At 34.2% G+C, this 72,089-nt stretch overlaps 3 protein-coding genes, 2 long non-coding RNA genes and 2 pseudogenes across 8 annotated transcripts; 4 read left to right on the forward strand and 3 right to left on the reverse strand.

The window, feature by feature from the left end:
• The first annotated feature begins 8,688 nt into the window (after positions 1-8,688).
• LOC148176876 (uncharacterized) lies at positions 8,689-9,428 on the forward strand. The gene is made up of 2 exons (XR_015769811.1): positions 8,689-9,025; positions 9,073-9,428. It is a non-coding gene; the product is annotated as an uncharacterized LOC148176876 (long non-coding RNA).
• Positions 9,429-10,157: 729 nt separating this feature from the next.
• On the forward strand, positions 10,158-11,604 carry LOC148176877 (uncharacterized). Its single transcript, XM_088032933.1, has 2 exons — positions 10,158-10,254; positions 10,305-11,604. The coding sequence occupies exon 2, from the start codon at positions 10,315-10,317 to the stop codon at positions 11,452-11,454; it is 1,140 nt and encodes a 379-aa protein (XP_087889059.1). The 5' UTR covers positions 10,158-10,254; positions 10,305-10,314; the 3' UTR covers positions 11,455-11,604.
• A 4,733-nt stretch (positions 11,605-16,337) lies between these two features.
• On the reverse strand, positions 16,338-17,276 carry LOC148176878 (uncharacterized protein B0403.1-like). The gene is made up of 3 exons (XM_088033216.1): positions 17,265-17,276; positions 16,435-17,202; positions 16,338-16,376 (listed from the first exon to the last, which is right to left on the reverse strand). Exons 1-3 carry the CDS (start codon positions 17,274-17,276, stop codon positions 16,338-16,340), a joined length of 819 nt encoding a protein of 272 aa, XP_087889342.1.
• Positions 17,277-22,184: 4,908 nt separating this feature from the next.
• Positions 22,185-23,539, reverse strand: LOC148176879 (uncharacterized). Of its 3 annotated transcripts, none has more exons than XR_015769806.1 (3): positions 23,454-23,539; positions 23,082-23,376; positions 22,185-23,035 (listed from the first exon to the last, which is right to left on the reverse strand). It is a non-coding gene; the product is annotated as an uncharacterized LOC148176879 (long non-coding RNA). The 3 variants fall into 3 exon arrangements; XR_015769805.1 differs by having other exon boundaries at positions 23,450-23,513; XR_015769804.1 differs by having other exon boundaries at positions 23,082-23,494.
• Positions 23,540-27,945: 4,406 nt separating this feature from the next.
• LOC148176880 (uncharacterized) lies at positions 27,946-29,569 on the forward strand (annotated as a pseudogene). The gene is made up of 2 exons (XR_015769809.1): positions 27,946-28,043; positions 28,094-29,569. The product of XR_015769809.1 is annotated as an uncharacterized LOC148176880 (transcript).
• A 12,805-nt stretch (positions 29,570-42,374) lies between these two features.
• Positions 42,375-43,038, reverse strand: LOC148176881 (uncharacterized; annotated as a pseudogene).
• An 8,212-nt stretch (positions 43,039-51,250) lies between these two features.
• Positions 51,251-52,223, forward strand: LOC148176882 (serine protease SP24D-like). Its single transcript, XM_088033218.1, has 7 exons — positions 51,251-51,278; positions 51,328-51,431; positions 51,478-51,744; positions 51,820-51,930; positions 51,976-52,000; positions 52,044-52,104; positions 52,175-52,223. Exons 1-7 carry the CDS (start codon positions 51,251-51,253, stop codon positions 52,221-52,223), a joined length of 645 nt encoding a protein of 214 aa, XP_087889344.1.
• The last annotated feature ends 19,866 nt before the right edge of the window (positions 52,224-72,089 follow it).

Consider the following 72,089-nt stretch of genomic DNA (forward strand, 5'->3'; position numbering starts at 1 on the left):
AATAAAGTAAACTTTTCCTTTGTGTCGAACATCTTCGATTTTTAAGAAAAGTTGCTCAGAATACATTTCTTACAAAATTAAAAATTATTTCGTTTTTTTTTAATATTAATCTTTAATTACACTGTGTAACAAAAGTTTAGAAATGTCATATTTGTCTGATTTTTTTGTTAATTAGCTTTCTTTTAAAGAATATAAATATCATTTGTAGTTGTCCCCAAGAAAAATTATAAATTCATTTGTTTCTCGCTTTGGAAAATTAACAATTATATCCATAAAATAATACAAAAGCGTTAAAAATACAATAAACTATAAAATAAAATGCGGTTTTACGTTAAAAATTCAAAATATAATTTTTGTTCTTTTCCTTTTTGCTAGCAAATGAAAAATAATAGCAACCCAAAATAGCAGTTACTGAAATGATCTTGAAGTTCTAAAGACACTGGTATTTGTAAATGTTATTGTCTTCAAAGACACAAATACCATGTCTTTAGACTCGAGGGGCAATTTTTACGAAAACATTGAGATTTTAATGCCGAAATAGACTTTATAAGCTTCCCAAAATTTCGCCGCAAAAATTATTTTGAGTTTTTCTTATTTATTTGTTGTATAACACTCCCTTATGTAGATAAATTGATCCGCAAATAATTCACATCTTTTGTGGAAACTTTCTAATTCGCAATGAGGCAAACAGCAAAAACAAAAATTTTTGAAAATATTTTTTTTCTCTTAATATAACGACATTTCGACAAAATTAATGATAACATGTCAAAAAGTTCCGTCAGTCTCTAACGATAAATATGAAAAAAATAACATAATATTTTTGTTGTTACATAGTGTTATTGATAATTAAATATTATTATTTTGTTCATTCCTGCTACATAAATGATTTTGTTTATTTTTTAGTTCGCATTAAATTATACTTAATAAAATCTCAAAATTTAAAGATTTTGGTTGCCAATTCTTATTGTACAATTATGATGTATTACTGCTTAAAAGAACTTATGTATGTAATAAAATAAAAATTGGAAATTTTTCGTTTAAAAACTCCTCATTTGGTATAAATCAATTTAAAATACGATTATAAGCAACTTCTCTTAGAATAATACCTAACTTTTAGAAATATTCCTAACGCGAAGTAAATTACAAGAAAATAGCTTTATTCAAAAAATCCTAATAGATTGAATTTGTCATATCTGCTGTATCTTTAGTATCGTCATGGATTTTGCAAAGTTGCAAGTTGCATAAAAATATCCCTAAAAAAGAACTTTACGATTTTATCGAAATTTAACTTAATATGCCAAAAATTAACACAGATACCAGCTTGTATTCTGGCTGAAATTTAACATTTACATTAAGGCAATACATTTTAAGAAGTTGCAACCCAACTACAATAAAAAAAATAATTAAATACGGCATGTAAACACCGCTTTCAATGGTATTTAAATGGACTGGCACGGTTTGTTGATCCTCCAGAGTGGGAGATTGCATACTTTACAGGCGATAGTGCCCGCACTTCATTGGCCTTATTGAATTTTTTTGAGGTTAGAATTGATGGTCTGCAAACCCTTGGCCTTCGATTTTAATCCCTGTGACTAGTGGTCTCACTTTAAAAACAACTCTCTCATCAATTGCGTTTAATTAATTTTTTGAGTCTGGGATAAAGTGAGGTTAATAATACTATTAGTAATGTCAAGTGCCATTTCAACATGAACCATGGCACATACGCTAGAAAAAATTTCATAGGTGACCAAATCCGTTTTTTTTTTCGAACGCTCGGTATTACACTCTTATGTCATGGCTCTTATTAACTCGGTTGATTTACTTCACTCTCTCGCAGGCTCGCTCGCAAACTCAACCTCGTAAATAAGAGAGGTCTTATAACATGCTAGTACAAGGTGTTTATAAATGTTTCTAGCATCAAGGGTGGCTCTGGAATTTCTGCTATGCACTATTTTACCGCTTTGTTTTCATAGTGAATATAACTACCTTGAAAATTATTTATAATGTTACTTACGTCAACAAAGTTTCAGTTACAGTTTTGTGTTCAAGTTTTTGATTTTCAGGTTTTAACCCACGATTAGAACAGTTTATTTCTCAAAACTGACTGTGCTTCATGTTTGAGGTTAACTCCAAATGTCAGTTGAAAAGTGTAAACCCACTTTTGTATTGAGCGGCAAATTTCTGTGACATTTCATAGCCACCATTGATGCTAGAAACATTTACAAACACCTGGTATAATAATATACTATTATTTAAGCTTCTTGTACTTATATTAGCTTTTATCTTTTATATCTGTCCGCCAGTTTTTCGTAATCTCTGACATAAATCTCAATATTTTCGCACAATTAGGTGTTTATTACTAACCGTAATGAAAGGCCGTCTAAATGAAAAGTATTTATACAGGTGTCCCAGAACGCTCGCACTTCTTATTAATGGGGAATTCTTCATCAAAATCTGAGTTGAGTGCGAGCGTTCTGAGACACCTGTTCATACAGGATGTTCTTGAAAGCCTGTACAAAACAGTTTTGCGTTATTCTAGAAAAAGTATGAAGTAAAAAAAAACAATTTTTTAAACAAAAACTGACAAGGTAAAATTAACGATAAACCACACACTTTCTACCCTACTGACAAAAAGTGCACCTAAAATGACTTGTTTCCTTAGCAACTCGATTTTTTGTTCAGTTTCCAATCAGTGGCGCTCAAGCAAATTTATTGAAATTTTTGGGTAATTTTATCTCCTAAACAAAAAGCCTTTTACTAAAACTTTTTTCCTTTAATAGGTTCAATTTGTGTCAAGGAATTACCACACTCTTTTTGTACATGCATTTCAAAAACACCTTTATACTGTATATGCAATAATTACTAAATGTCCCTGAACTTCTAAATACTGAATTTCTTTCTAGCATTTCACGCAAGCATTGTTGTCTTCGAACAAGTGTTTGATTATAGTAATCAAGGAATTCAAATAAAGTTGAAACCAGTAAGTATTTTTTGTGCACAAAGAATTTAATTAAAATTAAAGATTGTCATTTTCGGACAGTTTTGTAAACATTACCAAATACATAACCTTATTTTCGACATTGTCTGTCAAATTTCAGAGTGATCTTGGTCAAAATTTGAAGATCGCAAGTGCATCTATTAATTCTTCAATTTTTGCAATTACACAAATCTCACCTTTTCGGGAAAAATTCTACAGTATGTCCCCGGATTGAGTTCACAAGAGAAAAAAAACTATATTTTTCATTTTACAAAAAAATGACAAAGGAATAATATTTTTTGCTTAATTCAAAACAAATAAATCTTTAATCAAAACTTTAATATTATCAGGCTGTGTTCGTAAAATCGATAAAAACAAAAAATAACAAAGAACTTTTTTATTTTTAATTTTGCAAAAAATGTCAAAGGAATAAAATTTATTCCTTAATTTAAACAAATTTCAACTATTCGATTAACCCACAACCTCTTTCAGCACATATTTCAATTCTAACTGGTAATTCTTTAAAACTGTTTTCAATTTTCTCAATTATGGTTATGGATGCAACTTCATTTATTATCCGATTTTTAATATTTATATACTTTTATACACCTTATTTATTGACATTTTCCCTTAATCTTTAACGCACTATTTGATATTTTGATTCCACAGCCTGCTTATATTTACCTACAATTAAACAATTCAGTAAATAAAAAGATGAAAAAATTGAATTTCAGAGTGCAAACCAATAATTTTGAAATTTTAATTGCAGATTTATCTGTTTTGAATTAAGCAAAAAATGTTATTCTTTTGTAATTTTTTTGTAAAATGGAAAATAAACTTTTTTTCCCTCTTGTGAACTCAATCCGGGGACATACTGTATTTATTTATAAAAATGAACATTGAATAATAATGATAATGAGGTATTGCATATATTTATTATGTTTCATGGGTGTAATTTGTAAAGTATCGGACTCAAGTATCAAAGTATTTAAGATTTATGGGCCATAGACACTAATATAATTTGGCCATCAGTGCAGTCAAAACTATTAGCTGTTGTCCTCACCACAAGATGACGGGCAGGAGTTTTAAGAAGTAAATAGTTTTTATTTATGGTTTTATTATCAAAGTAAGCGGACTGACCATGGCTAACTCACCCTAAAATTTTTCCTTTACGCAGAATTCTAGAGCAGAATTTACCGTAAGTTTTTCTTCGACATCCCCTTAAGCCATAAAATGTTTGCTAGGTGTATGTCGTCTGAGTTTACAGTAAGATATTTGCAGTATACCAATGAATGTCGAAAGCAGAATTTGGGGACAACTTATCGAACCAAAGAAGAAATTTTTGACTTCATCTATAAATTGGAATCGCAATGGCCGTAAGTCAATATTTCAACAGATTAGTTATACCAAAAATTAACAAAAAACTTTTTACAGTGACTACCAACTTTTGAGTCAAAATTGCCAACATTTTATTTCAAAATTGTGTGAATTCTTAAAAGTTAGAAATTTTGTGAAAGATAATATCAAGTTTTTCGAAATGTCTTTTGAAATCCCAGGGGCTGAACCCGCCTCAAGTTCTTTTGGTAATTTGAACACAGGTTTTAATTTGCCCGCACCGTCTTTATTTACTTTAGGGGTTGGTGTAGCTGGTTTGATTCTGACTAAACTACTTTTCAGATAGTATTTTAGATCAAACTTCCATTTCAAGCATGTTTAGTAGAAATAAACTATTTCAACGCCAGATTTTTTATTTTCCTGATTTTCAGCCAGTTCCATCAATTGGACCAAACCTATTGGAAAATGTTGAGAATATTACAAAAATGAAAGGAAAAATAAATTACGGTCGATTCGTGGTCGGGAAGTGGGAGAGGGTTGGTTTTTAAGGGTTAAAATCGGTTTATCTCGATTTCCGGCAAAACTACAAGTCTTATGGAAAAAAGTTAAATGACAAAGTTGTAGGTAATAAAAGATCTACAACTTTTGTATTTACACTTTTTTCTCATAACCTCAAAATTCACATGAAAAACTCAAAAAACCACGGTTTTTGGTTTTTTATTTTTATCTTTTACAAAAAAATTTTTTTTTTATGAAATTTGGTGAGAACTTACCTATATATATACCAAATACACAAGCATTTTTTAGATTTGAAAAATTCATTTTTTCTCCTTATATTTATTTAATACCGAAAAAGCACCCTAATTTTCAATCGAAAATTCACGCGTCAAAATATCAGCTTTTTTAAAAAAGTTGGTAAGCTTTTTATTCGTTGAAATCTCTACTTTCTGATAGTGTAATAAAAAAGATACGTCACTATGGAAAATATTTTCAAAAAATTTAAAAAACGAAAAAAACGAATCGAAAAATTATTTTTCTATCATTATGTACAATTTTGAGCTATTTATTAATATTAACACTGTAATTACTCATTTAGCGTATGACTCTAAGTTACATTGATTAACAAAAAAAGTTTCAATCAAAAAATACTTCTACAATTAACAAACAACTAGGTTAATAATGTGTAGGTATATTTGATAAAACATCTACAATTTGATTGCTCTGGAATTTAAATTAACAGAGTTACAGTTTTAACATATTTTTTCCAAACCTTTATAGTTTATTCCCAAAATAAAAAAATCGAAAATTTGACATTTTTGATCTGTAATAGCATTTTTTTTCGCAATTAATTGTATATTAATTACTGTACGTCTAAATTAGTAATCTCCTCAATTTTCATGTTTGTTAAAAATACAGCCCTTAATACATATATAATTTAAACAGTTAACTGTTTAATAAAAAAAAAATTAATTTGCCAAAATTAGTACGTTTTGCTGTAGAATTTTGAAATTTAGCAAACTAAAGGGTCGATTTCAAGTGTGACTTGCGTTACTGCAAATCCCATTTGTAACATAGCAACGCCAATCGCATTGCTCATACCTTGGCAACGGTTGCAAATTTGCGTTAACGCAGCGACTTGAAATCGACCCGTTAGTAATTAAGTTCAAAGTAGTAATTTTGCCGAATTTGATTGCTTTGGCATTAAAATTGTTAGAGATGCAGCCCTTATTAGACAATTCTTTCAGATTTTGGTTCAATCAAAAAATTTAATTTTCCAAAATTAGTACCTTTGGCTGTATAATTTTGAAATGTGGCATATTTAGTAATTAAATCTGAAATAATAGCCTTGCTAAATTTCATTGTTTTGTCATTACAATAGACCCATATATTTTTTCCAAAAGTTTTTGGTTCTTTTTCAAAATAAAAAATTCCAAAATTTGACTTTCTTAGTTTATATTTTTGCAATTTAGCACAGTTAATAAATAAGTCTAAATTAGTAACTTCCTCAAATTTTATTGTTTGGCGTTAAAACTGACCGAGATAAAACCCCTAATAAATATTTTTTACAGTTTTTGGTCCATTCAAAAAAATTATAAAAAATTTTCAAATTCAGTATCTTTTGCTGCATAACTTCAAAGTTTCGTATGGTTAGTAACTAAGCCCAAATTAGTAACTTTGCCAAATTTGATTGCTTTGGCATTAAAATTGTTAGAGTTACAGACCGTCCGAACTAAATGTGAACAAACACGCGCATTGAAAAGGATAGTCGCTACCATAGGCGTCGAGATTAGGAAATTTAAAGTCATAATAAAGTTGCAGTTGCAGGCTTTCGGAGACAACAAGAAAAAAACTCTTAAGATGATTTTTTGATTGCGCGTTTTATAATTTTTAATTTAAAGGTGCCATTAGTAAAGGTTTAAAAACGTGTAAATGAAAAATTATACTGTTATGCTCCTCATAACACGACGCCACTGCCACTACTTACCGCGGGGAACAGCTGATTTGCGAGGCTGCGTATTGTGAAATTTGTTGGTCCGCATCCGTTTGTTTATTCACATTTAGTTTGGATGGGCAATACAAGCATTAACATATTTTTTCAAAAATTTCTAGTTCCATCATCAATTTAAAAAAATTCGAAATGTGTTTCTTTTGATCGATAATTTTGTAATTTGGCACAATTAATAAATAAGTCTAGATTAAAAACCTCCCAAAATTTCATTGCTAGAATCGGAAAACGACGAAGGAATACCATCAAAGAGACAGAAATTATTGAACTAAAAAATATTCCGAAGAACATTTATATAGTACGAGATTTTTTTTATGAGAAAAATATAATAAAACTGTAATAAACTAGCTTTTTTACTGAAAAAAAAAATTATAACATCCTCATTTTTTAGATAAAATTCTCTTTAAATCCTATCTTGAATATTTTTAACAACCATTTTCCCATGTTTTATTTTGCAATCTTAATGTTTGGTGGATTGAAAATTTTTTTGTTAATCAATGTAACTTAGAGTCATACGCTAAATGAGTAATTACAGTGTTAATATTAATAAATAGCTCAAAATTGTACATAATGATAGAAAAATAATTTTTCGATTCGTTTTTTACGTTTTTTAAATTTTTTTAAAATATTTTCCATAGTGACGTATCTTTTTTATTACACTATCAGAAAGTAGAGATTTCAACGAATAAAAAGCTCACCAACTTTTTTAAAAAAGCTGATATTTTGACGCGTGAATTTTCGATTGAAAATTAGGGTGCTTTTTCGGTATTAAATAAATATAAGGAGAAAAAATGAATTTTTCAAATCCAAAAAATTCTTGTGTATTTGGTATATACAAAGGTAAGGTCTTACCAAATTTCATAAAAAAAAAATTGTAAAAGATAAAAATAAAAAGTGGTTTTTTGAGTTTTTCATGTGAATTTTGAGGTTATGAGAAAAAAGTGTAAATACAAAACTTGTAGATATTTTTTTATTACCTACAACTTTGCCATTTAACTTTTTCCATAAGACTTGTGGTTTTGCCGTAAATCGAGATAAACCGATTTTAACCCTTAAAAACCCACCCTCTCCCACTTCCCGATCTCGAATCGACCGTAATTTATTTTTCCTTTCATTTTTGTAATATTCTCAACATTTTCCAATAGGTGTTTCAATCTACCACGATTGTTTTTGGTTTCAAAAATTATCGACCCTGGCCTACAAACTCTGACTCTACGAACTATTGACATTTTACACTAAGGTTTCGCGCCACATTATTCTGTCAAAAATCAGCTGTTAAATGACACTGTGGGATCTTGTCAAAATTCAAATGAAAAAAACACGTAAAAAATCAAACTTGAAGTTTGTTTTGATAGTTTTAACGTGTGAGAAAAGCCAAAATCTTACTGTTTCAAAATGAAATTGAATTATTATAATTAATTTTTCATCACGTTTCCCACAATAAAGCATGTGGGGTTTAGTTCAAGAATCGCCACCAGAGAGCGTACTGCTTAGCAGCAATCGTAAGGTCACTTGATCAAATTGTCTGTTTTGTAAGGTACCGCTGTTAGTGACAAAAAGAAAGACAACGATATCTTCTGTCTATCTCTACATGCGCACTAAATTTAAATGTTGTTTGTGTGGACACATTGCTTTATGAACTGTCAATTCTTGTCAAATATCGTTTGTAATAAAATGGTTTGAATGTGAGATTTCTCAACACGAATCGTTATGGTGTTTTTGTTTCCTCCACCGTAAGTAAATACTATTTGACGTTTTATGTACGACGACTTTCCACAAATTTCAGAAAACTCCAAATAGAAGGTAGATGGAAGCCCTATCGAAGCCGACAATCATTGTGACATTGGTTAAGCAGTACGTATTTGGGGAATACTAAAGTTGGTTTTTGTATATGAACCCTTGAGTACTTCTTATAAGGTTATGGAATTTTGTACCTGTTAGTTTACGAATTCCGTGAACTAAATTTAAATAATGTTCCCCCAATTTGTCTTCAATCGCTTTTGTGTTTCAATAGCCCCAATACCAACATGAACTTCTTGCATTCAGGCGAATAACTCGTTCATCTTATTGTTAATATGAGTTGAAAATCAAATCTATGGGCAAGAAAATGAAGGAAGACCACTCACATGTGGTACATCACAAAACCTGCGTTATGGACAGAAATATTATTTCAAATGCCTAAAACACAAGCAATGATATTGTAAAGTGTAAGTATATCGGCCTCAACGGTAAACGTTCTCAAAATGTGTTGTAGGATCAACTGACTGCTATCCTTAATGTAACAGCGGGGCCTCATAAACTAGCAGGTGGACAAGACACATCACTTGAACAGTGCAGATACACAGTCTCATGAGGAAGACACACCATCGCTTTCAACATCAGCGGCAGAAGATGGTTGGTTTGAAGCCGCTGCTACTTCTCATAATGAATGTGAAAACTGAAAATGCAATGGGACATGAAATATACATAAGATATGCAAAACTGGTTCTATAGTTTAATGTGGCGTACGAAGGTCCTTAAACGCATTCAAATGGTCTCCTGTAGTGTTAAAAATAGATGTAATTTTGTATTTCAGGGTGATTTAAGTAAATAATTTTAACATAACCTTAATATTTGTTCTTGATATTCATTCATTTTGTTGCAGTTGTTTTGCATAAACTCATTCAAGATCTTAAACATGTCTACTTCTTCAAACTTGTAAATTCTTTCTTCTTAATAGCCCCTTTAAAATATCTCATGTACTTCATTTTCTGCTCATGTACTTGCTACTTCCATTTGTGCAATGCTTTCTCTCAGTTACTTTAACATCTCATCATTGTTACTACATCGTCGGGAGAAGCTACAATATAATAAGTGCTAATAGCATATTCTAATTAGGGCGTTACTGCATACAAGTCGAATCGTTGGAGATTAGAAAAGACAGTGCTTGAAGTCCGAGACCGTTTCTGAGTGTTGCACCTCCTTAACGTGCTAAAATGGAATTGGTTCTAATGTCGGTTCGCTCACCTCTTACGTATTCACATAGTCTGTTATAATGTTGGAACCAATTTTCTTTTTGTACCCACGGTTTATTTAAGTGTATTTTAAACAAATAAATTTAAGATAACCTTAAATTTTGTCAATGACAAATTTTACGTCAACAATTTTATGACAATTCCCTAGAATCTTGCGTCTCGTTCTAACCCATTGATTTATGGACTATGTTTGTCTCTCTTGAATTGCGCACTGAAAACTAACAGCGGTACCTTATAAAACAGACAATTTGATCTAGTGACCTTAAGCAATCGTCAATACACACGACATCGCTCCGACGTCACACGCTCCACCACACAGCTCATTTATGAACGCACTCCGGCTGTTCTACCGGCATCTGCTTCGCCATTTTGATTAGCACATGGTTGTTTTAACATTAGTGCATCTGAAAGTTTACTAATTGGTAAGTCCTTGTATTTATTAACTGGTCAGTTTTCTAAATCTAGTATCTAGGATCGTAAATATGTTAGACCTGAGATACTCTGAGGCAATTGCTCGGTTTAACCCCAAAAAACGAAACACTCATCATTGTAAAGTCTGCAAGTTTTGGACAACATCAATGATTACCATGATCAATCACGTCAGGCGACACCAACAACTGCAATTCCAATGGTACGATTGTTCGAATTCTCTAGAAATGTATCGTTGTGACGACTGTAACCTTACAACGGACTCGAGCATAAGTTTTAAGAAGCATTTGCAAGAGTTTCATCTCGACAAAACGAATGATCACAAAGTACAAAGTTACAGTTGTATTGACTGCGGTTTTCAGACCTTTTTTGTATTTGACTGGTTAAAACATGTCTTAAAGAACTGTCCATCAAGTAGTAATAATAATCATGTAAGATTAATCAAAAAGGTGAAACAGCGAAAACATATCAAAGTATCAAATCATAATTTTAAAAATAAACATTCAAATGTTGATGAAATTTGGAAGTTCAAATGTGACAAATGTGAGTTTCAAGCGAAATACAAATCAAAATTAACACATCACATTAAAACGAAACATTTGAGTCATTCTGAAATTAAGTGGTTTCAATGTGCAAAATGCGATTATAAAAACAATACAAAATCCAACTTACTGTCACACATGATATCCAGTCATTTAAGTAATTCAGAAATTGAATGGTTTCAGTGCTATAAATGTGATTTTAAAGCCAAAAGAAAATCAGATTTATCACAACACACGAGAAGTAAACATTTATGTGACTCTAAAATTAAATGGTTTGCTTGTGATCATTGTGATTATAAAGCTAAATTTAGAAAGTACTTAACACGACACATAATTTGTAAACATTTAAGTGACTCTGAAATTAAATGGTTTGCTTGTGAGCATTGTGATTATAAAGCTAAATTTAGAAAGCACTTAACACAACACATAATTTGTAAACATTTAAGTGACTCTGAAATTAAATGGTTTGCTTGTGAGCATTGTGATTATAAAGCTAAATTAAAAATAAGCTTGAGATATCACGTGATACAACATTTATCTGACTCAGAAATTAAATGGTTTACATGTGATAAATGCGATTATAAAGCAAAAGTTAAACATCTGGTAACACAACACGTGAGAAAGAACCACACCACTAAAAAACGAAGTTAGGGTCAGATTTATCAATGCACTTACAAATAAATAATTTTTATGGCAGTGAAAATTACACCTAAACATTTATTTTGTGATCAATGCGGTGAAAAATTTAACAATGTTAGAAGAATATATTTAGTTTAGAAAATAAAATATTGTAACTTGAAATTTTATGTTTTCTTTACCGTTATATACTTCAGATCTTATGTTTCATGTCGTTAAAGTTAGCTTGGGATTCGCTTTATGTTCTCGACACGACATAGGCAACACAACGTGCGCTTGGTACAGTTTACCAAACGCTCTAGTGCTGTAATGGCTTTGACTTTTTAAATTGTTTACAGCGGCCTTACCGCAAACCCCCATAAACATAATAATCCTCAAGTGGTTTGGGTCTCATCTTCCTTGAATTGAACCGTAATATAGATATGCTTACATAACAAGTGCGGAAAGTGAGCAATTTCGCACGAGTGTAAATGTAGATGCACGAGGCCCCAGCCGAGTGCAGATGTTACACGAGTGCAGAAAAGACACTTTCCTACGAGTTGTGTACACTATTTTTCCTACGACCTTCCATCATCAGGAAAAAACCATAAGTTTTGACAATAGTTCATTTCTTATCTATTCTAATTATCATTTTTTACGACCATGAGGTTTTATATAGTTGAAGTTTTCGTACATCCATTTTCGAAAGTAAAAGTCACTAGTGTGATATGAATATATCCGCACAGACCTGTCAAAATTGTCTTGTTAGAAACGACCTAACCAATTCATTTTTACCATTATGCATGTGGTTTTACAGTGAATCGTCTAGATATTTAAGACAAAAATTCAAGAATTACATTTGTATTTCAAAATAACTGTCAATTTTGACAGGTCTGTGCGGATGTATTCATATCACACTAGTGACTTTTACTTTCGAAAATGGATGTACGAAAACTTCAACTTTCGAAGTCATTTAACCGTATGGAAAATGTCACTTTCATATGGGGTCGTAGGAAAAATATTTTTACCCAGCTGGTCAGTCTTACAAATCGAAACAATGAAATTTCTTAAAATAGACCTGAGTTGCAATTATGTGAAACTTACGAATAGAATTATAATATTTAATTATCTTATAACTCGATTGATTCACAAGGTGAACTTGTGGAATGATCTTATTATCCGACGTAAACTATAACAACATAGCCAATTATTCTGTTTCAATTAATCATTTGCTCACAAAAAAGATAGGTAGAAATAAAAACAGTTTTAGAAATAAATGTGATATATTAAGAATAAAATAACAAACAGAAAGTTTTTTTCAATAACAAAATAAAAATAAAATTTTTAAAACTCAAGTATTAATCACTATCTGAGTCTTCTTCTAAATTAACAATAAGCTCCGATACAAAATTTTGCCTATAATTATCTTCTTTTTTAATCACGTGCTGCATGCAGTTTGACCAGTTTGTGGCAGGTATGGTTGCAACTCCTCCGATTATAAACTATATTATGTACTTTTTTCTACTCCTTCTAATATAAATTACTCATTACGTATTTGACAGCAGTTAAGTAATACTCTATTTAGACTACACGTGTATTCTAAATTAATGGCGACCGAAGAAAAACCGAAAATTTAAATCGGCTACGTATCCAAAATTTTAGTTGGTAATTCAGTTTGATCAGTTCATTAAACTGTTCAGAAGAGATATTTAAAAGTAAAATCGCTATAAATCAGCTCGATTATCGATTTAAAAATCCAATTTTTAGTGAATTTGTTTGTGAATGGTTTGTGGATTGGCATTAAATCTAGTGGGGTGACAATTTGCAAGTGTCAATGATTGCTCGTGTTGCGCAGTTCGTGGCGCAATTTAATACAATGTCTGACGCCGAAGACGAATTTACGTCTACACCTCCTGAAATTACGGCCCAAGCCAACATGGTTATTAGTAATTAATATAATTATGAAAAATTCATGAATTGGAGAAGAAAGAAAAACATAACCTCATTTTCTGAAAATGTTATTCTTGCCTATTTTGAAACTTTAGGTAAAACATTGAAACCTTCGTCATTATGGGCGACATATTCTATGTTGAGAAGTACTCTCAACATCAAGGAAAATGTTGACATTACCAAATATTTGAAATTACGTGCACACCTGAAACGAACCTCAGATGGATATAAAGCAAAAAAATCGTCAACGTTTACTTCTGAACAAATTAAACGTTTTATTGAGGAAGCTCCAAACGAAAAGTATTTGTTTTCAAAGGTAATTCATCCATCTAAACGCGACATTTTATTATAGTTATCTATTTGTAGGTTGCACTGATTATTGCTGTTTCCGGTGCATGTCGCAAAATGGAATTAAAAGATATGCAAGTACATCATGTGAAAGACATGGGAAACGAACTTTACATCAAAATCCCTGACAGTAAAAATAAAACAGAAAGATCTTTTATTGTTTCTGGGCATTTCTATGATATTTGTAAGAGGTATATGAGCCTCCGACCTGCAAATGCTGACAGTTCTCAGTACTTTTTAAACTATCAGAAAGGGCAATGCACTCGTCAAGTGGTTGGCATTAACAAGTTAGGTGATCAACCAAAAATCATTGCCAAATTTTTAAATTTGGAGCATCCAGAGCAATACACAGGTCATTGCTTTAGGCGTTCTTCGGCGACAATTTTGGTTGATAGAGGAGGTGATTTAATGGCATTGAAACGCCAGAGCGGATGGAAAAGCCAAGCCGTGGCTGAAGGTTATGTGGATAACTCGATGGCAGCTAAAAGACATACATCAGATATTCTGTGTAACAGCATTGAGAACAACAGTGACACACCAAATGTGGCTTATTCTCAATTTAATCGAAACGTAGAAATGGGACCATCAACCTCGAAATGTGCGGCACCAGTTGCCCTCACTAATTGCAAAAATGTTACAATATACATCAATAATTATTATAACACAAATAATAAATAAAAGCATTTTTTTTAAGTTTAGTTGTAATTTTCCACCGCAATCGTAGAAAATCGCATTTCAACCGCAATCGTAGAAAAAGTATAGTACGCAACTCGAGGGTAAGGCGACTTACATACACTCGCGAATTATCGCACTCGGCTAACGCCTCGTGCTTACAGTTTTTCGCTCGTGTGTAATACGCTTCTTACCCTACACGTTACGTTATATTCTATTGTTTACTAACAACAGATTTTCTAATTTTATATAAAAGATGCCTTTATGAAAATAAGAATCTGCTATTGTTAGTCTTGACAAAGACTGTTTGAAATTCGAAAAAGAAAAGAAAAAAGGAGAAAACACACGTTGACGAAGCTAAATTTTACTAGAAACTTATTCTTTTCAAAAGTGTAGGCACTAAAGTGAACTTTCAGCCCCATGTTTGCCTTTTTACTTTAATTTTAAACCGACATGATAAAAGAAACTGGAAAGTCTTCGAAACTTGGCGTTTTGGTGAGTTTATATACCTGAGATAATTAGATTATATAGTTCCACCAAGTTCATCTGAGCCACCATATAATCATTATACATTTGCGGGCGAACGCAACGGGACAGCTCGTGGTATTTTGAGATTTACAATGCAATTGCAGGGTGCATTGGTAAATAAAGATCAGGTAGATAATTTATATATTTACAGATTGGATTGTAATAAAAATTCTGTAGTATACAAATGAAAATTTAATTCTCCACCTCGCTTTCGCTATCGTGACTTTCATCGTTTACATGTACAATAATCTCAGGAAATTGTGCTTCCAACAGATAACTATTTTCTATGTTTAAAACATGGTTGACGCAATGTAAACTATCTATTTTATGACATTTAGGGGTCAATTTCAAGTGTGACTTGCGTTACTGCAAATCCTATTTGCAACATAGCAACGCCAATCACATTGCTCATACATTGGCAACGGTTGCAAATTTGTTAACGCAGTGATTTGAAATCGACCCGTTAGTCTACAACACTTGCACCTAAACTGGGTGTTGCATTCCTTTACGAACACCATGTTTGAGCTGACTCCATATTAGTTCTATGAGGTTTAGAACGCAATAATAAGACGGTAATCGCAAAACGTCGTGACCACGATCCTTGGCAATAAGATCTACATCATACTGCTTACTTTTGTCGATGCTTGCGCCATCTGCGATTATTTGCAGAAATATTTTTTTTGTGTTTTTTTTTACAGGGATTTTCAGGTTTTTTTTCCACAAAAATCCAAAATCTCAGCTTTTTATGAATGAATTTTTATGAACTGTGGGAATTTTCTTTGAGCAGTAGGACGCATTATCTAGCACAATGACGGAATTTGGCGGAATGTTGGCTAAAAGTTTGTTCTCAAACCACTCTTCGGACATCACATGTTCCATATCTTGGTGGTAATCGGCTGAACAGTTCTGTATGTTTTTGCCGAAAGTAGTAAGCAATTGGGTACTCATCCGTCACTTCCTCCTGCGTGTAAAATTATAATTCGCTTTCCCCTCCAAATCCATTCTTTTTTTAAAACGTCTTGAGTGTCGAACCACGTTTCGTCTAAATAAACGATATTCCGACCTTCCTCACGATTTTTCCGGATTTTAGAAATATATTCGGTTCGCCATTGTACAAGCCTTGGAGACTCCATAATTGCTGTCCTTTCGTTGATAATAATAATAATAAAGATTTATTTCCAGCAGACACAACCAGTCCATAGTGCAACATACAAAAAATACAATTAAACAACAAATTTAATAATAATAATAAAAAAGAATGAAAAAGTAACACATTTGACCCTACCCAAATAACGACTACTGGGCAGAACCTTAAGTGCAGCAAATAATTTCCGCCTGCATGAACCTGCAGAAAAATTGTTAAAATAAATATCAAAATCCTCATTTGCTATACAATTGTACAACCTAATAGGTACGTACATTCATTCATAGCACAGTGGAGGTGATGAAACGTATTTGGCCTACTATAATAAAAAGAACATGGACTTCTACAGTTTAATCGAGGTCACATAAATTAACTTCTGCAAGTAGAGCAGGAACCGAGAGTTCACCGGACATAACCTTCTCTAGAAAGACAAGACAGGCAACTTTTCTTCTTAGCATTAGAGAATTTTCGTTAATAGTGATAAGAAGCCTGTCTTGTTCACAATGCCTTGGTGGATAATAACTAAATATTTTAAAGTGAATGTATTTGGCAAACTTCCTGTTTACATTTTCAATAATATCGATATACGTTTGTTGGTATGGCGACCAAATCACACAACAATATTCCAGCTTAGATCTAACTAGACTGTAAAACAGATTCTTAATACATAAAATGTTGGTGAACTCTTTTGTGTTCCTGCATATGAAGCCTAATGTTTTGATAGCAGATTTGGTGATATCAATGATGTGAGGAGCGTAAGACAAACTACAATCCAACGTCACACCTAAATCGCGAATTAAGTTGCAGTTTTCAAGTGGCGTACTTTTAATATTGTACTGATAAGGAAAATTGCGCTCTTTTCTTGAAAAAGTAACTTTTTTACATTTATGTTTGTTTAATAGAAGACAATTACGTTCACACCAAACATTTACATGATCAAGATCATCCTGAAGTTTCGCAATTTTTAGATCATCTGCATATATAAAAGACCTACAATGGAGACCGTCAAGGACATCGTTCAAAAATATTATAAAAAACAATGGGCCTAAGTTAGATCCTTGCGTTACTCCACTGGAGGAATAGTATACATTTGACCTAAATCCGCAATACTCGACAAATTGCTCCCTACCAACTAACAGCGACTTTATCAGCATTAATAATTTGTTGAGTATTCCAAACAACTTTAATTTATGCAACAAAATACAGTGACGAACATGATCAAAAGCTTTCGAAAAATCGGTGTAGATAACATCAACGTGGCAACGTTTGTTCTAGAACCTCTGATATGAAGTCAGTAAATTCAACTAAATTTGTTGTAGTGGAGCATCCCTTTACAAAGCCATGTTGTTGTGGTGCTATTTTACTAATAACATGTGAGTGTACTCACACACTGCTTCAGATATGATACATTCAAATAACTTAGCAAAGTTACATAACATTGCAATTGGCCTGTAGTTTATTACCTTAGTTCTATCTCCAGATTTGAACACCGGTACAATTTTACTTAACTACCATCTCGATGTGTAGACAGACTTAGATAACATTAAATTAAACAAATGACACAGAGGAACCAAGAAACAACTAATACAATCAACAATCAAGAAGGCTGGACATTATCAGGACCGCAGATGTTATTGGGCTTGATTGTTTTCACAGCTTTCTTGATCGTACTAACATCAATGGTAAATGAATGAAGAGCTTGATTGTTAATGATGATGATGATGATTTTATGTTTAAAACCAATGAGTTTTAAACCCTTCCTGAGTGTCTCCTTCTTCATAGCAAGATAACAGTCTTCTTGTTGGACCTTTTGCAAAATTTCATCTAACGTAGGAACTTGTTTTTTTTTGTAGAAACTGTAAACAATTGCTCTCCGTCGGTCTTTCGTTGGTTCGTCTAACGAAGCAACAACGGAGTTTCTCTTTTGAGCCAGCCTCCTGGACACTCTTCTTCTGGAGTTCCAACAATCCTTTTAAGAGTCGAATATGGAGTTCCCGTCATTTCGGCTACAACCTTTAAGGGTCTACGCTACGCTATACCCGGTATATGGCTTACGATTTTTCGTTTTTGAAGCGCATTTTGGACTTTGAAAAATCGCTCGACCTCTGTATGTATGCGTCTCAGGTAGAGCTATGGAGGTGACATCTTCGAATTTTGAAAAAATGAAAAATTTGACTTTAATTAATTAAAAACTGAAATTCCCATTTTTCGTTTTTAAGGAATATAAAGCAACCTACGAAGTTAAAAAAAATACCAACATGTGGAGAATTAAAACCTCTATGGAGGTGACATTTTTGTTTTTGTCATTATGCTATAATTTTGAAGTTATTAATAAAAAACAAATCAAAAATAGGCAACCAACAGTACAACTAACGCAAATTATCTTATTCAAATCTCATGATTTACGACCGCTCACTAGGGGGTCACTGACGTTCCGCCCAATTGTAATAAACTGCTGTCGGGTAAAAGTAGGTAAAGACCCAACTGGTCGCTCTCGGCAACAAACATCGAAGGTACTTGTAGCAAGTGTATTGAGAAATAATATTTTTAAACTGTAATATAATTCACTGTTTTCCACATCACCCTTGGGGTACAGAGAGACGGCGCGTTTTTTTTTAAGTGCTCTCCCCAATAGGCCTACTGCACTCTTTTGACTCTAACTATAAAACTACTTTATTTTAGAAATGACAATCCGGACATTTGAACGAACATAATTTATAAGTCTTTCTTTAAAATTGTTTTTTAAAAATTTATATACAAAAGTATGATCACTATTAAAATTCAATGCTGCCGCATAACATCTCCCTTGGTAAGACCCGGCAAGAGAAAAGTTAATTCGTTTCCCACCTACAAATTTATTAACGACAGAATTGAAACATTCCACTATGTTATTAGCCACGTCGTAAAGTAAACTAACTGACAAATTCGCGACTCTATTTAATGCAAGTAAAAATATATCGTAGAGAGAACTATTTTTAAAATTATTATACTCAATCAAATTTGTGGTATTTAAAACTTTATTACAAAAATAAGTTGCGCATTTACTGTGATCACCGAATATATGAGCAGGTCCATTATGAATGTCTCGTTTTAAATTTTCGATTTTTTCTGAGAATGGCAAATTTTCATTTTTTCTGTATCTAATCGCACTTACTGCAGCTGTTCTAAATTGAAGTATATTTGTTCGCAAAAATTTTCTAACTTGAAGGTCTGTTCTGGGAATTTTTGAAATTTTGCGCAATTTTGTACAATAATTTCTTAAAACATGATTTCTACACTCAATTTTTTGAATAAAATATGTTGGTCCATATGGTCCATATGCTTGAATTTTCTTATACTCACTACTGTCTCCATCACCGATAATAAATTTAAATCTTAAATTATGCATCTGAACAGACTTTTTAAAAGCCTCTAAAATAACACCTGCCTCCATTGATGTGGATGATTTTTTCCAATTTGCAAAACATTTATGGCGGGGCACTGATTTCTTATCAGTCTTGAATCGTTTACAAAACTTGCATAATTTATTTTTAACAGCCACATATAAAATTTTTTTGGTTCTCGCACCTATTACACATCCAACTCCCGATAAAGCATTATAATTAGACTTATAAGAACGCTTGGACCATGCTCCATCAACAATTACAGTAATAAAAGGTACCCCATCAGCATCAATGTCACCTAATTCGACCGCTAATTTACTTTCTTCTTGTCCAGCAGATAGCATTTCATCAATAGCCAATGTTGCCGTATTTTCAAAAACTTTTCTTTCCGTGTTAACGTATTTTTTAGAACTCATTTGTGGAATATCTAAAGCGGCACAAAATTCAGTTAATTGCGCATGACCCCCACCTACAGCAACATTTCCGCAGACAATAGATTCATTAATTTCACATCTAGCATTTTTTGGTTCTGAACTGAAAGTATCTACAATTCTACACATGTTACACTTATACGTAAATATACTTTTTAAACCTATTCGTTTTTCCGCAATTATATCAAAGTTCTGAAAATTGCAATTAAATTGATCGTGTTTTAAATTTTTTATAGTATTAAACAAATGATTTATATCTACAATTCTACGACCACTGAGAGAAAAATTTGTATTATTGGAAACATTTTCTATTTCAAAGACATCGTCCGATAACTCTGACTCAAAACCGCTATTTACATTTTCACTTTTGGAACTCTTTCTAACATTTTCCATAACCGCTTCGCAATTTGCTTTCTACTTTTTCGTTTAATTGATGTGCTTACATGATTTATTGAACCGTTTGCCATTGTAAAATAAAATAATTAAAAGCAAATAATAATCTAATCTAAAAAACAAAAATTTGCCAGCAACGATAAACACTCTCTATATCTGTAATAAACAGCAATTCTGATACAAGCAACTCACCCACTTTGAACAACAAAACTCACTAAAGAGATTTAGAAAAGTAAATTGATTCAGAAGTCGAGCACAGTCAAAAATACAAGTGTTCACAGACTGAAAGAATTTAATTTTTTTTTTCAAGATATTTATACATAGGGCATAGAGTTAATTTTTAAATCACAGAAAACAATAAAGTAAAAAAGGCCCAAAAACTCATGTGTCAGGTAAAAGGTTTGGTTAAAAAAAATTAAATGCGTTTTTCTCAAATAAAAATAATAAAATAATAAGTAATTTTAAACTTTCCCCGGCGACCAGTGAGGAAAAATTTCGGACTACATTTACGAAAATACATTTTTCAATTAAAAAACATTCTGCCATTACGTACTATGGAAACTGGAAATTTGCGGATTTTATACATACATTTTCCATTAATTGAAAAAAAAAATTACGCCCGTAAAATTTTTACCTACTAGAACCAGAAATTTCACGGGCTCAAAACGCAGTGAAACTCAAATCCTGATATTTAAACTCATCTTTGGTCCAACACGAATTTATTGTTCCAACCGCTGGGTTTCTTAGGAAATGTGCAGGTCAAGCGACCGTTTCCATAAAGTTTATGATCCCCTCATTACCAAATCCTCGGTAATCCCTTTTGGCAGCTGTCAATCAAAGGTGTTGTTAAAGTTGCATACTTTTCAAACAGAAATTTTCGGGCAGGCTCGTAGACCCTTAACAGAGCTACAGGTATTTTGCGACAGTTCAGAAAAGGGGTACGGGTGTGCCGCCTACCTGCGAACAATATGTATAGTGTTAGTTAAAAACAGCCTGTTGGATTGCAAATCAAATGATTTAATAGTGAAAAGACTCGGCACAGCCTAAAAGGCAGTTTTGTGTAATCAAATTGTCAATTAGGCAGTTAACCTATTTGATTTTATCACCAAAAAGTCACCATCGACGATGTTGCCGGTTGTAAACAGAGACACCATGCACCTAGATTTTATTAACTTTTATTGCTTAGTTTTTTTCAACTTTGATAATTTTTTTAAAAATATTTTTGGTTAAAAGTAGAACATATTACACATTTCTGAATCAAGAAAATTAATATCTTTCAAATTATGAAAAAAAAAATATAGGTTCCAATTTAAAATAAGAAAGTTGAGTATCGCCCAAAAGATACTAAGACATTTAGAAAAATTTTAAAATTATCAGTTTATAGTAAATTAAAAACCATTTAATTTGCTTTTAAAATTTTTGAAATCGGTTCATAAAACACAATTCTACAACGCCTGCCGTTTAAAAAAATCACCCTATATATAATTTAAACAGTTAACGGTTTAATAAAAAAAAATTAAATTTGCCAAAATTAGTACGTTTTGCTGTAGAATTTTGAAATTTAGCAAACTTAGTAATTAAGTTCAAAGTAGTAATTTTGCCGAATTTGATTGCTTTGGCATTAAAACTGTTAGAGATGCAGTCCTTATTAGACAATTCTTTCAGATTTCGGTTCAATCAAAAAATTAAATTTTCCAAAATTAGTACCTTTGGCTGTATAATTTTGAAATGTGGCATATTTAGTAATTAAATCTGAAATAATAGCCTTGCTAAATTTCATTGTTTTGTCATTAAAATAGACCCATATATTTTTTCCAAAAGTTTTTGGTTCTTTTTCAAAATAAAAAATTCCAAAATTTGACTTTCTTGGTTTATATTTTTGCAATTTAGCACAGTTAATAAATAAGTCTAAATTAGTAACTTCCTCAAATTTTATTGTTGGGCGTTAAAACTGACCGAGATAAAACCCCTAATAAATCATTTTTACAGTTTTTGGTCCATTCAAAAAAATTATAAAAAATTTTCAAATTCAGTATCTTTTGCTGCATAACTTTAAAGTTTCGTATGGTTAGTAACTAAGTCCAAATTAGTAACTTTGCCAAATTTGATTGCTTTGGCATTAAAATTGTTAGAGTTACAGACCGTCCGAACTAAATGTGAACAAACACGCGCATAGAAAAGGATAGTCGCTACCATAGGTGTCGAGAATAGGAAATTTGAAGTCATAATGAAGTTGCAGTTGCAGGCTTTCGCAGACAACAAGAAAAAAAACTCTTAAGATGATTAGTTTCGATTGCGCGTTTTATAATTTTTAATTTAAAGGTGCCATTAGTAAAGGTTTAAAAACGTGTAAATGAAAAATTATACTGTTGTGCTCCTCATAACACGACGCCACTGCCACTACTTACCGCGGGGAACAGCTGATTTGCGAGGCTGCGTATTGTGAAATTTGTTGGTGCGCATCCGTTTGTTTATTCACATTTAGTTTGGATGGGCAATACAAGCATTAACATATTTTTTCAAAAATTTCTAGTTCCATCATCAATTTAAAAAAATTCGAAATGTGTTTCTTTTGATCGATAATTTTGTAATTTGGCACAATTAATATATAAGTTGTAACGTTTCTAAAATGAGAACAAGGCCATTTATTAAGATTTTTGTGGATTAGGGGATAAACTCGAGACACCGCTGGTATGGGAGGCGATTTAGGAGTCCCATAAATGCCTGGGTACTTTTCCACCATTGACACGACAACATCAGTGTTCAACCTAAAATGAATAATAGTCTAGTAAGTCTCCACAGTTCAAAACTTACTATTATCGCGTTTATCTTCTTTGCCTTTTCTTCGGCTCCAATCCTGGGGGAAGTTGGATCAAGCCTTTGCCCCAAAAATTTCGTGTGTTCGCCAGGAAGGGGTTGGTGAGGCGCAGACCACCCCTGAGCGTTTTCGACTGTCCCTCTGGAAGGTGTTGGCACCCTTCCGGTGAATTTCAGAGCCCACGTTCCTTCTTGTATCGTCGCACCGAACCCAGGGCGACTCGGTGTGGTTTAAAGCCCCTTTACGTTGTCCAGTCCAGGAATTCGTCATGACTGGTTCCCGTACCTTTATCTAAATCCCCACAAAAACCATTTTAGCTTTCAAGATCAATCCTCTCGCGACTACTATGTACAGTATCACTTACCAACCTACGTTTATTGCGGACATTCACCAACAATAACAAACTAACATAACCTGTCAATCACGACTCTTTGACAAGTGCGACATTGAGAGCGCCCGCGGTACTCGCGCAGAGGTCGGAATCTTCTTATCATCCCCGAAATCACAGGTAGTGCCACCTACGATTCCTCGTGGTATTTTAACGCTCTTTTCCGTTTTGGGCTTCGAAGGAAGTAGACGTAGTATCTTACCTTAAAGTACCGTATCTTTACCGTCTAAGCACTTCCTAGTACTATTTGAAGTCCCGTATTTGCGGTTAAGAACCCCAGAACCGCATTAGGTATCGTTCACCCTCAGAGAGGGTCGCACGGACGCCTACAACTCTCGCACATACGCCAACAATTCTCGCCCGTAAGTCTATCAACGACTACCCGATTCTCGCCGGTACGCCTACAACACCCTTGCCCGTCGCCTTGAGTCCCCGATCGACCTCGTGGAGTAGCTGAGACTTTCTCGCCCGCTAACAACCACCCCGAGCGGCCACATACAGCCCGGACCAGACGACAGAGGCACCTGGAGCGTTCCCGACGGCGATAAGTACCTTTTTTGCGATATTATTGTTTCATTGCGTCACCGCCTGAGTCGTACTATCGACGTCGCCGACAGCGTGCTTTTATCGACTCCATCGAGAGTCTCGCTTGCCTGTAATCTGATTTAATTTATTTCTTGAGTCCAATTTAACTGATCATTATTATTTTTAATATTTAACCTTTTTTAACATAGTCATTCTGTAAACCAATCACAGCTGTGACACGGTATCGAACCTGTCATTTAAATTTAACTAACCAACATCACCTCAATTTTCACCAATTGTTAATTTCATATTTTTTATTAAAGCCTAATTTTTTAAACCATTTATTTTACTTCCGCGTAGCATTGAGCGACTTGGCTACTTTTAAATCAAACTAAGTTCTTGGCGCCCAGACTCTCTGTCCCACGACACCAGCTCACCAAAGGCTATAAGAGCACCGGTGCGGTGTCACCTACCGACCTTTTTTTGAAAGGTGTGACAAAGTCTAGATTAAAAACCTCCCGAAATTTCATTGCTAGAATCGGAAAACGACGAAGAAATACCATCAAAGAGACAGAAATTATTGAACTAAAAAATATTCCGAAGAACATTTACATATATAGTACGAGATTTTTTTTATGAGAAAAATATAATAAAACTGTAATAAACCAGCTTTTTTACTGAAAAAAAAATTATAACATCCTCATTTTTTAGATAAAATTCTCTTTAAATCCCATCTTGAATATTTTTAACAACCATTTTCCCATGTTTTATTTTGCAATCTTAATGTTTGGTGGATTGAAAATTTTTTTCTTTATCAATGTAACATAAAATCATACGCTAAATAAGTAATTGCAGTGTTAATATTAATAAATAGCTCAAAATTGTACATAATGATAGAAAAATAATTTTTCGATTCGAGTTTTTTTCGTTTTTTAAATTTTTTGAAAATATTTTCCATAGTGACGTATCTTTTTTATTACACTATCAGAAAGTAGAGATTTCAACGAATAAAAAGCTCACCAACTTTTTTAAAAAAGCTGATACTTTAACGCGTGAATTTTCGATTGAAAATTACGGTGCTTTTTCGGTATTAAATAAATATAAGGAGAAAAAATGAATTTTTCAAATCCAAAAAATTCTTGTGTATTTGGTATATACAAAGGTAAGGTCTCACCAAATTTCATAAAAAAAAAAATTTTTGTAAAAGATAAAAATAAAAAACCAAAAACGTGTTTTTTTTGAGTTTTTCATGTGAATTTTGAGTTTGTAAATCGAGATAAACCGATTTTAACCCTTAAAGACCCACCCTCTCTCACTTCCCGATCTCGAATCGACCGTAATTTATTTTTCCTTTCATTTTTGTAATATTCTCAACATTTTCCAATAGGTTTCATTCTACTACGATTTTTTTTGGTTTCAAAAATTATCGATCCTGGCCTACAAACTCTGACTGTACGAACTATACACACGACATCGCTCTGACGTCACACGCTCCTCCACCACACAGCTCATTTATGAACGCACTCCGGCTGTTTCTACCCACGGTGAATCGAGTATATACGGTGGCCGCATCTCTCTAGCCGAACAGAATGATGACGTCACAGTCGCCCTGAAGAGAGGCGCTTGCATGAACATTTTACGATTATTTCAATTAAATTTCGCAGAAATAATGTTTAAACTTTTATTAACATATCAGAAAATTAAACAACGATTCTTTTCACTTTAGGGAAAAGCATTTTCTAACCACTTCTTAGCTATAATTTAGCATAAATATTATTTAAACTGTTATTATAATTTTTAATTCTGTAGCATGTTCTATCTGTTTTTTAATTAAAAATAACAAAAAAACACATAATAATAAAAATTAAAAGTATGTATCTAATACTAGTGTTGGTACCCATGAATTAAAAGGATTATACAAGACATAAATATAAGACCTAAAACTAGAATACACAGAGAAATACACAAAACATTATAATTGTGGGGTTCAGAGAAAAAGTGGACCAAAACCTTAAATAAAAAATGTTTCTGTTAATTAATGTATTCATCAAACAAAAGTTTATTTTGTATTTAAACCAAAAATGTCAGCTTTGACAAGAAAACAAAAAAGTTTTGATAATATATTAGGTTATAATTTTTTCATTTTTTTTTAGCATTTTTAGATTTTATGTGTGTACGTGACTTTCTTTTTGCCCCCGCGGATTCTTCTTGACTCGTATTTAATCTTTCAACTCTTATATACAGAGTGATTTTTTAAAAACGGCAGGCGTTGTAGAATTCTTATTTATGAACCGATTTCAAAAATTTAAAAATTGATTTAAATGGCTTTTAATTTACTATAACCTGATGATTTTAGAATGCTTCTAAATGTCTTTCGGGTCGATTTCAAGTCACTGCGTTAACGCAAATTTGCAACCGTTGCCAAGGTATGAGCAATGTGATTGGCGTTGCTATGTTGCAAATGGGATTTGCAGTAACGCAAGTCACACTTGAAATCGACCCTTTAGTATATTTTGGGCGATATTCAACTTTTTAATTTTAAATTGGGAGTCATTTTTTTTCATAATTTGGAAGATATTAATTTTCATGTTCTATTTTTACAAAAATATTTTTAAAAAAATTATCAAAAACGAAAAAAATTAGGCAATTAAAGTTAATAAAATCTAAAAAATCTAAAAAAAAAATATGCGTGCCAATTTAAAATAAGAAAGTTGAGTATCGCTCAAAAGATACTAAGACATTTAGAAAAATTCTAAAATCGGCAGTTTATAGTAAATTAAAATCCATTTAATTTCTTTTTTAAATTTTTGAAATTGGTTCATAAATAAAAATTTTACAACGCCTGCCGTTTTTTAAAAATCACCCTGTATGTGCGTTGAAGAATATATGTAGCAATAATTTCCCCTGGAAATTCTTAAAAAAATTTTTATTTCATTAGTAATAGATTTAACAATATTTTTATTTTTGTTTACGGCTTTACTGTGAAAAGATTTAAAATTATTTGCAGTCTCAAGCCAAGACACTCGGCACTTTTTGATGTCGGTGTCTGATCAAACGCCACCTTGCATTTTTTATCAACGCGTAATAAAATAATAAACACAATAGAGTTCAGAACGGTTGGTCATTTAAAACGTACTCATTGTATTTTACAAAACTATCAAGTTAGAAAATGCATTTTGGCCTCATTTTCGTACGACGTATTGTTAATAATTTTTGTAACAAAATATTGTACCGTACGCCGTAAATTATTCACTGCTGTAAGCTGTAAAGCATTATTGTCACATATCGTCGGTTTAAGTTGTTAAGTTGCTAAGTCCATTTTTGAACAAAATGCGTTTTCAATTTTATAAAAAGAATAACAGAATAGTACAGCATTGGATCATTTTATTTTCGTTCCCCAAAAAAAAAAGATATCTCGACCTCGGTTAAAAAAATTCGAAATGGACTTAGCAACTTAACGACTTAATAAGCTGACAATATATTTTTAACGCACATATATGAAGGTAAAAAGATTAAATACGAGTCAAGAAGAATATGCGAGGGCAAAAAGAAAGTCACAAACACACATAAAATCTAAAAATGCTAAAAAAATGAAAAAACCAACACTAGTATTATATACATACTTTTCTTTTTTATTATTACGTGTTTTTTTGTTATATTTAATTCAAAAAACAGATAGAACATGTTACAGAAACAAAAATTGTAACAACAGTTAAAAAACTAGGAATAATATTTCTGCTAAATTATAGCTAAGATATGGTTAAAAATGTATTTCCCCAAAGTGAAAGGAATCGCTGTATAATTTTATGATATGTTAATAAAAGTTTAAACATTATTACTGCGAAATTTTATTGAAATAATCGTAAAATGTTCATGCAAGCGCCTCTCTTCAGGGCGACTGTGACGTCATCATTCTGCTCGGCTAGAGAGATGCGGCCACCGTATCTACTCGATTCACCGTGGTTTCTACCGGCATCTGCTTCGCCATTTTGATTAGCACATGGTTGTTTTATTAACATTAGTGCATCTGAAAGTTCGCTCATTGGTAAGTCCTTGTATTTATTAACTGATCAGTTTTCTAAATCTAGTATCTAGGATCGTAAATATGTTAGACCTGAGATACTCTGAGGCAATTGCTCGGTTTAACCCCAAAAAACGAAACACTCATCACTGTAAAGTCTGCAAGTTTTGGACAACATCGATGATTACCATGATCAATCACGTCAGGCGACACCAACAACTGCAATTCCAATGGTTCGATTGTTCGAATTCTCTAGAAATGTATCGTTGTGACGACTGTAACCTTACAACGGACTCGAGCATAAGTTTTAAGAAGCATTTGCAAGAGTTTCATCTCGACAAAACGAATGATCACAAAGTGCAAAGTTACAGTTGTATTGACTGCGGTTTTGAGACCTTTTTTGTATTTGACTGGTTAAAACATGTCTTAAAGAACTGTCCATGAAGTAGTGTTAATAATCATGTAAGATTAATCAAAAAGGTGAAACAGCGAAAACATATCAAAGTATCAAATCATAATTTTAAAAATAAACATTCAAATGTCGATGAAATTTGGAAGTTCAAATGTGACAAATGTGAGTTTCAAGCAAAATACAAATCAAAATTAACACATCACATTAAAACGAAACATTTGAGTCATTCTGAAATTAAGTGGTTTCAATGTGCAAAATGCGATTATAAAAACAATACAAAATCCAACTTACTGTCACACATGATATCCAATCATTTAAGTGATTCAGAAATTCAATGGTTTCAGTGCGATAAATGTAATTTTAAAGCCAAAAGAAAATCAAATTTATCACAACACACGAGAAGTAAACATTTATGTGACTCTAAAATTAAATGGTTTGCTTGTGATCATTGTGATTATAAAGCTAAATTTAGAAACCACTTAACACGACACATAATTTGTAAACATTTAAGTGACTCTGAAATTAAATGGTTTGCTTGTGAGCATTGTGATTATAAAGCTAAATTAAAAATACACTTGGGATATCACGTGATAAAACATTTATCTGACTCAGAAATTAAATGGTTTACATGTGATAAATGCGATTATAAAGCAAAAGTTAAAAATCTGCTAACACAACACGTGAGAAGGAACCACACGACTATAAAACGAAGTTAGGGTCAGATTTATCAATGCACTTACAAATAAATAATTTAAATGACAGTGAAAATTACAGCTAAACATTTATTTTGTGATCAATGCGGTGAAAAATCTAACAATGTTAGAAGAATATATTTAGTTTAGAAAATAAAATATTGTAACTTGAAATTTTATGTTTTCTTTACCGTTATATACTTCAGATCTTATGTTTCATGTCGTTAAAGTTAGCTTGGGATTCGCTTTATGTTCTCGACACGACATAGGCAACACAACGTGCGCTTGGTACAGTTCACCAAACGCTCTAGTGCTGTAATGGTTTTGACTTTTTAAATTGTTTACAGCGGCCTTACCGCAAACCCCCATAAACGTAATAATCCCCAAGTGGTTTGGGTCTCATCTTCCTTGAAATGAACCGTAATAAATATTTTTACCCAGCTGGTCAGTCTAAAGGGCCCCACAAACCTCGTTCGTGCACGACGTTTTTGAACGACGGTTCAAACTGTTGGAACGAAGAACGAAGCCGGACGGCGCCACACACCTTCGGTAATTTTTGGTCGGTTTTGAAGCGATAAACAGATTCATAGTGTTGTCAGTAGCGGCGCCGTGGCTCCTACATGTTTTTAAAAAATTCCAGAAAATACCAATTGTTATAATTTCAGAATGCGTTGATTTCTTTTACTTCAGATTAACAAGATTTATTTATTAAATATAAAATAAAGTGAAATGTAACCAAATTATAAAAAAATGAATCAATAAATTTCGGAAAATATAAAATGAGCTAGTAGTAAGAGAATCCATTAGTGATTAATCAAAGATCAATTCAAGGTCAATCAAAGATTAATCAAATTAATTAATTAATTAATGGCAAAATTTAATTTATTCGATTAGAAATTAATTAAGGCTTTCTAATTTGATGTCAAATTAATTTATCATAATTCGTTCATTAATTTGTCGTTAAATAAAGTGATGATGAGTCTGATTAAATTTCTAATCAAATTAATTAAAACTTACCACAGTTGCAATCCGAAGGAAAATATGTGCAAATGATCAAATCTGACTTTCAAATAGTGTTTTCTGATATTAATTTGACGGGTGAGTTAAATGTACGTTTTTCAAAATTAAAGTGGTTAATTTGAATCACAGCTGATGATTTCCGAAATCAAATTAAATAATGAGTACATATTCAATTAATACGCTTGACATTTTGTGAAACGCACTCGGATTATTCCAAATTATGGACGAAAGAGTTAACAAAACGAGTGACTGTTGGCCAGTTAAACTATTATTATAGAAGAGTTGAGATATGCAGCAGCAGAAGACTGTTGAAAGCAAAATAGCACGAACGACACTGAAAAAGTACGACGGTTTTTGCCCACACACCTCGTGTTTACCCGAACCGATGGAACGAAGACGGACGGATTTCAAAGATTTCTGATATTTTGGAACGACGGTTCAACACGACGGTTTTTGCCCACAGACCTCGGTTTTTCCGACCGTTCGTTCCAACCGTCGAAACCGTCGTTCAGAAACGTCGTTCAAGAACGAGGTTTGTGGGGCCCTTTACAAATCGAAACAATGAAATTTCTTAAAATAGACATAAGTTGCAATTATATGAAACTTACGAATAAAAATATAATATTTAATTATCTTATAACTCGATTGATTAACAAGGTGAACTTGTGGCATGATCTTATTATCTGACGTAAACTATAACAACATAGCCAATTATTCTGTTTTAATTAATCAATTGCTCACAAAAAAGATAGGTAGAAATAAAAACAGTTTTAGAAATAAATGTGATATATTAAGAATAAAATAACAAACAGAAAGTTTTTTTCAATAACAAAATAAAAATAAAATTTAAGTATAATTAAAAAATAAAACTCAAGTATTAATCACTATCTGAGTCTTCTTCTAAATTAACAATAAGCTCCGATACAAAATTTTGCCTATAATTATCTTCTTCTTTAATTACGTGCTGCACGCAGTTTGACCAGTTTGTGGCAGGTATGGTTGCAACTCCTCCGATTATAAACTATATTATGTAGTTTTGTTTACTAACAACAGATTTTCTAATTTTATATAAAAGATGCCTTTATGAAAATAAGAATCTGCTATTGTTAGTTTTGACATAGACTGTTTGAAATTCGAAAAAAGAAAAGAAAAAAGGAGAAAACACACGTTGACGAAGCTAAATTTTACTAGAAACTGATTCTTTTCAAAAGTGTAGGCACTAAAGTGAACTTTCAGCCCCATGTTTGCCTTTTTACTTTAATTTTAAACCGACATGATAAAAGAAACTGGAAAGTCTTGGAAACTTGGCGTTTTGGTGAGTTTATATGCCTGAGATAATTAGATTATATAGTTCCACCAAGTTCATCTGAGCCACCATAAAATCATAAACATTTACGGGCGAACGCAACGGGACAGCTCGTGGTATTTTAAGATTTGCAATGACTACCAGACAGCTGGCCTGTTTGGGGATGATTCTTATATTGCAGGGTGCTTTGGTAAATAAAGATCAGGTAGATATTTTATATATTTACAGATTGGGTTGTAATAAAAATTCTGTATTATACAAATGAAAATTTAATCCTCCACCTCGCTTTCGCTATCGTGACTTTCATCGTTTACATGTACAATAATCTCAGGAAATTGTGCTAATAACTATTTTCTATGTTTAAAACATGGTTGACGCAATGTAAACTATCTATTTTATGACATTTAGTCTACAACACTTGCACCTAAACTGGGTGTTGCATTCCTTTACGAACACCATGTTTGAGCTGACTCCATATTAGTTCTATGAGGTTTAGAACGCAATAATAAGACGGTAATCGCAAAACGTCGTGACCACAATCCTTGGCAATAAGATCTACATTAAACTGCTTACATTTGTAGATGCTTGAGCTGCCTGCGATTATTTGCAGAAGCATTTTCTTGTGTTTTTTACAAGGATTTTCAGGTTATTTTCTCACAAAAAAATCCAAAATCTCAGCTTTTCTTGAACTGTTTGTGGGAATTTTCTTGTCCTCCCTTGAGTGGCAGGACTCATTATCCAGCACACTGACGGAATTGGGCGGAATGTTGGCTAAAAGTTTGTTCTCAAACCACTCTTCGAACATCCCATGTTCCATATCTTGGTGGTAATCGGCTGAACAGTTCTGTATGTTTTTTGCCGAAAGTAGTAAGCAGTTTAGTACTCATCCGTCACTTCCCGCTGTAAATTTATAATTTACTTTCCTCTCGAAACCGGTGTTTCAAGACAACAACTTTTGGAATCGTCAACCCTTTTTTTAAAACATCGTGAGTGTCGAAGGGTGTATAGTTTTCCGGAAAACCTGGAAATCAGGGAAAAGTCATGGAAAATTATTTGACCTGGAAGAATCATGGAAAAGTCAGGGAAATTGTTGCCGGCATTGCGACATCTACCGACACCACTATTTACAACTTATGTATCGGTAAGGCAGTGCCTTAACATAAATGACATATTGAGTGCTGCACGCGCCTGTTGGCATGCTACTCATCAGTTGTGAAATTTTTCATTATCATAAAAAAGGTAATTTTTAAAAAAGCTTAGATTATAAAAAATAGTTCGTTTAATTATAGCATAACATAGCGAGGTGTCTAAAAAAACGACATTTCATTGGGAATGGGTTGATCCAAAATTATGTCCAGCTTGGAGTTTTTGGTTAAGACCGTCCAAAAATCGTAATGAAGCAGTTTGCATTTTATGTAAAGGTTCGTCAGCCGTAATAAAATTGAGTAATACGGGACGGCAAGCTATTGTAAGTCACTCAAATGGAAAAAAGCACACGTTAGCATTTTCTGCTTTCCAAAACAGCAAAAAATGGATACTTTTATACAAAATGGTAAGGTAATAACCACTTTATATGAATTCAATATTGATTTACTTGGAATTTACTTTCTTAATTCCAACTACATCATCTTCTAAAGTCACACAACATCTTTCCACTAGACAATCATCTTTAGTACTGGATAAGTTTTCTAACAACATGGTTGAGAAACCTTTGGATAACATGGTTGTCCATCCTTCTACCACCGTTAAAAACTATTTAAAAAAAATATATTACTTCTAAAATCTTATGGTGCTTGAACGTAATAATGTGTCACACGTCAACAAGAAACTCTGAAAAATGCGTAAACTTGTTTCAAACTTTGTTTAAGGATATTGAAATTGCAAGAAAAATGCAATTACACAAGGATAAATTGGCCTATAGTATTACATATGGATTGGGCCCATATTTTAAGCAACAATTGGAAGAGAAAGTTGTTTTAAACCCTTCGACGTTGTTTTATGTGTTTGGTTTTGATGAATCTTTAAATAAAGTTGCCAATTCAGAACAAATGGATTTTACTATTAGATTTTGGAATTCAAACAATAATCGAGTGGAGGCAAGGTATTTTGATTCATCATTCCTTGGTCATACAACGTCTGCAGATCTTTTGAAAGCCTTTCATAAATCATTTCCTCAAGGACTCGACACACGAAAATTGTTACAAATTTCAATAGATGGCCGCAATGTAAATTGGAAACTTCTCAACGACTTAAAAGAAGAAATGTTACTCCTGATGTACAAGAGCTCATTGAATTAAGAAGTTGTGGTTTGCATACTTTACATAACGCCTTCAAGGTTGCTATTCAAAAGACTGAATGGAAAATCATACAATTTTTACGTGCAATATATGTATAACTTGTTTAAAAATGTCCCATCTCGAAGAGCAGATTATGTTTCTATTACAAAATCAAATAAGTTTCCTTATCAGTTTTGTTCAGTAAGGTGGGTCGAAAATATTAAAGCTGCTGAAGGAGCAATTGAAATCCTACCAAATCTTATACTTTATTGCAGAGAAATTTAACGGAGAAAAGCAAAACCAAAATGTAACAGCTTTAATACATTTGAAAGTGCACTAAATGACAAACTGTTGCTTACAAAATTAAGTTTTTTTTGTTCATTTGCAAGTGAATTAAAACCTTTCCTTAAAAAATTTCAAGCTGATAAACCACTAGCTCCATTGTTATATGATTCATTGCAAGATTTAATGAAAAACATTTTATTACGATTTGTTAAAAAAGAATCCGTAAGTCCATCGAATGGGGAAAAATTAATTTTGGATCCATAAAAAGCCTTTTAAGTTTGAGCGACATCAAATTGGGTTTATCTGTAATTATAGCTTTAAAAAACTCCGCAAAAGAAGTAAAAGCGAAAGATATTTTAAATTTTAAAAAATAATGTCAAAACTGCTTTAAAATGTTTTGCACCAAGATCTTTAGCAAAAGTCCTTTGCTTTATACAGCTGTGCGTGGCATTGCATGTCTTTGCCCTTACGCTGTGTTACACGGAGATATTGCTAAAAATAGATTAACTGTACTTCTGAAATATTAGTGCCTGGAAGACGTCTTTCATGTATGAAAGCGGAAAAGTTGACAAGAGACTTTGATACCTTCATTCTTAAAAATAATAACATCAAACAAGAAATAGATGTATTTTTGAAAAAAACAAGTTACTAGCGTTTAGATGATTATAATTTATTAATCACACATTCTGATGAAAGAGAAGATATTTTGGAATTAATTCATTTGATTCTAACGCTGTCTCATGGAAATGCTTCAGTTGAACGAGGTTTTTCTGTTAACTCTCAGTGCATTGTAGAAAATCTTAAAGAAGATTCTTTAATTGCTTAGAGACTTGTTTACGACGCTGTAGTTGCAGAAGATGGCATCGAAAAAGTGAACATATCGAAATCAATGATTCAATATTTTCGAAATGCTCATTTCAATTATAAAGAAACTTTAAAAAGTCGATTAGCGTTAAAAAATAAAGATTTTAAAGAATCTGTTTCAAAAAAACGACTTGCCACTAGTACTAAAGAATTAGAGGCCAAAAAAAGTAAACTGCAAGAAGAAATGCAAATGCAAATAAGGGAAAATGACAGCGAAATACATAATTTAAATAAAAAGTAACTCATTTTTTTAAAATTATTTTTTTTAATGACTGATTTTTTTGTTTTATTATATACAGGGTCCGGCAACACTTGTGTCCACCCCCAAAATCATCTTTAATTTTAAAGATAAAACTTTCAAAATTTGCATACGCTCACAGTTAACAAAGCTCTAGAAGCTGACGCAAAAATTTGTTTTTTATCACTGATAGTTTTGGCGTCGCGACGCTTTGAAAATGTAATTTTTAGGTAATTGTGAGGGTTTGTGATATCAACCCCTAATTTAATTTTTTTTCAATATAAATATGTTTAAAATATCTCAGTTGTTATTTTAGATTCAATGCAAATTGTCTTCAAAATTTTTGAAAAAAATGCTGTTTTATCAAGTTAGTTTCCAATTTCATTACGTCAAAATTGGGAACTACGTTTACACCCATCTGTCAACATCTTGTGTCACAAATGACATCTATTCTTTGGCTCCCTTTAGATTGTAACAAAAGTCTTACTTGGTGAAATTGTCGCTTTGTCGATGTTAATTAACGATTTGTGGTGTCCATAAAGTGCAACATGCCCGTTTTAATCAAAATTAGCCTTTATAAAAGGGAATGAAGTGACTTGTGAAATTTTGGTGTAAACGTAGTTTGCCACTGCGCTGTCATAATTTTGAAAACTAACTTGATAAAGCAGCGTTTTTTTCGCAAATTTTAAACGCAATTTGTATTTGATTTAAAACAAAAATTCAAATATTTTTGTTACAGTTATGTCGAAAAAAAATTGATTTCGCGAATATTTCCGCAAAAACTCAAAAATCGCTAAAAATTAGACTTCTTGAGCGTCGCGACGCTAAACAATCAGTGATAAGAAACAATTTTTGTTGTCAGCTTCTAGAGCTTCGTCAACTGTGAGCGAATGCAAATTTTCAAAATTTTATCTTTAAAATTAAAGACGATTTTGGGGGTGGACACAAGTGTTGCCGGACCCTGTATATATACAGGGTCCGGCAACACTTGTGTCCACCCCCAAAATCGTCTTTAATTTTAAAGACAAAATTTTGAAAATTTGCATACACTCATAGTTGACAAAGCTCTAGAAGCCGACGCAAAAATTTATTTTTTATCACTTATAGTTTTGGCGTCGCGACGCCTTAAAAGTGTATTTTTTAGCTAATTGTGAAGTTTTATGAAATGAACCTCTAATTTAATTTTTTTTCAATATAAATGTGTTAAAAATATCTCAGTTGACATTTTAGATTTAATGTAAATTGTATTCAAAATTTGAGGAAAAAATGCTGTTTAATCAAGTTAGTTTCCAATTTTATTACGTCAAAATTGGGAACTACGTTTACACCCATCTGTCAACATCTTGTGTCACAAATGACATCTATTCTTTGGTTCGTTTTAGAAGGTAACAAAAGTCTTACTTGGCGAAATTGTCGCTTTGTCGATGTTAATTAACGATTTCTAGTGTCCAGAACGTGCAACATACCCGAGCTAATCAAAATTCACCTTCATATGAATGAATGAAGTGACTTGTGAAATTTTGGTGTAAACGTAGTTTGTCACTGCACCGTCAAAATGTTGAAAACTAACTTGATAAAACAGCGTTTTTTTCGCAAATTTTAAACACCATTTGAAGTAGATTTAAAATAAAAACTCAAATATTTGTATTACAGTTATGTTGAAAAAAAATTGAATTCGCTAATATTACCGCAAAAACTCAAAAATCGCTAAAAATTAAACTTTTTAGGCGTCGCGGCGCCAAAGAAACCGTGATATCAAAACAAATTTTTGTGTCAGCTTCTAGAGCTTTGTCAACTATAAGCGTATGCAAATTTTCAAAATTTTATCTTTAAAATTAAAGACGATTTTAGGGGTGGACACAAGTGTTGCCGGACCCTGTATATATAAAAGAAGAGTCATTCTCATAAAACAACACATAAATATACAGGGTGTCTAGGGTGTCCTAGAACTCATGCCTAGCCGAAAACCGGGGATATCGGGAAAAGGTGTGAATGTGTAAATTGCTGAAAAAAAAGTTCCAGCTCCAACAGAAACTGAGAAAAGACATGACAAAGTTGACCAATCACAAGGCCGCGTGGAGATGGTCTGGAGGATACACTGGCGTGTTGCTAAGAAACCAGTTTAAATTTTCTCCTTTGAATTTTGTATAAATAATCTGTTCCACTGTAAACTTAATTGACGTTAGAATGACAGACTTCAATAAATCTAACTCATATTGAACTAAGTGTGCAGAAACAGCTCAGCGTACTTTAGAAATTGACTAGAGGGTTGAAGACTACTGGTTGACGAGCGTCGAATGACAAGAGACACACCTGGTGGACAATTGACACAGTGAAAATCCAAGTGGAGTGTGAAACGGCGTTTCTTTTGGTTTCCCTTGCTTGCTAGTTTCCTAGTTGGTGTTTGGTGGTAACAAATATCCTAAAACGGTTCAGGAGTACTCGGCGGCAGAATGCCTCGAAATGCGTCTTATTTTTGAAGAGTGCTATCGAAATTAGCATTAGCAGCAAGAACGTACCGAGGACGTTTTCCAGGTCGTGATTATTATCCGGACAACAAAACGATTCTTAGTGTTGTTTCTCGGGCTGGACACACTGATCAGTTATTAACAGATCGGCGCGAAGTTGGTGGAGCATTAAGACAGGCCAGAACTGTTGCAAATGAAGAAGCCGTTTTGGAAGCGGTTGATGAACACTCCACGCCAAGTATCTGAACTGTGGCACGCCAGTTAGAAATCGGAAAATCTTCTGTACACAAAATTCTCGCGACAGATCACCGGCACCCGTACCATGTCAAAGTTTGGTTAGAAGAGGTTATCTGTGTGTCCAAAATAATGGTGGTTTGTTCAAGCATTTGATTTAACCATTACATCATGTGTCTTGTTCTGTTTCTTGTTGTAATAAAAGGTTTCTTTTTAGAACCGTCATTGTGTGGTTTTATCTGTCAAATTGACATTAGATGTCAGTTATAAAAATGTAGTGGACCAAATCAATTTTCCTTTTTAGGATTTAATTATGAAACCTAGCAACGTTAATATTATTTGTGCTTGAGCGTCTGGGATTGGTCAGTTTCGTTAAGCAATTTCCCAATTTTAATGCACATCAGGACAAAACAAATTGCATTTTTGGCGTCCTGATTGCTGTCGGCATCCGCCCTTTTTCGGCTAGGCGTGAGTTCTGGGACACCCGTATATGTATATGTAAGTTGGTGCGAGTGAAATAGTGCAATCTATTTTCTAAATTTATCAAGAAAATTCATTATATAAATTTATAAGGGATTAAAAAAGTAAATTTTTAAAAAATAATAGAGAAAACTTTTCATTTTAACAAATTATTAAATCAACAATACAATAATGGGATTCATTACGCTGTTAACTTTTGTAAATTACCACTAAACTTTTTATTTAACTAAAATTTAAATTTATTTAAATGAATTTTATTGTATTAAGTGGAGATTTAAGAAAGTTGTAAAAAATGTACGAGTACAAGACAGCTGATGCGCAGAAAGAGATCGCCGTGGACCGGTCGCACTATTTCACTCGCACCAACTTTCATATACAGGCTCTGGCAACACTTGTATCCACCCCCAAAATTGTCTTTAAATATAAAGTTACAATTTTGAAAATTTGTATACGCTCATAGTTGACAAAGCTCTAGAAGCTGACGCAACAATTTGTTTTTTATCACGGTTTGGTTGGCGTCGCGACGCCTAAGAAGTATAATTTTTAGCGATTTTTGAGTTTTTGCGGAAATATTCGCGAATTCAATTTTTTTTCAACATAACTGTAATACAAATACCTGAGTTTTTATTAAATCAAATGCAAATTGTGTTTAAAATTTGCGAAAAAAACGTTGTTTTATCAAGTTAGTTTTCAAAATTATGGCAGCGCATCGGCAAAACTACGTTTACACCAAAATTTCACAAGTCACTTCATTCACTCTTATAAAGGTTAATTTTGATTAACACGGGCATGTTGCTTTATGGACACCAGAAATCGTTAATTAACATCAACAAAGCGACAGTTTCACCAAGTAAGACTTTTGTTACAATCTAAAGCGAGCCAAAGGATAGATGTCATTTGTGATACAAGATGTTGACAGATGGGTGTAAACGTAGTTCCCAACTTTGACGTAATGAAATTGAAAACTAACTTGATAAAACAGTATTTTATTCTCAAATTTTGAAGACAATTTGCATTGAATCTAAAATAACAACTAAGATATTTTTAACACATTTATATTTAAAAAAAGTTAAATTAGGGATTGATATAACAAACCCTCACAATTAACTAAAAATTACATTTTTGAGGCGTCACGACGCCAAAACTATCAATGATAAAAAACAAATTTTTGCCTCAGCTTCTAAAACTTTGTCAACTATGAGCGTATGCAAATTTTCAAAATTTTATCTTTAAAATTAAAGACGATTTTAGGGGTGGACACAAGTGTTGCCGGACCCTGAATATTCATCGCGCTCACACCTGGAGTAGACTTCAATGTGCCTGGCAAGATATGGGAACCATCAAAACTGACTGAGGATTGAGAAAACAATATTTTTATAGTTTCCTGAATAACTACAGGGTGTTAGGTAACGTTACGGCCATAGAAAAAGGGGTGATGGAGACAGCCGTAAAAAGTAATGTTTCGAAGTTTTTTTCGGGTTTTCTTGAACCGTTTAAGAGCTGGAAGGCTTTGAATGTGACCAATCAGGGAACAATTTGCATAAGGTTACAAAAATTTGAATCAGAGTTACTGAAGGAAATTTTTTGTTTGACGTCAAACTGACAGTTCTTATTTTTTATCAGTGGCGTACTTGTTCAAGTTCATCCAAGGGAAAATGTGTTGGGCACAATAAAGGAAACATTGTTGCAACGTTTACAATTATGTGTTCGAAAAGATGGTGGCCATTTTGAACATCTAGGGTAGTGTTGCTTTATTGTCTGTTTTTTGAATAAAATTGCGTTATTGTTTTCCCTTTTATTGACGCCACTGATTTAAAACTTCAAATGTGACGGGAAAGTGACAAATTATTCGTTTGGTCCGAAAGCTACTTGGATTTCTGTAAAATTGAAAAATTATTTGAAGCCATTCTATTGGTCAACTTTAAAGCCTTGTAGCTTTTTAACTAAAACGAAAAAAATAAAATTAATTGCGGATTCCAAGACAGTTTGCCTTCCTTAATTACTGATTAGTCTATGGCCGTAACGTTACCTAACATCCTGTATATAAAAGTCAGATTTTATACTATAACGAAAGTAGGTTTATAAATAATGAGTCTGTAAGGGTGCTTGGGAAGGGGTTGTTACCGTCCGAAGTGTCCGTCAATAGACGAGGTGATTTTCAATATGATTGTAAGTTAAAATATATGAAAATTAAGCTTTATACTATTACAAATTTGAAACACAATTTTACTTACCTTTGCTATCTGTTACCTGCCAAAGCCACCGCGACTCAGGTTCTATAATCTAGGTTTGCTTACACCTGTATAGGAGACATATTTAGGGAACTTCTCAGCTTTTATAATTTAACGAAGGTCTGGGCGTCACGGGCTCTCACTCTATTAGACATGACTCCTATGTTTGTCTCACTCGGTTATGGCCAACTCCCATAAAAAAATTATGTGCGTCTCCGTCACTTTTCATGAGATTTGTGATACTCATTTGCGGCAAGAAAATCACCTTTTGAATGTCTAGGCATAGTTGGTTATATTTTACAAGTTGGCATCGCTGCAAAAATGTCAATTGTGTCAATTTATGTGTCGATTTGGAGACCAATGACCTTCGAAAATAATAAAGGTAAATTAATTAAGTAAAAATACCACAGAAATTTGCTGAAACACATTTGAATTTAAATTAATCTGCCATCGTTTGATTAGAATGAGATGCTACCAACCTATTTTCCAGCTGATGAAATTCCCCTAAATGAGGGAATGACGTTTCAAATTCAAACCAAAAGTCAAAATAAATAATTATTAATAATTGTCGGCGCACAAAATTTCGTGTTTGACACGGCTAGAAAATGTTTTGGAAATGCTCGGAAATTGCTCAATACTTTCCTTGCATTTCCAAAAGACCAATTTCTAGCCTAGTGAAACAAATAACTATTGTGGCTTACACTTTAGAAAGTAATCTTCAATTTGCATGTAGAATTCAAAAATGCAATAAAATATAGGTGTTCTCTTTAAAATAAGCAAGTTGACTGCCACTTTCGGCATAACCAGAAGTGTCACATAAATGTAAATCTATTTATTCCATTCGTCTTATTCGCTTATTTTTGTCCCGAAAATTTCAAATTCTTATCATTTGCATTTTCTGAGACAACTGGCAAAATGTACATATACGTTTACAACAGTTAAAGGGTTAAATAGGCTTTCAAACGAACTAGAAAAGTCGAAATTTTAATCACGTCTAATTCCTTTATTTGTAGACGTATGTTAAAAATCCGCACCGTTGTGGATTTCGCGTGGAATTCCCTGTTAAATGAGCACTAATAATTTAACTTTGCTCGCTAAATGAGCGAGATATCGACCGAATTATATTTAGATACATTTTTTTGAAAACATTGAAATTTCTAATTCGGGATATATGACAACTGATTTTTATCGGTTATTAGAGGGTCTTTTCGGCTTCTTTTTTAATACTTTTGTTTGTTATGCAAACGACGTTTAATACTTTTTTTCTAACACTAATATGTTATACTGTTTCTATGGTGCATTAGAACTCACCTTTTATATTGCTCTTAAAATACGCTTTTTTTTATAACGTACGTCGTCAATGGCAACGTATCTTATAGAGTTATAAAATACGATTAAAAAATTCACTTTATTCATTTTGCTTACATTTTTCATAAAAGTTGAAAGTACAGTAATTGAAATTTTGACCGACGTTGTTAGAACTAGCACATTTCTCCCGTAACATCGTTAATGTGTTTTCAGCTTCTTCTGCAAATATTTCATTCACAGTTGCTCTTGTAATAGCCGTTTCATTCTTAAACTCTCTTCCAGCATATTCTTCTACATCGACTACTTCATTCCCAATGGCGCGCGTAGTATTAGATGTTCCATTCCCAAAAACTTGTCTAGCTATCTTTCATCTTTCTCCCAGCGACTCTTCAATATAAGATTCTGCTACTTTTGCAGATTCCCATCCTCCAAGTCTCTTCAAGGACGTAATATCTCCCCCTACATTGTAAATTTTATTATATGTTCTGAATAATAAACTGACTACTCACCAGCATTAACAAAAAGAGTCGCCGAAGTGCGGCGAAAACAATGCCCAGTGTAACTCGATGGATTTTCTAGTTTAAGATATGTTGCGATTTTCTTCCCCAAAGGTGTTGATTCCCACACATTGGCAGCTGCACTTTCCCTTATTGTAATGTAAGAAAAATCTTGTAGGTGATTTTCTTGGACGCAAAACAATATAACGTCTATATAATTCGATGGGATTAACACCAAAACCTTCACTAACAATGGTGAATCGTCGTTCCTTATAATGACATTTATTGTGTCACCACAATCATGTACGTCACTGAATTCCATAGCGGCCAATTCGGCTTTTCTACAGGCTCCAGTAACTCCGAAGATCAGTGCAACCTGAAAGATTTCATAAAATTTAAGTCTAAGTATAATTTATTCCTTACTTTGACAAATAAATATTCCCCTTCATCCGCTTGTTGTAAAAATGATCTAATTTCCTCTTGTGTCATGACCTTGGACTTTTTACTGCGATAACCAACATTTAAATTTTTTAAGAAAGGAATAACAGCACCAAACTTGTCAATTTGTATGTTGTCTTTGGCTTTTAGTGTAGCCTTGAGCATGGAATACTCTGGCCACAATGAGGCTGGTGACAACTTTTGCAACTAAAAAGTAAATGTGTTAGTTTTTCAAAAATGTTCCATTTCTATTTACGCACTTACCCTCATATCCAGGAATGCCAAAATGACATTTTCCGTTACTTCCGTGATGCCATTCTTATTTTTCCAGTCATGAAATGAATGATACACTTTCTCGTAGGCGGGTTTTGATTTTGCAGGTAACAAATTGCCCCGTAATTCCTTACCTTTTTCCTTAATTTTTTGAGGAACACTCTCGCACATTTTAACCGATGCAAATTGTTTTTTTCACAATTTGTTTACTGTTACTATAGGAAACCTACCACCGCACCCTTTACCCACCACACTTTGACACATTTTGCTACAACTAAGAATTTTTTAATCAAAGAAGATTTTTCATAAAACAAGCATTAGTGTTAGAAAAAATCTTGAAGACAACTCGTGTTTTATAGTTAAAAAATCTCGTTCTATAAAATCCTCGCTCGCTCCGCTCGCTCGGATTTTAACTACGAACTCGATTTTTAAACTCTCTATAAAACACTAGTTGTCTTAATAGCTATAATATGACTGAAATAATTTACCAATACAACTCAATAATTGAACCTTAAAATTTTCATTACTCATTAGAAAAAAATTGCATGATTGTTCAAATATTTGAACAATCCGTCGTTCACATTTGAAACAATGGCGATAATAAAAATAATAATTAACTAATATTTTATTTATAAAATTTATGCGCCATATTTAAAATTTACCTTTTATGTTTATTAGTCCCCTTATAAAATTAATACTTATATTTTAATTTAGTATTGTTTTACATTTATATTACTTTCCTTAAAAAGATTATTATAATATTTTAATTTAATATTATGCTTTCAGAGTTGAATTTGAATTTTCTAGGTTTTGGTTACATTCATTTTAAACATTTTCGCTGGAAATTCTGAATTATTTTTTTATTGTTTTTAAGATTTTAATTGTTTGAGTCAAGTTTTACATGTTTACATTTATTTTATTAAATTCTTTATAGTTTTTCTGTTTACATTTGTAAAAAATCGGAGATCCAGGTTTTAGATGTTGTAATGGTATTATGGAAAAAGATGTTGGTTGAAATGGACCCCAATTGTACGTTGTGTTTTTTTGCTCAAAAGAATGAAAAGAAGTTTTTAGAATCAAATCCTAAATGATTTATGTTGTGTAGGTAACTCCAAATTCAGTAAAGCCGCAGTTTACAAGACAAATGAAACGCAAAGAAATTCCTTCAATCATTGTTTATTAACAAAATCAAATCAAAACTATTTGAGTTTTGGCTGTCAATTATTTGAACTGTTTCAAATTAAACGCTTTGGTCGGAGACACCACTTTGTGTTCGGAAATTTAAAAAGTTTTTGCAGGTTTGCTTATTTAGCATTGTTTCTCATTTCTTTGTAGTATGTGTTTTCACTCGTAACCGCCTGTTCTGGAACATCGAGTGACTTGCAATGTTCAATCCTCAAAGTGTATGAAATTAAATTAAAAAAAAAACTTTGAGAACAGAAAATTATTTAATCAAATGAATTTAATGAAATTCGATTATAATTGTATAAGGTTTCTCGTCCGAATAATCACTTATAATAACTTGTAGTAACGCTCTAGCGTGGCCCAAATCCGCGCATATTTCTAAGGAAAAAAAATCAAAAAAAATAAAGCAATTCAAATATACCGCCACATTCTTGCCAACCCTGGCAATGTGAATATCATCATCATCATCATTTGATGGACAAACAGACAGGTACCGACATCACTCCACACCCCTCCTCACCCGAAAAAACCGATCATCAGATAAGCGGGTGGTGAATTTTATTGAATCTGCTACTTTACCGGTTTAATGCTTTTGTGTAGTGAGTACTCCAATTAAGCCATAAAATCACTATTTGGTACCTGCGGTAACTGTAACTTGACAGCGGACCTTCAAATGTTGCCCGAGTATTATGACAAGTATTTTTTACCGCTTTTCTCGGGATATCAAGAGCACTAATGTAAAAAAACTGGACCGCTCCTTCGGGTGACGAAAACTATTACTTAAAGGTTACTTAATCAAAGAATCGAACATGTAATCAATTTCGTTTTTCTAAATTTTAATCCATTTCCGACCTACTACAACAAAGTCGTACTTTATTATCTCTCGAAACCGTGGCGTATCGAGGCAATACGGTTTTTCATGCATGTTTCGCATATTGGGATATTTTTCAAAACAGTTACCGATGGAAATTTTATTGCAAGCGTGTGATTTTGGTATGGAGAGAAGTTACAAAAAAATCTAGAAATGAATCCTAACTTATTCTGTTCTGATGATATAAAAAAATATTCTTCATTGTTTAATAATGAATGAACAGGTAAACAACTCGAAGAAAACAAAAAATTCTCAAGGAGCCTGTTCGGCGCTTATTTTTAATATGTAGTACACAATATTGATACATTTTCAATGTCAAGTAGCAAGCTATTTTTTTCAATGTGTCAATTCCGACTAAATATCAACAAACAGATTTGCACAATCTTATCGAAAGTCAAAGCAGACGTAAAAAGGATACTATATTCTTACAGTTAACAAAATTTCAACGGATAAATTAAATTGATGCGACGAGTTCAAATTTTGGTGAACATTTACGATTCGGTCAAATTTTCAATCGTTGTAAGACAGCAGATATTAGAGGTATTAAACAAATTAAGCAAATTTCACCGATGTCTTTCACAATGCGAAAATTTTAGAATCTGCTATTTTTTGTAGCGTTTATATGTTTGTAACAACGAAACAAATATATTTATTTTTTTATTTGCTTCGTTTGAATTTAAGTCGATGTCACATAAAGCGCACGCGCACGATCACAACAGCCTACTTTCGGGTCAGAAAACCTACCACCATGGCTGGTTCACAATCGAATTAACAGACGTACGTTAAAATTCTCCATTTTAACGTACTACGTTTATTTCATGATACAGAATAGCTATTTAAACCCCGCACCGTTAAATCGGACTATTTTAACCTACCCTTTAAATTTAACAGACCCGATACAGAATAGCCCCTAATTTCTGAGTTGGTGTCCTCTAAGCCATAAAATGGGGCTGCTGTAAATCAGTAATAAGCACATCCTATTTACCCGACTTACGATTTTCTTTTGTGAATGTGGTACGGGTACGACTCTCGACTAAGTGTTCTCCATCTTCGTTCATAACTTATGATAACAGGGGTTGGAAAAGGAAAACAACAAACCACCAAAACGGTATCGATAATAAAACAGCAGTAACAAAACTTATCCAAAAAAGGTTGTCAAGAATAACAAGATTCGCCTTCTGCCTACATTTTCATTTAAACAGAAATAAAATAATACAAGATAAATAGAATATTGAAGTAGCAATGATGTTATCAGTGATAATTGAGGTTACAAAATTTGTTCAATTTTTTGCTGTCGGTTTTGCGTTTGAGAAGCTATGGGACCTGTCATGGGTCCCAACCATTTTATGACTTAGCGGTCACTAACTCAGAAATCGCCTTAATTACTGTGGAATTCCATGAATTGAACTGACGTCGTGAACAAAAATTATTAACAGCAGTCTTTCTTCAAAAACTGAGACTCTATTGTGTATTTATATATAATTGCATAAGTTCAAGAAAGAGTGCAAATAAACCTTTTTTGCAAACAGCGATACCCGAGAGTCTATAACCTGCCAGGAAAATCACGAGGAAATCAGGGAAATTAATAAGAAATCACTTGAAAATTAGGGTCAATCACCAGGATATCACTAGATCAGGGGAAGTTAGACGAAATCACTAAAAAATCAGGAAAAAATATTAAAATATCAGGGGCCAATCAAAAGAAAATCAGAGGAAATCAATAAGATATAAGGAGAAATTAGACAAAGTCAAAAGAAAAACAGGAGAATTTGGACGAAATTACAAGAAAATACAAAGAAATCAAGGAAAGTTTGGCGTATGCTATTTTTTAAAAATGTAACTTCTGAGATTAATGTTCCTGGGAAATCAGTGTATCAGTCTTAATAAATCACTATAAATCAGAGGAATTCGTTACGAAATCCAGGAAACGAAATAAAAAAAAAATAAAAAATAAAATCACAAGAAAATCAGGGAATGTTAGACGACATCTAAAGGAAGTCAGGGAAAATTAGCGAGGAAATAAGAGGAAGTTAAGTGTAAACCATTTTTGGGAAGTATTAATCTCTAACAAGTCATGTCATCGATGAGAAAACTAGACAATAAGGAACAATTATTAAGATATTAGGGGCTATTCTGTATCGAGTCGGTTAAATTTAAAGGGTGGTTAAATTTTAAAGGTCCTTTAAAACGAAATTCCTATTCTGTATCAGCCAAGTCCGTTAAAATTTTAACCTAGGTACGTTAAAAAGCTGCTTATTTTAAGGGCTAGTCGAAGCCATCCCTTAAATTTAACAGGGTTTCTGTTTGACAGTTCGATGCTTGATATTTTTATAAATATTGCAATTATAACATAATTCTTCCACAAATTTGTTGCAACTCAAAAATGGCATTGGATGGTTTAATACATTTGATAATTATGCATGATGAAGAAGATCGAATACGAAGGTAAAATTAGAGGTTAGATTATAAATGTTTATCTAAAACTTAAATTATTTGCAGAAATGAAGTTCGTATAAAACACCGACACTTGAGAGATTCAAGCGATCCATTTACATTGCCGGATAAATTATTTATAAAATTGTTTAATTGTTGGACCAACTCTTCCCATTTGTTTTCAAATCTCTCCAATTCAACAGCATGTCTGGCTCTGCCCTCAATTAAGAAAGGATGTTCCTCCAAATATGCAATTAAACCTTCTTTTTGTTTTTTGGTAATTCTTGGAGCTCTCGACATATTTATTTAAACTTTTAAACAAAGTAAGGTAGAGGATCAACTAGACGCACCAAGCACAACCACAATAATGAACACAAATTCTAGATCAAAATAACTTACCTTCTTGTAATAAAATAGGATGGAAAGAAAATCAGCACGTTTCGATTATAAATATTTTGCATATTATTATCTTTGACCCAAACTTTGCCTGCTCATGGGTTTTTCGAAGTACATCTTGAAGCCAGATGTTGCATCTAAAGGTGCTATCAAACCAGAAACAAGAAATTTTCATTTTTTGTAGCGTTTATACGTTTGTAACAACGAAACAAATATATTTATTTTTTTATTTGCTTCGTTTGAATTTAAGTCGATGTCACATAAAGCGCACGCGCACGATCACAACAGCCTACTTTCGGGTCAGAAAACCTACCACCATGGCTGGTTCACAATCGAATTAACAGACGTACGTTAAAATTCTCCATTTTAACGTACTACGTTTATTTCATGATACAGAATAGCTATTTAAACCCCGCACCGTTAAATTGGACTATTTTAACCTACCCTTTAAATTTAACAGACCCGATACAGAATAGCCCCTATTAAGATATTAAGATATCAATTAAAGATCAGGAGTTAGACGACATCAAAAGAAAATCTGGGGAAGTTAGACGAAATTTCAAGACAGTCAGCGAGGAAATTAGGTGGACTCAAGCTCTGGTCAATACCAATTTATGAATGAATAAACTTAAACAAATAGTTCGTTTCCAAACAATGAATATAAATTATTATTGTAGCCCATTTATAATTATTGCTGAAATCTCTTTTTTTTTGACTCGGCCATTTTTTTGTAAGTCCGTTTCAAATATGGTAGCGAATATCCCAAACACCCTGTGTGAATATTAATTCTTATTATCGGGGATTATTGAAATGCAATGTTTATTTGCGAATTAATGAATTGATTCATAGAAACTCACCAATTTATATAAATTCGCGAGATTCTTTTTTTCTTGATATGACGTAGTGCCTAAATGAGAGACTACACCGTGTGTCTTATATTTTTTCTTCTTTGATTGTAATAGAATTTGCATTGGACTCAGAAACCATTAAAGACGCAGCCTGCCTGATTTGTGAATGTTCTGCGTAGTACTGTTAAATTTTTAATAGCGAAGCCCATTGGTTATTTTTTTTTAAACTTTTAAGTCTGTTTTTTTTTTTCTAAAATTTTCAGAAAATTCTTCATTTTGCCATGCGTAATTATTTGTATTCAGAGTTTGAAAAATATGAAGATATTTTAAAACTTTCTTTGCTAAATGTTAAATGACAAAATACAATAACCTAAGGTAGTCCTCGGAATTCTGTAAAACTTGCCTTTTTTGTTTCATAACCTAACAAATAAACAATCCCAAATTAATATCCAACGCCACGGAAAAGCGAGGTCCACGAAAAAAGCGAGTCTACAGAATTCCGAGGGCCACCTAGTTTTGTTACTAATAGCCGTACCGTATACTAGATTTCAGTTCTTAGCGAGGTCCAAAGGTCGAACCTGGCCCGAAATTTGGGACTGTACCAAAAAACTGTATCGAGGAATGTACTTTTTAGGGACATTTTTAAACACCAAAAGTTGCCGACATGTATGACAGCATTTTGACAGGAACGTCATAATTGTAAACATTGATGAGACATTTACATTTCGCGTTGGAATAATATCAAAAACTGTTGAATTCTTCCGAAAATATGAAGTTATTGTCTTACAAATTGAGATGGTTTTTAAATAAGTGGTTTCTTTGTTGGTTATTAACAGTGAAGTAATAAAATCTCGCTGATTTTTTTTGAAACAGGAATGCTTACTCAATTAAAGGATTGAAGAATTTTAATATATTTTGATATAATTTTGCCCCAAATTGCCTTTGTATAAGTTAGGGGTACCTTTTTGTACTGGACGTAACCTATCATTGCGAAGTCTTCAATGGCAGCTTACGCATCGGTCTAGTTAAAGAAATGGCCGGTATGTTACTTTTTAGTGATTTAATACGTACTTTTCAACTTACAGTGCACTTTTTAAGAGCCAGAAAAGTTTAAAAATTTAAGCTTGTAGGTTAGAGTAAACAAATCTATTTTGACAAATTGACGTATGACACGATATCCCCCTCTTCTTCAAAACATCCCAATTAGTACCAACTTTCATGCATTTTACTAACATAATACAATATACTGGTCACTCATGTATACTAGTTGACATTAAAATGGGGGCCTCGCTATGAATTGAAAAGAAGTATATAAAAGAGACGTTTTCATCTAGTGACGTTATTTTCCCCTAAGGTCACTAGATCAAAGTGTCTGTTTTCATATTCTAATTAGGGCGTTACTGCATACAAGTCGAATCGTTGGAGATTAGAAAAGACAGTGCTTGAAGTCCGAGACCGTTTCTGAGTGTTGCACCTCCTTAACGTGCTAAAATGGAATCGGTTCTAATGTCGGTTCGCTCACCTCTTACGTATTCACATAGTCTGTTATAATGTTTGAACCTATTTTCTTTTTGTACCCACGGTTTATTTAAGTGTATTTTAAACAAATAAATTTAAGATAACCTTACATTTTGTGAATGACAAATTTTACGTCAACAATTTTATGACAATTCCCTAGAATCTTGCGTCTCGTTCTAACCCATTGATTTATGGACTATGTCTGTCTCTCCTGAATTGCGCACTGAAAACTAATAGCCGTACCTTATAAAACAGGCACTTTGATCTAGTGACCTTATTTTCCCCTCGAATGCAGCGCCATCAGTTGCAAATGCCGAACGCACAGGCCAGTAATACTAATAATACAGAAGGCCATGGCCTATATTGTCACGTTTGGGGTGACAAGGACGAGTAGGTTCGATCGGGGGGATGATAAATACAAAGAGACCATATGGGGCCACCCAGTAAAATATATTGAAACAGACTTACGTTCTGACGACAAACATTGGATCGAGGGGCAGACACCTGACGGAACAAACACAGACACTATCGGCACAACACACCAACAGTTCTTGTTTTTTCGTCAGTGGTGCTGCTCCCTCTTAAATACCGTCAAGGGTTTAGGTCATTTCCTCGTGCAAAGTTCAATATTGAGAAATGACATCATCATCGACACATTGCGATGTACCAAAGTTACTGCTGACTCTTACCATTTTGCTGACGTCTGTCGTCACTTGGTGACCCAGTATCAGCGAAATGGTCGTGCTAATTACGCAACGAGGAACTGACTCAAACCCTTGAAATATTATAAATAAACACTAAATCTAGGACATTGATGTGACAATATAAAGAAATTTCATAAATAAAACATAGTTACCATGTTTCTATTTGACAGATCTTCCACAAGTGACGGAAATGTTCAGAATACAAAAATTGTTCTAAAGAAGATAACATTTTTCGGTCGCACGGTTAAAACATTATGAACTATGCTCTTCTAATTTTGCTTGGTCGGTATTCTATTCCTATTTCAAATGTTTTTATAAAAACACCTTTTAGAGTTTATATTAATAAAAACTGACCATATTAGCACTGCAGTGTCAGTAGAGCCCCGAATCATTAATGGTAAAGAAGCTACTAACAGATCACAGTTTCCATATCAGGTAAAAGAGCATTAATGTCGGTTTTAATTTTGCATTGAAATTATAGGTTGCTATCTTTGACAAATTAGACATCAAATTCAAACTGTTTTTTTGTGGAGGAGCCATAATTCATAAGAGGTTTGTTTTAACAGCGGCACAATGCTGCTACGACGAAAGCATACAGCTGAGACCAGTTTCTAACTTACTTGTTGAGGTTGGCGGTATACAACTGTTTTATCCAGATGACGATGATAGCCTTTTCTACCACGTTCGATCTATAATTGTTCACGAATATTATAGACACACACTATATAATGACATAGCGTTGTTGGAAGTAAGCACGTTGTACCAATTCTAGAGTATTTTATATTATTGTCATTTATTATTTATTACATTTTATTTTGTGCAGATATCTGAGGGATTTGGAAATTGGTCTAACGTCGTAAGTCCTATTTCTCTTAAAACTACTCCAACTCATTATGGAAAGTGTATTGTGTCTGGATTCGGAGGAACTAATCTTGTAAGTACCATCGCGCTCAAAAAATCTAAAACAATGAATTTTTAGTTAATTAACTTTGATTTAAATTCGCGTGATAAATTTTTGTAGTAAGCTATAGCTTATTTTTGCTGCAGAGAATTTCCCGATTCACAATAGAGGAATTTTAAGAATTTTTCAGGATTTGCAGGAGGTAATGTAGGGCCCTGTAATACATTAAAGCAAGATCTTATTAATAGAGGCCACTACAATTTTAGTTATTTTTTAGGAATTTTTGTCAATATGAGTTCTTCCAAATTATCCCAAACAAAATTTGAGGTTATGGGAAAAGAAGGGTGAACATGTAAATTTTAAACTTTTAAACATAAAAAGAAAGTCATTTGAACCAAAAAGATGTACAACTGTATTAAAGATTCACGTTTGGTAGAAATAACTAGATTTAGTAACTTTTATTTTGCTATAAAAATGGTTCCTATTACTTGATTATAGATAGGGAATCAACAAAGTGACTAGTTCGGTGTTTTATCATTCATTTGCTAACGTAGAGAAAACCTCGACAATCATCAATTTTTTACACTTTAAAGATGTGTGCCAGATAGGTCCTTCCGCCAGAAAATCGAGAGGCACACAAAACTTTATTAGCAGTCCAGTTATTACAAATCTTTCCTTATCAACAAGCTAATTAGGAAACTTCGGTCAAACTGACCAACAGATCTTGAATCTACTCATCATGAAACTTACAAAAGACAATTTGCACAAGAGAAAAAACAAAAAACTAGTAATTAGGCACTATTATACCAAAAAAAGACAAGGAACAGTGCAAACAATGGATCTTAAAGTTGTAAAAAATGACGAATGTCAGTGAATGTCAAAACATTGACAAATTTCTAAAAAAGGCGGGAAGGCGTAGTTGAATAACCAACTTAAATCAAAATTAATATTCTCAAAACACCGGAAAATTCTAGAGTATTTAAAGTTGGCATGTTTCACACATACTTCTACAATATACCAACCATCCCCACTTTTTCCCTATTTACGCAATGTGTAGGCGAATGAAGTTGAAAAAAGATATTGTTACGAGAAGATTCTGGAAGCTTCGAGCGCCGAACCGAAAGCTTCGTGTCATCGACCCCAGAAGTAAAAGAAGATGGAGTGAAAGCGTTCGCCTGTGCAAATACTTGTGTGGATGGGAACAGCGAGAAAGTGATAAGTGTGCGTTTAGGAAGTAACTTTGGGAGCTGCGTTGGAATGATTGAACCGACTAGAGACATGACAAAATCAATTCTTGTTGGAAAGACACTAGTAAAAGTGACGAAAGAAATACCTGTGCGGGTGGCGAATATCAACCCTACTCCAGTCACGATCAAGAAGGGCGATCTAGTTGCTGTGTGTGTTCCGATCTCCAGAATAAGTGACGCACAGCCATCAAAGAAAAACGTGAAGACCGTGAAAAAGTTAAAGCTGGAGGTAGACACGAGTGACCTTTCTGAAGAAGAGGCTCTTAAAGCACAGGCTTTCATCAAGAAGAATTAGGATGTGTTCGCCGTTGAGAAGGAGCCACTAGGAAGAACGAACATCGTTCAGCACAGAATCAATACGGGCGACCATCAACCCATCAGACAGGCACCGAGAAGGTTACCATGGGCGAAGCAAGAGCAGGCCGAACAGTTGGTAAAATCCATGCAAGAAGAAGGGATTATTGAAGAATCCAACAGTCCTTGGTCTTCGCCGGTTGTGTTCGTAACCAAGAAAGACGGTAGTACAAGATTCTGTGTGGATTACCGAAAACTCAACGATGTTACCAAGAAAGACAGTTTTCCATTACCCCGGATTGACGACACTCTCACAATTCTGTCAGGGTCGACGTAGTTCTCAACCTTAGACCTGACGAGTGGATATTGGCAAGTGGGACTTCATTCCGAAGACAAGGAAAAGACAGCGTTTTCCACGGGAAGTGGCCTGTACCACTTTACGGTTATGCCTTTTGGGCTTTGCAACGCACCCGCTACATTCGAAAGACTAATGGAATGTGTGTTGCGGGGATTGACGTGGAAAACTTGTCTGGTTTATTTAGACGACGTTATGGTCATGGGTAAAAACTTCGATGAACACCTGAAGAAGCTTCAAGAAGTAGTAGACCGGTTTAGGGGTGCCAATTTGAAACTTAATCCGAAAAAGTGCCATCTATTTCGGAAGAAAGTGGAGTTTCTGGGGCATACGGTGTCATCTGAAGGAATCAAGACCTGCGAAGATAAGATTCAGGCGATTAAGGAGTGGCCCAGACCCAAGGACAAGCACGATGTGAGAAGTTTCATTGGACTTTGCACGTATTATCGGCGGTTTGTAGAAGGTTTCGCCAACATTGCTGCACCTCTGCACAAACTAACGGAAGCAAAGGCATCATTCAACTGGACATCAGACTGCGAAAGCAGTTTCAAGCGACTGAAGTTAGCTTTGTGCACTAGCCCGATATTGAGCTACCCCAGGACTCATGGAAAGTTCGTCTTGGACACAGATGCCAGTAAAATCGGCATTGGAGCAGTGTTATCGCAGGTGCAGGATGGAGAAGAGAGAGTGATCGAGTACTACAGCAAAGTGTTGAGCAAGCAAGAGAGAAATTACTGCGCTACAAGAAAGAAATTGCTGGCGCTCTCTCTAGTAGACCTTGCAAGCATTGCAAGCAGTGCGCGAAGATTGAAGGGCCATTGCCGATAAACAGGATGGTTATCGGTTGTAATGATGACTGGACTACGGAGAATCTTCGGAAGCATCAACAAGCAGACCAGGAAATTGGGCCACTGCTGGAGTGGAAGGAAGCGGATAATGGAAGGCCGCGTTGGGAAGGTGTCTCGGAAAAGAGTCCAGGGTTGAAGGCGATGTGGGCGCAGTGGGACTCACTGCGAGTAGAAAATGGGGTACTGAGAAGGGCTTGGGAAAGCGCAGACGGAAAGAAAGTAACCTCCCAGTTACTAGTGCCCAAGAATAAAGTCCCCCAAGTACTCAAAGAGGTCCATGACGGAACATCAGGCGTTCACTTCGGAGTGAACAAAACCTTAAGTAAGATTAGGCAGCGTTATTACTGGGTTGGCTGCCGGGAAGATGTCAAACGATGGTGTAGGAGATGTATAGTTTGTGGGGCGAGCAAGGGACTTCGAACGCGAACTAAACGTGGCATGAAACAATACAACGTGGGAGCCCCGTTCGAGAGAATCGCTCTAGATGTGGCCGGGCCATTTCTAAAAACTGATGACGGCAACAAGTACATCTTGGTTGTGCAGGATTATTTCAGTAAATGGCCGGAAGCGTATGCCTTTCCCAACCAAGAAGCCACAACAGTAGCTCGAGTCCTGGTGGATAATTTCTTCAGCAGGTTTGGAGTTCCACTCGAAATGCATTCCGATCAAGGAAGGAATTTTGAGTCTGGCGTTTTTCAAAAGATGTGTTAAGCTGCTGGGAATTAGGAAGACTCGAACTACACCCTTGCACCCGCAATCCGACGGCATGGTCGAGAGATTCAATCAGACGATGGAGGAACATCTGTCCAAGGTAGTGGAAGAGCACCGGAGGGATTGGGATCGTCGACTGCCCTTGTTTATGATGGCTTATAGAGCTGCCATTCATGAAACCACGGGAGAAACACCAGCGAAGATTGTGTTTGGAAGAGAGCTGCGTCTCCCTTGTGATCTTCTGCTTGGTTCCGCCCCAGGCGAAACGAAAGGAAGTACCGGAATTCGTCGACAACCTGAGAGAGACCCTACTGGATACACACCACCTTGTGAGACAGAGGATCAAAGTGGCTAGTGACAGAATGCGGTCCCGATATAATGTGAAGGCTAATCATGAAGATTTCAACGAAGGGGACTTGGTGTGGTTATTCAACCACCGACGGAAGAAGTTGACACCTACATGGGAGGGACCGTATAAGGTGATCAAAAGGATCAACGACGTGATGATCAGTGTTACGAGAAGATTCTGGAAGCTTCGAGCGCCAGCGCTGGAACGTTCCGTGCGGCTCTAGAGCGAGCGGTTCGTGGAATAATTCGTTCGGTTCGTGGGCTTCTAGAGTCGCCGATTCGTGGAAGATTGCTGTGTCATACGCGGAACTCCCAGCATTAGGCTAGTGGTAGGGGAATATCTGTATATAGGGGAGTAGTGATAGGATTGTAGATAGTCTAGTATTTGGAAGTCCTGTAAAGTGGAATTATTGTGAATTACGAGAGTGTTCATAGTGCACACTAAAATTGTTATTGTTACAAGCGAGACTTTTGATTTTTCGGCCGACGTGACAATATCAAGTTTTCGTCGCCTTATTCTTCGACCAAGAATCGCCATCCTAACATACTGAAGTGATTCTCTATAAGGCATTGACGATCTTTTTAGACCACGGCAAGCCATGGAAATCAAGTAAGTTGGTTGGTAGTTAACCTTTGTGAACTCAAGTTTCCTGAAAATGATTGACATTCGTTCAGTCGATTGGAGTTGTCACCTTTTTTTGATTATGAATTGTGTCTGAAACCTTTCCTCTGTTGCCAGTTTGAACCGAACATTTAGAACTTGATAATTTTATTGAATTTTCATCTAAAATTTAGAAATTATTTTTCAACAAATGCAATATTAATCATAATGGAAGACATTACTGCTGGTACATTCCATTGGCAAAAAGTTTACCATTCTCAAGAAGCACTTCTGCCAGGTCTTGAATCTAGTCATAAAACCTTAAAAAAGTTTATTTGATCACATTAGCAATTGACCCAGGCTTTTATGTTATGGAATCTCACACTAAAAGCAAACTTTGGCGCATTTCCTTAGGTAAAAAGTGCAGCAATTTAGAATTTGAATTGTTTTTGTTTACATAAAGTCTTGTGATCGTTCACTTCTCTGTGTTTGTAACCCATAGACTTAATAATTTTGAAAAGTGTTGTTCTCTCGGCATAAAATTCTAATTGTTGCCGCTTATCAGCCAAAAGTTTTCATCTTTGGTGTCCAGAACTTTAGAAACGGTTGCACGCCGCACCTAAAAATATTTTGAAAACAAACATTTACGGGACTTTGTACCTTTTTAAAACACCTCAGATCATTTGTTCCAGTCTTACATCAGGCCGATCTTTTCGAAACTGCAAGTAGTACTTTTTAAAGGCAAATTTTGTTTGAAAACGAAATTTCTTTAGGCATTTTATTGGAATAGTTTGAAGATAATGCCTTTAAACTGTTACTTCCACGATTAAAAGGAAACACACGATTTTTCCGGTATCAGAAAAGTGGCAAACTAGCATGCATGAAAGACACATGTTAGATGTGACAGTAAAAAAACTACCTCTGTCAGTCATTGTCGCCAACAAAAAGGAAAAAAAACATGGTCTACTTTGGTCTAAAAAGATCGTGAATGCATTATACAACGCTCTGAACTCGGAATTCGTGAATTTTGAGACACCTGTATAAAAAGTAGATATGAAGTATGAAAGTAGCGCACCACCTTAAAAGGGGATAATTGGGTGGTCCCCCAGAGTACCAAAAAATGTTATAAACAATTCCAGACTCTATGTTTTCGCAGGAGGACCTAAAGAAAATTAGGAAAATGGCAACATTGCTGAACTGTTCCCCTAATAATTTAAATTTTTAGTATTCAAAGCCATAGTAACGTTGCTGTTGTATTGTTGGCGTTAGTTAAGTTGGCTCATGAACGAGTAACTATGGTTTCATGTGAACGATGCCACACTGATCGACATTGTTGATTCAAACATCTTGTTAACCGATTTCAGGCATTTCTTACAAGGTTTTTCCGATTTTTTTGCACCATGCCTTTGCGCAAAATGTCTTTTAGGTAACAAATTCATTTTAACCTAAAATTATTGCACAGAAATCGTTGATTTTAGTTTTAAACTTCTACTCTTCAATTCATCATATCTCGAAAAAATTGAAGAGATAGTTTTTTTAAGATTTTTTCATTGATCTACAGCATTGTCCGATGATACAGTATCACGGTGGTGCGTGACTTTCCGGACAGCCTGTATACCTACCTCATGCATTTATTATGGATGTACTTTAAGTGACTATTCCACAGGAGGATCCAATGTCGCTCTGGCTTTTCTACGCAGAAGTTTCATTAGTAGACTGGAAAATATGTAGCAAAAAATATTTAGAGAGACTTCCGAGAAGAATGATTTGCGCAAGCGGTAATGCAAGTATTTGTGTTGTAATAAAAGGACACGATACGTTTAGTATGTCTTTAACTTAAAATTTACAGGGTGACATTGGAGGACCTTTGGTTTGTTCAAACCAATTAGCTGGATTGGTTGTCGGTAGTAAAAATTGTAATTCCGAAAAATTTCCAGACCAGTATACAGACGTCGTTCAATTCTTGGACTGGATAAACTTCCATATTAATGGCACTTTTGATCCTGTTACGATCACTGATTCTACTCCACCATCTTCAGCAGAGAGAAAAATTTTTTTTTTAATAATAACAATTGTGCCATGGCTCAGAATATTTTAAGACACATTTATGTAAAACTTTTGTAAAAACTTCCAAATTTATGATCGATACTATAAACTTCTCTTGATTTATTTATTATATTTTCTAGAATTTTTATACCAGTCTTTGGAGACTGTTCAGCGCTTATTTTTAATATTTAGTACACAATATTGGTACACTTTCAATATCATGTGTAAAGTTTTGCAGATAGAAATTGGTTTTTATGGTAGAGCCCCATTGTGCCGCAGTTAAGTATGCCAACAATGGGGCATACCGCAAGTATTACCCTGCCATAAATTATATGCTGCTGGTCTTGCCCAGATCCGTATTGTGTAGTGAAGCGTAATAAAGTAACCCAAAAGGTTAAAGGGCCCCACAAACCTCGTTCTTGTACGACGTTTTTGAACGACGGTTTCGACGATTGGAACGAAACGGTCGGAAAAACCGAGGTCTGTGGGCAAAACTGTCGGTTCAACACGACGGTTTTTGCCCACATAGTCCGGTCAAATTAGACCAAAAAGCTAGGGTGAAGTTACATAAATTCGCAACAAGCTGAATTTTGGTACAATTGTTTAAAATATAATTATAAACAAACCCTGAAAGTTCCCCATCATTTCCGTGTATGGAAATTTTTTTTATTCAAGGTCAAAGGTCAAAAAATTACTTTTTCGCGATTTTCAGTAAAACGGTAAGTTTTATCATAAAAATACTTTAAACTAAAATTGTAGATCATAAAATTATCTATAAAAAATATATTAAAACTTTTTTCTACAAGGCACCGTTTCAGAGATATAGCGATTCAAAAAGTTGTAACAGTTTTAATCGTCATAACATGTTTGAGTACGCCACGTAGAGTTGTAATATTATATAGTATAGGTTAAAATATTTTTCTATCGGTCATTGTAACTTGCACTTAAAATATAAAATAACAGGTATAAAATGAAACCCAGTCCCTTCATTTATTGAATAAAATACTGTGAGTTTCGTTTGAAGCACTGCGCTATAGTGAAAAGCTTGTCTTCCTCCAACCTCGGCTGCTGCTCACCAACATCTTCTTCGGGTATATTACCAAGTTCAAGTGTGGCTTGATTTTCAGAAAGACCCAACAGACTGGGGTTGGAAGTTAGTAAACACTGAATTGGAACCAGTTCCAACTTTGCTTCCACCTGCGCCGGAAAAATTACTAAACGCAATTTTTTGCAACTGCAAAAAGGGATGCAGCGCAAAATGTGGTTGCAAAAAAGTGGGACTGTTCTGTTCTCTGGGGTCTACAAGTTGCCAAGGCAACTCATGCTCTAATGTTGAATCAACAATTGATGATTTATTTGACTTCAACGAGCTGACTTACGATACATCGTTATTGGCTGAATTTACTTGCACCCAAAACGAGAATGAAGCAGAAGAAGAACAAGAAGAAAATTGAGAAGCAGAATTCGAAAATTACGACTCAGATGAATAAATGTCTCAACTTTTTTTTTATCAACATCGCTTTTTATTGCTAATATCCATTGTTTACAATAGTTCCAATTAAACAGGATCGTTACTGACTTGTGGAGTAGGCCTACTACCTATTACAACTGTTTGAATCGCTATATCTCTGAAACGGTGGCTTGTAGGAAAAAAAGTGTTGATATATTTTTTATAGATAATTTTAGTTTGAAGTATTTTTATGATAAAACTTACCGTTTTGCTGAAAATCGCGAAAAACTCATTTTGTTGACCTTTGACCTTAAATTAAAAATTTTCCATACACGGGAATGATGGGGAACTTTCAGGGTTTGTTTATAATTGTATTTTGAACAATTGTACCAAAATTCAGCTTGTTGCGAATTTATGTAGCACCGAATGCCTAATTTGACCGGACTAATAAGGCTATATAGCAGCAGTGAAATTATCTCATTGTGTAAAAGTTAGTTTGTCTACAATAGAAAACATCCTAGAGTTGTAAACCATCTGGTTGTACCGCAGCGCTTAAAAGGGCCCCACAAACCTCGTTCGTCCACGACGTTTTTGAACGTCGGGTCAAACTGTTGGAACGAAGAACGAAGCCGGACGGCGCCACACACCTTCGGTAATTTTTGGTCGGTTTTGAAGCGATAAACATAATCGTAGTGTTGTCAGTAGCGGCGCGGTGGCTTCCTACATGTTTTTAAAAAATTCCAGAAAATATCAATTGTTATATTTTCAGAATGCTTTGATTTCTTTTACTTCAAATTAACGGGATTTATTTAAGTTAAATACTGCCAAAAATAGATTAACTGTACTTCTGAAATATTAGTGCCTGGAAGACGTCTTTCATGTATGAAAGCGGAAAAGTTGGCAAGAGACTTTGATACTTTCATTCTTAAAAATAATAACGTCAAACAAGAAATAGATGTATTTTTGAAAAAAACAAGTTACTAGCGTTTAGATGATTATATTTTATTAATCACACATTCTCATGAAAGAGAAGATATTCAATTGATTCTAACGCTGTCTCATGGAAATGCTTCAGTTCAACGAGGTTTTTCTGTTAACTCTCAGTGCATTGTAGAAAATCTTAAAGAAGATTCTTTAATAGCTTAGAGACTTGTTTACGACGCTGTAGTTGCAGAAGATGGCATCGAAAAAGTGAACATATCGAAATCAATGATTCAATATTTTCGAAATGCTCATTTCAATTATAAAGAAACTTTAAAAAGTCGATTAGCGTTAAAAAATAAAGATTTTGAAGAATCTGTTTCAAAAAAACGAATTGCCACTAATACTAAAGAATTAGAGGCCGAAAAAAGTAAACTGCAAGAAGAAATGCAAATGCAAATAAGGGAAACTGACAGCGAAATATACAATTTAAATAAAAAGTAACTTATTTTTTTTTAATGACTGATTTTGTTGTTTTATTATATACAGGGTCCGGCAACACTTGTGTCCACCCCCAAAATCGTCTTTAATTTTAAAGTTACAATTTTGAAAATTTGCATACGCTCATAGTTAACAAAGCTCTAGAAGCTGACGTAAAAATGTGTGTTTTATCACGGTTTGGTTGGCATCGCGACGCCTAAGAGCCTAAGAAGTATAATTTTTAGCGATTTTTGAGTTTTTGCGGAAATACTCGCGAATTTAATTTTTTTTCAACATTATGATGATGGGATTCGGGTACCAAATAATCGAAGTCAAGTTACGGGGAAGTTCTATTCACACTTTCTTTACACATTGACAATACATTAATGGTGAGGACGATGACTCTTACTAACTATACATTTTATAGCAACTATTTATAACAAACAAATTGAGTTGTATCAGCAGATTTACCTGCAATAACCATTACCAGATATGGAAGTATTTCGCTAAAGGTAATGGGTATTGAACTCATTACTCAATTGCGTTCTCAGCAATTGGTAGAGGTAACTGTCCGCTTTGTTGGACTTTAAACAATAGTTTAAATAAGCAAATTTAATATATTAAGATATTTTACCATTACAACATAACTCTGATACAAATATCTGAGTTTTTAGTTGAAATCTAATGCAAATTGTGTTTAAAATTTGCGAAAAAAACGCTGTTTTATCAAGTTAGTTTTCAAAATTCACTCTTATAAAGGTTAATTTTTATTAACACGGGCATGTTGCACTTTATGGACACCAAAAATCGTTAACATTGACAAAGCGACAATTTTACCAAATAAGACTTTTGTTAAAATCAAAAGCGAGCCAAAGGATAGATATCATTTGTGACACAAGATGTTGACAGATGGGTGTAAACGTAGTTCCCAATTTTGACGTAATGAAATTGGAAACTAACTTGATAAAAAACGCATTTTTTTCTCAAATTTTGAAGACAATTTGCATTAAATCTAAAATAACAGCTGAGATATTTTTAACACATTTATATTAAAAAAAAATTAAATTAGAAGTTGATATCACAAACCCTCTTATTAACTAAAAATTACATTTTTAAGGCGTCGCGACGCCAAAACTATCAGTGATAAAAAACAAATTTTTGCGTCAGCTTCTAGAGCGTTGTCAACTATAAGCGTGAGCAAATTTTCAAGACTTTATCTTTTAAATTGTAGACAATTTTGGGGGTGGACACAAGTGTTGCGGACAGGGTGGCCCATCTAAGACTTTCGGGCTCAATATGTTTGTCATTTATGAACGGATTTTTCCAAAATTTAAAATATAATTTCTTGAATAAGTAAGGATGATGTGACATTACCAGCGTCATCCTTGTCTTAAAATTGTTAATTTTACTTGTCTTATTTTAAATTTTAATTAGTTAAGATTTATGTCATTTTATAAAACATCAATAATTATCCGAGTGTGCCAAAACTCAACCGTCTAGCTAGTCAAGTTGCCGAGAAAAAGAGAAAAAAAACCCTCAACATTTCCAAAAGATGCAAAATCATAGTCGGCTATGAAAAAAATAATTTCCCACGCCCAATTTTGGACATCCGTGCGTTCAGTCTGTCAATAATCGCTGACGTCAGTGACGTTCTTGACATTTGTAATATTTCTCATTTGAGGTTATGTTTACTTTTGAGCATGATGATAAAAATCATTGATTTAAACTTGCGCAGAACGATTTATCTCGATTTTTTGAACTTGGAAACTAATCACAATGCATCAAGCAACGTTTTGGTTCAAAAAATGCGTAGGCACAAGAAAATGTGAGTAAAAAACTTGTTGAAAGTTGGTTATCACCAGAAAAATGATTGCAGAATGGTTCGCTATGAGGTGCAAATAGAATTCACGACTTCTTTAGAAATGTCACTGGTTTATTGGAAATGGAAATTCGGTGACACGTATGCAGTGAAGCGATTTGACTCATTTATGATTGCATTTACGTTAAAACAGTTATTTCAATTATGATGGAGACAGAATTAGATGATTTCATCCTTTTTCAGCAAACTTCTTTACTGTGCCTGTAAAATGTATGGTACTAGATAGTTTTAACATTTTTCTTTTATTTGATAATGTCATTAATCCAAAGTAGATTAAGCTCGAAGCTCCAATATGTGAACTGCCGTAGTCAAGAAGTCAAAATTGGTTCAAAATACGTATAAAATCTAGGACGTAGTGCTGCTATCGAAAAATGCTGGTGCAGAATTAAGCGATGAGCCATTTGTGCGCACTAGCTTGTACCTACATGAGTATTTAAATCACTTGATTCACAAGTGAATGTCAGTATAGTTGGTATGCAAAAGTAACGAAGAATGCTGTATCTTGAGTGGCCCAGCACCTACAAGACCAACGACAAAGACAAGTTTACCCATGTTAAAACGGAGTTTTATGGTATTTAGTGGCTATGCGACTAATAAATTCGTATGTTTCAATTATGACTTGTAGAAACTAGGTAGAATCGACAAATGTAGGCAAGATTTTGCACATTTTTAAGATCGCCATACTAAAAGGTGTATCAAGAAAGTTTCTTCAAGTCCAAATTGGCCGTACAGTACCATGGCAAATGAAACTTCGAATGGGAAACCAACTAATGATACCAAGACGTATAAGTAATATGGAAATCAGAGACATGTACTTACCTACAACTACGCGGTTTTGGATCACGAAAAACGCATGATAGTGAGTTACATTTTCTAAGGTCATTACAAATTGTAGGAAAATACTGTTTACATCTGATATTTCAGATTCGTGTTTTCGAACTGAATATGGTGCATGATGTTGCAAGTTGTATTTGTTGCTTCAACAAACCTTGCGAACTACCTAATGATCTAGAACGACTATTATGATATGGAAAATGTGCTTGCACGGTATCACGACGATTTTTTCAATAAGAAAGAATAACGAGTCAAAGAAGTATTACAAGAAAAAATGAAACAAACATGTGAATATGGTGCATGACAATGAACATCATCTATACCTACGTTCCAATGAAAATTGCACACATGATATTTCTAACAAAGTATCGTCGGTCGACTCTTTCTATGGGGCAATTCTTTAAACGAACATTAACTTTAGGGCATTGCAACATTCATTATGAGTCAAAAGACGAACAAGACTGAAAGCAACATACTGAAAATGATGCAGTACTCCAACACGGACTGTTACTTTAAATCTTGAACCTGTTCTTTCTCATTGAATCGCCAAAAGATGCAAACATGAAAGGGACTTTTCAAGCATTAAGAACGATTGCAGAACGTTCTGGACGGTGTTGTTGACCACCATGAACGACTAAGCCACTTGGATTTTTCTAACATGGGTGGATATGTTTGACGGACAGTAACCAAGCTGCTAAAAGTGCAAAACCCTACTTGTTGATGAATTCGATGAAGAGTCGCCGCAACATGATATGGTAGGTGTTCAGCAAAGACAAATGACTAGTACTATCGAAGTAATTGTTCCAGTTGAAAGCGACAAGCGATTTGCTCGGACCAAGGGACCGCAAATTCATTCTTCACCATCATAGAACATATCTAAAAACTTATGCTGCCCCTAATTGTTTGTGTTCATTTCGCTTCAAGACAGTTCAAGAAATGAGTTGATAGTAAAAAAAAGCCAAATCTCATCGCCAACAAGCAAAATGGCAGTGACCAAACGCTTACAATATTCGAGCATTATTTGTCCTTGCTATAAATGTTCAAAGTACAGAGACATGTTGTAACAGTGTAAATATCTGATACATTTGTAAATTTTTGTACATTCGTTCATTACTATTGTAGAAAATAAGATGTTACATTGCTATAATTGTCACTGGTATAGTTTATTCACTGTTAAAACTTTGTACCTTACAATAAAATACCTTGTAACAAATTATTTGTTAATCAAAATAAAGGAGTGTCGTGAAAAAGGAGGAAATCTTGTGATCATCTAATTCTGTCTCCATCATAAGTGAGGTTACTGTTTTAACGCAAATGCAATCATAAATGAGTCAAATCGCTTCACTACATACGTGTCACTGAATTTCCATTTCCAATAAATCTGTGACAGTGCTAAAGAATTCGTGAATACTAATTGCACCTCATAGCGAACCATTCTACAATCATTTTTCTGGTGACGACCAACTTTTAGCAAGTTTTTCGCTCACATTTCCTTGTGCCTATGAAATTTTTGCACCAAAACGCTGTCTGATGCATTGTGATTAGTTTTCAATTTCAAAAGATCGGGATAAATCGTTCTGCGCAAGTTTAAATGAATGATATTCATCATCATGCTTAAAAGTAAACATAACCTCAAACGAGAAATATCACAAATGTCGAGAAACGATGCTCGGTTCAATGCATTGTGATTAGTTACTAAAAGATCGAGATAAAAAATCGTGAATGTGCAAGTTTAAATCAATAGTCCTCATCATAATGCTCAAAAATAAACATAACCTCAAATGAATGTCACAAATGTCATGAACGTCACGGATTCATCAACAAGTCAGGGATGTCCAAAATCTAAACTCGCTGTAGAAGTCGATTGTTTCATAGCCGACTATCAGTTTGTATCTTTTGGAAATGTTGAGGTCCTTTTTTGTCTTTTTCTCGGCAACTTGAGTTGCTAGACGGTTGATTTTTGGCACACGCGTATAATTTGTAGCGTTTCAAAATTTGCCGGTGAAGAAGGGCATAATTAATAATGAAATACTTTAGGGACTTCTTCAGATGCTTGGGTTCATAACATCACAGCGTTAACATCGAAGCCAGAGTAGAGCTATCATCTCAAAAACTGAAACGTTAATTTTGTCAGTATGAGATGAATTTTTGTTTAATTACCGTCATTCCGTTTATCTAACTTTGTATCCGCGTTAGGAACTATTTTTCTATTGTGGCCGCCTTGAGGCAGCGGATCAACCACGTGTTACCGCCTCAGAGTTTCAGCTAGTGGAAGTGCTACAACTTTCCACCCGAATTTCACGTTGGGTTCGGTAATCCCGTTTCAACTTTCCTATCTTCTCTTATCTCTTCACAACGTTTATGTTTCGGTCCCATTCGAGTACAATGGTCCGAACTTCTTGTTCTTCTTCTTCTTCTTCTTCTTCTTTTCTATTCCCATCTAAAATTTCATAATTTAATTATCTCCCGTTAGCGCATTTATTTACCATCTCTCAATATCGGTCCAGTCGCACCTTACAAAATCTAACCTCAAATGTAAACAAGGTACCGGCCTGTCACCTGTCAGGTCATAGGTTAGAGTATCTTGGTACTTTCTTCGACGAGTGTTGGCGACAAGCGTCGTGAGTGCGCATAACCGATTGTGACTTCCGGTGAATTCAAAATATGACACTTTTTCATTACGGGTTTAAGCGATTTATTTTACCGCCTTATAATATCGAGTACCGCGAGAGATTTCCGTGATGAGGAAGACATCATTGTGACTTTCGATATCGTACCACGAGGTGCGAAGAGTGATCCTCATTTCTATCGTCGATCCGCCAGTGGATGTCGATATAATCGTAGCGTACCGAATAGAAGTTTCTCTAGATTAGAGGTAATTATTGAATTTTTCGCAATACCCGTGTTAATTTTAAATTCCCGTTAGAAACTTCTTTGGGAGAGTCCCACTATACCGTTTGAAAATTCATTGGGCGCCATGAGGACATAGGATTATCGTCCAACTTTTCGGGCGTCCCGATCCCTTTTTGCGGATGCCGTCGTCCTCGGCTCATTTCCAGCGATCCAGACAACACCAAAGATAAGTGGTACCCCTTAGTTTCGCGTTCAAGAACCTCAAGTCGAGTTAAGTTGCACCGACGCCTCTTGAGATTTAATTACCTGTACTTGTAATTTCCTATCGACTTAGAAGGGCGAGTTGGTAGGCAGTTTCAATGCCCTTACCGACATGTGAGTGAGCGACACATGCCGCATGCCGTAGCGTTAAGCTCGTGTTTTTTGTGTATTTTCTTTTTATTTTCATTTTGTAAAAGAAACAGATCTGAATCTTCTTTAGTTAATAGATAAATTGTTCGATCAGGACCTGCTTCACAGGTGTCCTGACTTAGCAATTTCACAACATTTAACTTTGTATTAGTCAAATTTAACCAACTATGTAGAGTTCATTAATAGACAATTTTTGTATTAGTAATTTTCATTCTATTCAGTCTTATTTCAGTGACCTTCTGCGGAGGTTGCTGATAGTGTTAAACCGCAGTGGCGCCCATTATCTTTTATCGGCCTGTTTTGGAAATTTATAAGAGTCCTTACTTCGACCTGAATGCTCTCCGGCGAAAAGCTGCCGTTTGCTTTGTGTTTGCACGGTTCTGAATAAGAAGATGCTACAAATTATTGCTGTTTTATAAAATTACATAACTTTTAACTAATTAAAATTTAAAATAAGGCAAGTAAAATTAACATTTTTAAGACAAGGATGATGCTAGTAATGTCACATCATCCTTACCTATTCAAGAAATTATATTTTAAATTTTGGAAAAATCCGTTCATAAATAACAAAGATATTTAGCTCGAAAGTCTTAGATGGGCCAGCCTGTATATATATACAGGGTCTATCAGAACTAGCGGACCAAAATGAAACGATGTATTCACAATCTTCTGGGAATAATTGGAAAAATGTTTAAAAAAATCCATCTTTAATAGTGATCAGAAAATGAACAATTTAAACTAACCAATCGTGTTGCTGATGTTAAGTTACCTGAAAATTAGCTTTTCCTACTTTATTTGTAACTATGGATGCATCTTAAATATTTTTGCATTGTTGTTACACTGACGTAATTTTTTAGGTGACGTCTTCTCATAAAAATTGACAAGTTTATTTTAAGACCAACAAAATGAAATAATAAACTCAAACTTTAAAATTAACAGAATCCGAAAAACAGATTAGTAAATGAATACAGAAATAACAAAAATGAATGAATTAGCGGTATAAATTTGAAAAAATAGGTAAATATTTAGTTTTTAAAGTAAATGTTCAAAATTTCTTCCTTCCACTTGAATGCACAGAGCAGCTCTTCTCAGTAGACTTGCCCTAGCATTACTGAATGCGGTTTCTTAACACGTTAATATTTTCAGGCATATTTCGGTACACCAAATTCTTGACGTGTCCCCAAAGGAAAAAATCTAAGGGCGTAAGGTCTGGCGACCTGGGGGGCCAACGTCTTGGGCCTCCGCGGCCTATCCATGCATTAGGAAATCTAACATCTAAATGGTTCCTAGTTACATTTGCAAAATGTGCTGGGCATCCATCATGTTGGAACCGAATATTGTTAATGTCAACATTTCTTAATCTTTGTAGAGGAATATTGTCTAGCAGCATGTCCAAATCATCAACTAAAAAATTTGTATAAATTTGGCCGTTGAGTCTTGCGGGAAATTCGTACGGGCCAACCTGAAAGAATGTGATGTTTTATAATTGCGTATAACTTGTTCTCAAAACAATTTACTATGGCGTTCCCAAAAATTCCAGCCCAAAGATTGACAGAAAATCTTTGCTGGTAATTACTTTGCCTGAAGACGTGCGGATTATCTCGCCCCCAAACATGAAAATTTCTTTGATTGAAAAATCCATCTTTTTGAAAGCAAGATTCGTCTGTAAACAATATGCTTTTGACGAAGTTCTCATTTGCTTCATGTTCCCGCAGAAGCCAAGTACAAAACTCCACTCTTAGAGGATAATCTTCCGGCGTAAGACATTGCACTTTAGTATAATGAAATGGGTGCATTCGTTCGTCTTTAAGAATACGTTGAACAGAAGAGGTGGACATTTCAAGATTTCTAGCCACAATACTAATGCTCGTTTCAGGTTCCTCTTCAAAAATCTCAATAACCGCTTCCTCGTTGTCCACGGTTCTCGCAGTTCTTGGGGCACCCCCAACCTCCCTTCTGCATACTTTTAAATTACCAGATTCTCTTCCTCTCTGTACTAATCTTAAAATAACATTTCGGCTAGGCTGTTCCCTATTTGGAAAACGAAGTGCGTATTGCTGGATAGTAGCTGTTGCACTGCGATTACACTCTCCATACAACAAGACCATATCAAAATATTCTTCCGGGGTAAACATAATTAATTATTGAATACAATGAAACCACAAATCAACGTTTGGAATGACTGTCTAATTGTCAGAAATACTTTGTTATGACATAACAGTCAATTATTTTTTGCAACAATTAAATAGGTTTCTATGGTAAAAAATATATGTTTTAAGGTAATTTTACATCTACAACACGATTGGTCAATTAAAACCGTTCTTATTTTAAAAGCCAACAAGAATGGATTTTTTTAAACAATTTTCTCTTTATCTGCAGAAGATCATTTATCCATGGGATGATTTTGGTCCGCCAGTTCTGATAGACCCTGTATACAGGGCAAGTCACGAGAAGATTACTTCTGAAAATTATATTTCCGCAACCCAAAATACTAATGTCCTGTACTACTCGATACTGCCAGAATTAGAAATAAAGTGCTGAATCCACGATTGCTTTGGGGGTGGTCAATGTCACTTTCACATTTTTTATTTAAATTTCGTCTTTATTCTTAATTCCAATCCATTAGAGCCCCATTAGTTCGAAGTTCCTCCTAATCTGTCCTATACCGAAGCTGTAAGTGCAATAATTTTTTTCTTTAACAAGCATGGTATGTTAGGTTCAGTTGAGAAACCCGTCACAATGTCTTATTCGAATGATGAGAAAACTAACATGATTCTCATTTACGGAGAATGCTAAATAATGCTGCGGACCTTTATCGTAAAGATGTCCACATCGAAACTGAACTGGGTTGTCTATGGACACTCACGTAACTTCTTTACCGTAATTGTCAAAGTGACACTATCAAAGGCCTAAGCAATCGTGGATTTAGCATTTCATTTCTGATTCGAGTTGTATCAAGTGACTTAAGAAATTAGTATTTTGGGTTGCGAAAAAATCATTTTCAGAAGTAATCTTCTCGTGACTAGCCCTGTATATATATATTTATGTATTGTTTTATGAGAATGACTCTTTTTTTATTTATGTTTTGTTAATTAGAATTGAAAAGTTTATTTGTTTTGTGATAATAAAAAATTAATTGTGAACACTTCATTTTTTCATACCTGGAAAAGATTCTAGAGGTCATGGAAAACCTTGAAAAGTCAGGGAATTTGGAAAAGTACTCTTGCTAGACACCCTGTCATAGGAGGATAACAGTCTTCTTGTTGGACCTTTTGCAAAATTTCATCTAACGTAGGCACTTGTTTTTTTTTGTAGAAACTGCAAACAATTGCTCTCAGTCGGTCTATCGTTGGTTCGTCTAACGAAGCGGCAACCGAGCAACGGAGTTTCTCTTCTGAGCCAGCCTCCTGGACAGCTCTTCTTCTGGAATTCCAATAATCCTTTTAAGAGTTGAATATGGAGTGCCCGTCATTTCGACTACAACCTTTAAGGGAGTGGGACATTCCTTTTCTATTAGGTTTCGGTGGAAATTGCGAAGCATTAGCTTGCAATTTAGGCTATAACGTTTATTTGTAGACGCCCGTTCTGTAGTGGAACAAAAAATAAAATTAGTATAACTTGAATTTAACATTTTCAACATTAATGAACGTGGTAAATTTCATTATTCTGCATATTGTAGCGTTTTTCGTGTTCGATATATTATTTATTAAACCCAAAAACGACTTTACAACAACTTTTCAACAACTCTTGCACTATTCCAATTCTCTCTTATTTTTCTAATGTCAATCTCCCCTCGCCGCCTCCGTTGTTGTTCTCCCTACTTGATTTCGCTCTATCTGATCCGTCACATTGCCCCCTTCTTAAATACTCTTCGTCCCGAAGTGTTTTTCCGGTCAGCCTGTGAGCAAACTTGCATTTAGATCCTCTCTTGCACCGAGAGGTCTCGAAAAAGTAGCAGGGGACAGTCTTTTCAGGTGGCGATAAAGTTCTAACCACGCCTTCTTCTTCCCCAAAGTACGGTGATAACCGATTGAAATGGATCACTTTCATTTTGCCATTAGGAAGCTTCTTGATAGCATAGATGACGTCATTGATGCGGTTGACAACCCGATATGGCCCTTCCCACGAGGTTTGTAACTTTGGAGACAACCCTTGACGACGACGAGGGTTGTAAAACCAGACCAAATCCTCGGGCTGGTAACCACCACGGTCTGCGTTGACGTCGTATGCTTCCTTCATCCGATCGCTCGCTATCTGGATGTTATGACGCACCCGGTGGTGAATATCGTCCATTTTCCTGCGTAGCCCACTGACGTAGTCTTCACCTGCGATATCTTGTCCAGGCGGACATCCAAACATTAAATCGCAAGGCAGACGTAACTCACGACCCATTAAAATACTTGCAGGCGTTTGTCCGGTGGTCTCATGAACCGAAGAACGATATGCCAACAAAAAGAATGGAAGATGACGATCCCAGTCTCATTGATGGTCAGAGACAACTTTTGTCAGGTACCGATTCATTGTCCTATTCATTCGCTCCACCATCCCGTCAGATTGCGGATGTAACGGAGTTGTTCTGGTTTTGCGAATTTTTAGAACGCGACACATCTCCTGGAATAACGCGGACTCGAAATTTCTTCCTTGGTCTGAGTGTAATTCAAGCGGCACTCCAAATCGGCAAACGAGCTCTCTACTAAAACATCCGCCACAGTTACAGCTTCCTGATTAGGCAAAGCGTATGCTTCGACCCACTTGCTAAAATAATCCATAACCACGGCAATATACTTGTTTCCGTCGTCAGTCTCAGGAAATGGACCAGCAATGCCCACGGCCATTCGCTCAAAAGGACTACCAACATTGTATTGACGCATGGGTGCTTTTCGACGTCTAGGCGGCCCATTACTTGCCGCACAG

Source organism: Gnatocerus cornutus, chromosome 3 (genome assembly GCF_029298725.1).
Source record: "Gnatocerus cornutus isolate USDA-ARS CGAHR chromosome 3, icGnaCorn1.1, whole genome shotgun sequence".
NCBI classification, from domain to species: Eukaryota; Metazoa; Arthropoda; class Insecta; order Coleoptera; family Tenebrionidae; genus Gnatocerus; species Gnatocerus cornutus.

What these genes read in the sequence shown, in the direction of transcription:
- LOC148176877 (XM_088032933.1), top strand. Translation starts at nt 10,315, where the DNA reads ATGTTAGACCTGAGATACTCTGAGGCAATTGCTCGGTTTAACCCCAAA.
- LOC148176878 (XM_088033216.1), bottom strand. An exon ending in TTCCTGCTCTACTTGCAGAA is followed by an intron (nt 16,377 to 16,434) that starts GTTAATTTATGT and finishes TTATTATAGTAG; the next exon opens with GCCAAATACGTTTCATCACC.
- LOC148176882 (XM_088033218.1), top strand. Translation starts at nt 51,251, where the DNA reads ATGAACTATGCTCTTCTAATTTTGCTTG. An exon ending in TAACTTTGATTTAAATTCGC is followed by an intron (nt 52,001 to 52,043) that starts GTGATAAATTTT and finishes TTTTTGCTGCAG; the next exon opens with AGAATTTCCCGATTCACAAT. An exon ending in CAGGATTTGCAGGAGGTAAT is followed by an intron (nt 52,105 to 52,174) that starts GTAGGGCCCTGT and finishes GTTATTTTTTAG; the next exon opens with GAATTTTTGTCAATATGAGT.